This window comes from Rhinolophus ferrumequinum, chromosome 17, assembly GCF_004115265.2.
Source record: "Rhinolophus ferrumequinum isolate MPI-CBG mRhiFer1 chromosome 17, mRhiFer1_v1.p, whole genome shotgun sequence".
Taxonomy (NCBI): domain Eukaryota; kingdom Metazoa; phylum Chordata; class Mammalia; order Chiroptera; family Rhinolophidae; genus Rhinolophus; species Rhinolophus ferrumequinum.
In genome coordinates this window covers 18,234,719-18,295,666 of record NC_046300.1, presented here as the reverse complement: position 1 = coordinate 18,295,666, position 60,948 = coordinate 18,234,719, and the positions used below count along the sequence as shown (strand labels likewise).

The 60,948-nt window shown below is 45.2% G+C and overlaps 1 protein-coding gene across 2 annotated transcripts; it reads left to right on the top strand.

Moving 5' to 3' along the window:
- The first annotated feature begins 654 nt into the window (after nt 1-654).
- On the top strand, nt 655-50,218 carry CMTM7 (CKLF like MARVEL transmembrane domain containing 7). 2 transcript variants are annotated; one of them, XM_033133090.1, is made up of 5 exons: nt 655-896; nt 39,749-39,922; nt 45,714-45,812; nt 48,427-48,508; nt 50,121-50,218. In XM_033133090.1, exons 1-5 carry the CDS (start codon nt 738-740, stop codon nt 50,132-50,134), a joined length of 528 nt encoding a protein of 175 aa, XP_032988981.1. In that variant the 5' UTR covers nt 655-737; the 3' UTR covers nt 50,135-50,218. The 2 variants fall into 2 exon arrangements, with proteins under 2 accessions (XP_032988981.1, XP_032988982.1); XM_033133091.1 differs by lacking the exon at nt 45,714-45,812 and having other exon boundaries at nt 687-896.
- Nucleotides 50,219-60,948: the final 10,730 nt, after the last annotated feature.

Here is a 60,948-nt window from a genome sequence, read left to right as displayed (position 1 = left end):
GGGAGTTTATGTCCACCAAAAAAATCTTACCAGAATACTCATCACAGTTTTACTGGGTACAACAAGATGAGTTGCAAATGCAATATGTTGGGTGAAAGAAGCCAGACACAAATTAGATTATTCTGTACTATTTCAAGTATGTCAAGTCCAAGGACAAGCAAAACTCAGCTATAGTGAAAAAAGCAGAATATCACGGTTACCTGAGGCTTGGGGGGCAAAAGTGTGCGGTGAGGGAAGGTAGGCTGAGAAGAAACACAAGGGAACTTTTGGGGGCATTGGCACGTTCTATTTGTTGATCTGGGTGGTGGTTACACAGGTGTAGATACAGAAAAGTTAACGGAGCTGAACACGGAAGGTTTGGACATTTTAGTGTATGTAAGTTATAGTTCAATAAAGACGCTCTTTGCACACATCCGCGCCCACACATCATCCCAGGAGGCTCAGACCCAGCAGCCCGCGGCGTCCGTTTTCCGCCTCCCTCCGGTCCAACTTCCGCGCATCTCCGAGGGCGCTACCTTTCGAGAAAGCGTGGGGCCAGCCCCTCCCAGGGTCTGTCCAGCCACAGCTGGACGGGCGCCTCCCGCGCTGGCAGAGGACGCGTGCGCCCCGCCCTCCCCGCCGCGGGCCGCCCGCACACCCGGGGCCGGCCCCGCCCCCGCCCCGCCCCGCCCCCGCCCCGCCTTATCTGGCCCCTCGGCCGCGGCCGCGGGAGGCGGCCGGCGGGCAGGGGCCGCGCGATGTCGCATGGATCCGGGCTCGTCCGCACCACGTGCAGCAGCGGCAGCGCGTTCGGACCCGGGGCCGGCGCGGGGCAGCGGGGCGCGAGCCCCTCCGAGGGGCTGCTGGACCCCGTCTACCCCCGCACCCACGGGGCCCTGCTGAAAGTGGCGCAGATGGTAAGAGAGGCCCGGGAAGCGGGGCCGGGTCAGACGGAGTGGCCCAGGGTAAAGGGGTCCCGGGAGGGGACGCGCAGGCGGCTGGAGCCGGACGGAACCCGCCGGAGCATCGAGCCACTGGCGGGCGGGGAACGGCGCCGCCGAAGTCAAGTTGGAGGAAGGCTTCCTCCGGGAAAGTTGAGTGTGCAGCCCCCGCCCTGGAGCTCAGTCCCACCCCCCGGCCGTTGCTCCCGTAGACCCCTCTCCAGGGTCCCAAGTTCTACCAGCCACCCCTCTGCGGGGCCTCAGCCACCTCCTGATAGAAACCGCGGGCAGAACTTCATTTTCGTCTTCCTTCCTCTTCTCTGGGCCGCGCCGCTTCGAACCCAAGCCGGGGGCGGAAGAGTCGCCCTGGCGGCGGCGCTGAAGCAGCGAAACCCGACCTCCTCACCCGCCGCGGCCTCCTCTTTTCTCCGAATCCAGCGCGCAGCGCTTCCCTGCTTTGGGCGCACTTTCGCCCCAGGGAGGGTGTCCGAAGGTCTCACGTTCCAGGGTGGGAAAAGAATTGGGACCCTAGGGCAGCCGTCCTGGTCCCCTGCCCTTTCAAGTTCCAGGGGAGGGCCCAGGGCTTAGGGGACCGTTGGAAGGCAGATGATCAATGGGGAAGGCCAGTTTTGAGGAGCCCGTCCTTACTAGGGGGAGGTAGGGTCGCCTGAATGGGAGTCACCTGTGGAGCCAGACAGGATGAAGGTCTGGGCTCTGAGTGTGACTTACGCAGGGCAGGGGTCTCCCCGCAGGGCAGGTCTCCCAAACAGTTCTCCCAAACAGTTCTCACGTTCCCCACTCTTCTCCCTTCCATTTCATTTTCTTTTTTAAAAAATTTTAGTCTTAAACACCTTTCCCATTAGTTCAATGTGCTTTGAAAGTAAGTTGGACTCATGGTGTGTAATGTTTGCAGCAAGAATGTTGGGCGGAGGGGGTATCGTTTTGCAGAGTGATGTGGAGAAGGAATGAGGGCATAGGAGCAAGGTCAGAGCCCCCCGACTAGGGCCTGCTAAGGTGGACCAGCCGCAAGGGGCTGGACACTGGGTGAGAGCTGCCCATGCGTTCTTAGCACTGTTATTCTGGTGCGTGTAGAGGGGGCTCTCATTTCCTGCTTGGGTCAGATCTGAAGGGCTGGAGACTGAGTTCCCTTTTCTCTAAGAAGGGTGTCCAGATGGACCAAAAATTCGGAAGTAGAGGCATGTTAGCTGCTACTAACGACAACCACAACAAAATGTACTGAGCAGTGTTGGTTTTGAGCAAGGCATTTTTTTTGGTTCAGGCTGAGATCTGATCAAACACAAGGGACCAGCTTACCTCCCATCCTTAAAAGATGGCCGGGGTGACACAGGCCCTACCTGAGCATTGGCAGACATACTTGTACCTGAGTCAAATGATGAGTTCGGTGAACAGAGATCAGGATCAGAGGCCTCCATCTTGGTCCATGAGTTTGACGGACAAAGGTATTGGGGATGAGAAGGCTCTCCGTGTTGGTCTATGAGTTTGGTGGACAAAGACTCGAGAAGAGAAGCTTTTTATTTTAAGCTCCTCAATTAACTTCTCACCTGTGGTCCTTGTAACAGGTTGCAGATGACATTGATGGGGCCTATTGTTCCAAAGAAGAGAACAAAGACTCAAGAGAGTTGCTTCTCTGTGCGCCCCTGCAAAACTATGCCCAGGGTATTCTTACACCTTCTTCCTTCTCTGGGGAACCCTCTGTGGCAGCAGGCTGGTTTGAGCAGATCCCTTGGGAGTGAAGTTGCCCTTGCAGGGTGGTCATGTTGCAACAGAGAGACTATTTAGGCCTCTACTTTGGCCTCTTGTCTAGCTCCTCCCCATTCTCCTCCTCCTTTTTCTGGGGCACCTGCTTAGGCGTTTGATGTTTACTTGTCTTCTCTCCTAGAAAATGCATAGCCATGTTTCAACATTGGGGGAGGGCAGAAGCAGCTAAAAGGATGCCTCCTTTGGGCGCCTATGGGTCTCTCATTTTGACCACTGATACTCACCCGCATCCTGAACAGGCTGCCCCTTCTGCCCTAGACTTCCTGTAAAGTGTTTTCATCATGGTCCGATCGTGAACCTCTCAACATGTTTAACCTTAAGAAATCATTGAAAAGGCTATTCCTTTGGAGAACAGCTTCCTTTCTTTGCTTTGGGCCTTTCTTGGGTCCACCACTGTCGGAAAGTGAGGTGAGAAAATAGGAAGACGGTGAGTTTCTAAGTGAATGTTGGTACTTGACATGTCATTTCAGTGAGTCTTTATAATCCTGTGGCTGTGATGGTTTAGTTTCTTTGGCCTTCCTCTTTAAACTAGAGATACAGTCACACTTGTTGGCTCAAAGGGACTGGAGATTTTTGTTGTTGTTAATAGCTATCTTTTTTGAGCCCTACTATTGTTCTTGATAATGTGCTAGGAATTCCATACTATATACCATGGATGTGTCATTAAGTATTTTTAAGAATCCAGTGAAGTAACGTGTTTGACAAATGAGGAAACCAGTGGAAAGGTTGAGCTACTGAAGTCACACAGCTGTCAGCAGCAGAAGTGGGGCCCACCCAAGCCTGACTGGCTCATATCCCCAGAAGACTGCAGAGCTATTGCTTGTTAATAGAGGTAGGGAAATCAAGGCCACAGTGAAATACCACTTCTCACCCAATAGGATGGCAGCAATTAAAAACACGTAGCAACAAGCAGCAAGGATGTGGAGGATAGGAAGAAATCAGAATCCCCCTGTACTGCTGGCGGGAGTGGAAAACGGTACAGCCACTTTGGCAAACAGTCTGGTAGTTCCTCAAACTGTGAAACATAAAATTGCCACATGGCCCAAAAAGTCCACTCATAGGTATATACTCACGAGAAATGAAAACATATGTCCACACAAAAACTCGTACGTGAAGGTTCACAGGAGCATTATTCATCATAGCGAAAAAGTAGAAACAACGCATTTACTGATGAATGGATAAATAAAATGTGGGATATCCACACAATAGAATATTATTCAGCAGAAAAAGGAATGAAGTCCTGATACAGGCTACAGCATGGACGAACCTTGAAAACAGTATGCTAAGTGAAAGAAGCCAGACACAAAAGGCCACGTAGTATATGATTCCACATATGTGAAGTGTCCAGAATAGGCACAGTTCTAGAGACAGACAGTGGCTGAGCGGATGCTTAGGGCTGGGGGGTTGTGGGGTGATGGGAGCTGGCCGCTAATGGGGGTGGCGTTTCTTTTTGAGGTGATGAAAATATTCTAAAATTGTGGTGATGGCTTTACAACTCTGTGAGGATACTAAAGACCATTTAACTGTACACTTGAAATGTCTGAGTTCTATTTCAATAAAGCTATTAAAAAGAAATAGATCTAGGGAAGAGCAGGGGGTATTCCGCGTGAAGCCACTGGATGTGGGAGGGCCACCGCTGCACATCAGGACACTCCCTTAGCGCCCATCCATGTCCACTACTAGGAAAAGGAACGTCCACCTGGAACCTCCCAGCGTCTGCGCTGAAGAGCCAGGTCTCTTGGCATCACCTGGGTACCTGAGGGGCCTGAGCTGGAAGGGATGCTCTTGCTTGCGGCCTCCCCAGCACTCCTCATCAATCGGTTCATTTCATTTAGGTGTGGCACATTCGTTTCCATTTCTGCAGAAACAGATGACTGTTACAAAGCCCTTGCTCTCAAGAAGTCGGTGGTTCTGCTGAGGAGACAGATAAATACCAAAACTGCCTGGTCAGGGAGATAAAAGCTCTGCTGATTTCCCACATTAGAGAGGAAGGATGGAGGAAGACAAAGGTGACATTTGAGTTGAAACTTGAGAGATGAGTATGAGTTTGTCTGGTTGGGAGTGCCCCACTTACCTTTCCAACGCCCCTATTCAGTATGGTTAAGATGGAGAGAAGTGATATGTTGGGGAGGGGGGCAGGTAAAAACGAAGAAGATACAGCAAGACCGGAGCCAATGTTTGTGCAATTCTTAACCTTCCTACCCTAACACTTAGAGAGAAGCTTCATCTCATTCATTGAGCATCTGCTATCTTCTTAACTCTGTGTGAAGCAGGTGGAATATAGCAGTAAATAAGATAGACCCTTTCTGCCTGTGCAGAAAAGCAGACTGACATTTGCAGAACCATAATATGGAAGGAGAAGCAGAATGTAGTTTCACAGGCAGCAAAGATGGAAACCGAAATGTCTTCCAGAAGGTTCATTTATTTATTCAGCAGGTATTTGAGCACCCACTGCATGCTAGGGTACTGAGGAACGAAGAGCAAACAAGACAGATCAGTCCCTGTCCTCTTTATACTCTACTAGGGAAAATAAACATTAATCAAATGATTATAAATATTCAATTGTAAACTGTGATAAAGGTTATGAAAGAGAGGTATGCAGTATCTCTGTGTATAGAACATTAACTAGGAGGTCTGACCTGTCTGGGAGGTAAGGAAGGGCTTTTCTGAGGAAGGGGTATTTGAAGGATGAGGGAACAGCATTACCAGAAGAAGGAAAAGCACACACAATGGCTCTGAGTCTGGAGGAAGGAGTATTGCTATGGTTGGAGTGGAGGGAACAAAGGTGGGAGTGGCATGGGTGAGACTGGAGAAATATGCAGGGACTAGACCCCCCAGACCTGCCAGGTCTTGGTGAGGGCATGACCCTTATTCTAAGAGTATCTGGGAAGTATCATGCCAGTATCAACCCACCACTGAAATTGTGGTTCTCAGCCTGCACTGCCCCTTCCGGGTCATTTTGGAACTTTGTGGAAACTCTCGGTTGTCACAGGGATTAGAATCCTATTAGGTATACATTTTATTCATTTCAGGATAGTAATGAGGGCATTGCACCTACTTAATATCCTAAAGAGATGTTTTGTCTGAAATAAGACTGAAGGAGCCTAGCCAGGCTGGATGGATGTATGAGTCTCGCAAGAGTACACTAAGTTTTCTGGCATGAGAGAGAATCCTAAAGACCCTCCAGGCCAGGGCAATTATGGGCTACATGTTGGAAATGAAAAGCCCAGTTCCCAAGTGGAATTAGACTGTGGGCGAACTCAGCCTCTGGTCTAGCTGTGAATAGACTGATGAGTAGAGTAGGACCCAGCATAATCCGGAATGGTCCACTCCTCTATGTTCTGTTTTAGATCTGTGTATCAGGGGGTCACCAGTTTGGTTCCCAAATGCCCCCCTGCCAGCCATGTCCTATTTCCTGGAAGCTGGAGAGGTAAGGGCAGCAAAGAACCTCCCTGCTAAGATGGTTTGACACCAACCCAGTCCTGAACAAGAAACTACTTTCCATCAGGGGTCAAACAGAACTGAAAACACTGAACAAGTTAGGAATTTCATTCGTGATAACTAAAGTAATACCTGTTCATTGTAGAAACGTTGGGACACTAAGAAATTAGACTCTCCTACTCCCTCTCCCCAGAGATTAACATTTAAAGTAAAATTTTATACTATTTCAGAATAGACATACGTAATTTGGATGTTGGGGTTTGTTTGTTTTTTGCAAAATTAGGATACTATATATATTTTCTAAAATGCCTTTTTTGCTTAGTATATGATGAATGTTTTCTCATGTCACTTAATGTTCATCTGCAATTTGGCTTTTAACCGAGTTGTAGCCATTCATGGATGTACCGTGGCCTGTGTGACCACCCCCTTCCACCTTATTGTGGCTCAGGGCGCTTCCAGTTCTGCCCATGTACAAACAAGGCCGTGATGCGCTTCCTTGCACAGAAGTTCTAATGTACAAATCCGTAAGTACTTGCTCTGAGTTAATGGCAATGACCTTTTACAGAGACAGAAATGAAATGCGTCTTGCCCTCCTGAGCAGGGTGGCGTTAGACAATCATCTAGACTTTTTAACCTCTAGAATTAATGGGTGTCCCTTTGTCATCCAGAAATTTCAAGGAGCGAAATGTGATAGTAATCGTATTTTAAGTTGTAATAATATTTTTGGTGTCTGATGATTTGGAAAAGGAACGGCATTGATGGGCTAGAAAATTCCATAATGCTTTTTTTATTATGAGTTTCAAGTATCACATAATGCTTTTAAATGCACTTGTATTTAACTCATGGCTACAGCATATGCATACTTGGAAGAATAATAGTACCACACAGGTGCAAGACCTTATTTATTCAGGCTGCAGAGCATGTGGATTACTTAACCACTGGCAAGAATTCCCTTCCAGGGCACCCCAAATAACCGCCTGCCCCCACTTCCAGAGGAGATGGTACTGAGGAAAGCACCAGCTGATGGGCCCACCAGGCTGGGCATGGCGGGGCAGCGTGGCTGTGTGCAGCGTCTGGTGTGAGTCTGGGGAGTGTCCCACAGGGTTTCCTGCATTACAGGGGCCCTCGGCCCTCCAGGGCCATCCTAGGTCTCCCTTGGGGGGACTCCCTGTGTGGGTTAGTTTAGATTCCTGTGGGGAGGGGGAAAGGCCGTCTCTCTGCTCCCTTCCTCCCAGCCCCTCCTCCCTGGCTCTCAGCACTGGTGCTTCCTGCTCAGCGCCACTGGACATCCATCTGTTTCCTTCCCCTGCCATCTGCCTCGCTGGGCTGGCCCAGGCGTGCTGCCCGTGGCAGCCTCCTCCGACCTGCCGCCTGCCACATGCTTGCTTTCTTTGTCACCAGTCTGGTTCAGTGGTTCCCTTGCCCGCTGCTCACTCCCTGACATTCCTCACTGGGGTCCTTAGCAACTCCTGGCACTAGTGGCCTGGCTCAGAGCCCAGTGCTGGCTGCTGGTTGCTCAGTGGATTCGGGTCTTTCTGAAGGAAGAGGAGGATGGGACGGAATCCCATCCCTTGCTCCCTGGCGGAAACCAGTAACAGAGATGCTTCTGCGGAGACAGCGTTTCACCTGGTTTGTGTTTAAACAGCAGTGGCAGTGACATGGCTCTTCCTTTTCCTGGAGCAGCCACCCTCTTTTTTTTTTTTTTTTTTTTAACTTTAGGTAGATAGAAGGACAGATTGATAGAGAAAGAGAGCAAAGTCGTCTGTGGAGTGGTTTATACATATTACCCACAGAAAAGATTGCTGTGAACCCTGAGAGAAAAGCAGTATCATCCTCATTTTTAAAGATGGATAAAATGGAGTGCCTTCACAAGGGACTGGGGAGGCGGTGGGGGGAAGAGCAATGAAGTAAATGCTTGTAGGTACTGAGTAAATTGGAACCTTCTGGAAAGCAGAATTACTAAATATAGTATGACCTCAATATACTTTTACTCACTTCTTCCTCTTAGATTTTCTTTATTCCCCTAAGAAGGCAGCAGTAATGCTAATATTGTTTATAAAGAAGTCTTTTTTTTTTTTTTTTAACTTGTCCTCGCAAATGATAAAAGTGATACTTAACTAATAATAATAGCATCTACGACTCATTGAGTTAGGTGACAGCCACGGGGCTAAGTGTTTGTCATGTGTCACCTCATTTCCTCCTCATGATGGGTAGGTCCCATCATTACCTGCATTTTACTGAGGCACAGAGAGGTTACATAACCTGCCCAAAGCCACAAACTCAAAAATAGTGAAGCTGAGTTTTGAATCAGGCAGTTTGAGTCCAGATTTTGAGCTAATAAAAGGATAGTTTGGGTCATTTATTTTTCATTATCAATACGCCATGAGTATTTTCCCCATGTCACTAGACCTTATTTGAAAATGACGTTGTGATAACTGCATACAAGTCCATCATTTAGTTGTACCGTAATTTATCCATTTGGCTCCTCCTTGATGGACCGGTTGTAGCAAATCTAAAAGAAGGTGCTATGAGAAGTGACAGCAAGTAATAGTGACAATTTCACCCAAAGATGAAATCAGCCAGAGTGGGGAAAACCCTCACTGGGGTATTGAACAGACAGAGTGTGCATAGTATTTTGGAAAACATTTTCATGCGTTAACCCACAGGGCTGCTGGGAGGCTTAAGAAGAAACCTTTGGTATTAGCTTTGTTTTTAAGTCATAAGTTCCTCTAGAGAGGAGAACTAAGATTTAAGTGTCTGATCTACTATGTCAGGTGATTTTACATGCGGTTTTCCTTCGTTTAATCCTTCCAGTGACTGTGTATTATTTGTTTTCCCCTTTTGGTTGAATAGAAGCTGAGCGATTTTGTAACTTGCCCACGTTTCAAAATATTCATTAAATTCTGAAGCCAGCCTTTGAACCTCAGTGTGGCAAGGCCTAGCCTTTTCCCGCCATGGTGTGCCATCTCTCTCCACATACGGCAAGCAGGTTCCAGGCTAGCCCACTGTGGCAGACACACCCGAGAGTGACTTCCGCTGAAGGGTGAGTCACAACCTTGTGGAATTCCATCCTCTTGAATGCGGGCAGGACCTGCGACTTGCTTCTAACTAACAAGATATGGCGAAGGTGGTGGGATTCATGCCCATGATATGGTAGTTATATGCCGAGGTGAAGGGATGTCGCAGATGTCATTGCTTTCCCAAGTGAATTGATTCTGAGTTAATCAAAAGGAGATGATCTCCAGGTGGGCATGACTTAATCAGCTGAAAGTCATTAAAAGAGGTACTGAGTCCTTCCCAAAGGCAGAGAAATTCCTGCTGGCCCGAAGAAGTAAACTGCCTTGTTGGCAGAGGGCCTGGCAGAGGGCTTTGTGGCAAGCATCAATGGGTGGTATCTAGCGGCTGAGAGCAGCCCTTGGCTGACGGCCGGTAAGATAATGGAGACCGCTGTCCTCTTTGATTTCCACTAACTGATTTCCACCAACAACCACGTGAGCTTGGGGGAGGACCCAAAGTCCCAGATGAAACCCCAGCCTGGCCAACATCGTGACTGCAGCTCTGTGCGACCCTGAGCAGAAGACTCCTGCCCCGGCTCCTGACCAGTAGAAACCGTGAGATGATAAATGTCTCTTGTTTTAAGGAACGTAGTGTGTGCAGCAGTAGATATCTCATGTCCCCTCAGAAGCCCCTGTGTCCTGCATCAGATCTGGCAAGGAAAGATGGGGCAACAGCAGTGCACGGGACAGAAGGCATAATGGCCGTTTTTATAATCATAATATAGTTTTTATATGGGCTGTGGTCATATGCCCATATGCCGTTGAACTCCTGTGGAGTGTGTTTGTTGAGTTGTTGCTCTGGGCATTGTGCCGAATGCTTTCTATGCAAGAACTCACTCATCACTGTGGCGTCCCAAGGAGGTGTCAGCATTCCCATTTCACAGATGAGGAAACTGGTGTGGTGTCTTTTCTGCAGCCACGAGGCGTATAAGAACTGCCTCCATCTCACGGCTGTCCCTGTTTCCTCCATGGTCCCTTTCCAGAGCCCTCCTAAGAAACCAAATCCAGATTTGAACAATAACTATGGTTGGGCAGTTGTTAAAATTGTACTTACTTTCTTTGGATAGATAACATTCACATAATTAAGATTTTGAAAGTACAAAAAATCCTCCAATTTCCCCTGTCCCTCCTGGAGGCTGCTAGTAATACCAGTCACTTGTAAATCCTTCGGGAGTGTGTGTGTGTCTGTGTGTGTGTGTGTGTGTGTGTGTGTGTTCGTTCTCCCATCACAGATGGGAACTGACTTATACTCATTGTTCTGTACTTTTGTTACTTAACTTTCCATCTTGGAGATAATTCCACATCCATCAGAATGTTTTCATTCTCATTCTCTTTAACAGCTGCATTGTGTTCCAGACAGTGGGTTTCCTACAGTCCATTTATTTAACCAATCCCCTATTGACAGGCATTTTGGTTATTTTTCATCTTTTGTTATCTTGCAGTGCTGTATTGGATACTCTTATACATATCACAGTTTTGTGTGACACAAGAATAACAGAGGAGAGAAATTCCTAAAAGAAATCCTGGGCCAAATGTTGCCTGCCCTTGCACATATTTTCATTTGTCCTGTAACTCTGATTTTCAAACATCGCCTGTGACCATCTCCCAGACAGTTTCAGGGGTCTTCCACATCCATTGTCATTGAGAAAGGCTTTACTTAGTGTTCATACAGTAATCAGAATCCCACTGCTCCAGTATCCCAATAATTTTAAGATATTAAGAGCCTGGAAAGTCTAGGAAACAAGAAGACCTGTGTGACCAGCATGGTTCTTAGAGTTTCCCAACATCCATCACAGGGAGTGTTGAAGTCAGCTTACCTGGAAGCAGAGCTAGAGATAGGGGTTCTTGCGCACCTGATTTCCTGAGTGAGCGAAGAAGGCAAGGGCGGGAGAAAGAGCTAGACACAGATGGGTTTCAGAAGTCCAGCCTCAGCCTGATCTTGCAGGGAGCTCTAGAAAGTGAGATTCTCATGTTTTGATGCAATGGAGCTGGGCGTTTGTACCCTTTATTGGCTACAGACTCTGAGCCTGACAGCTGCAGCTGTCCAAGGGAAACCATGAGGAGGCTGTAGGGGGGAGGAGTTAGCAGCAGGTGTCCCCTGCCATCGCTGGGGAGTGGGTGTGCTGGCCTGGTTAAGGGAACCCAGATGAGCGGGGCACCAGTGGAGTGGCGGCTTGTCTTCCTCAGGGGCCACTGGAATCGCTTCTTGTCTATCGGATCTCTGCTGAGGCTCTAAGCTGATGCACTCTGGGGACATACTAATCTGACTGCTGCCTCCGTCTGCCTGCAGAACTGGTTTATCAGTGTTCTGCTGTCCTGCAGATGGACAGTACCAGGCAGTGGCCTGACAGACCGCACAGGACTTTTGATGTTACTTTTTGTTGTCCGCTTCAACAGTGGTGGTATTTTTGCAACTCCTTTTTGAACCAAGAAAAGAGGGGAAAACATATTAATGTTTACTGAATGAAAAATAAAAGCAATAGGGAGCAAAATTAGTTCTGTAAACTTTATGGGAAAATTACAAGCAATGTCATGGTAGTATAAATAATTTGACTGTATCTCTTTTAACTCCTTGGAAGGACCTAAGACCATAACCATGGAAAAAGTTTCCTAGAGTACAGGCGTTTGATTTCAGAGATGGGACCTCATTGACGCATACTGTTGTGTCACTTGGAAAAGATAAAAGAGGCAACACTGACCCTTGTATTGATAATGTGACATTGGTTTTACAAGGGTACCTCGAGTGTTACCATTACTGAGCAGTGTGTCCTGTTTCCTGGCTGCCACTGTGGGCAGAGGAAAAACTCTGCAGCGTAACATGCATCCCCTGGGCCTGATGGGTATCTCCTTGCTGACAGTAAGTCTCCTGTGATGGTTTGTGGTGACATTAATCCCCTATTTATAGATGTAATTGTTACTTCAACATATAGTTGTGGTTTAGGGATGCAAAATTGCTTTTCAAATGTAGTGGGTCAAATGGTGTGCCCTCCCCCCAAATATATATCCACAGTTAGGGTTTCTGGGCGGGAATTCCTGCCTGTTCTTGGGAATTTTTTTCACTTTCCCATTCCCAAATCCCAAAAGTTGGTCGCGAAATCGGGAAAACTGGCTCCTTGAACCCAGTAATACCCACAATGGGAAATAAATGCACTACTCACAATGTATCTCTTAGACATTTTTTCTATTACTAGGATTTCCGGGTGGGAATTCCCACCTGTTCTCGAATTTTTTTCGCTTTTCCGTTCCCAAATCCCGAGAAAAGTTGGTCGGGATATCCAGAAAATCGGCTCCTTGAACCCAGGTGGTTGGTAGTATCGGCCGGCACTTGGTGGAAACGATTCATCGTGGAGAACAGAAAACAGTTTGTATCTCGGGATTCAGGAACGGGAAAGCGAAAAAAATTCCTGAGAACACGGGCGGGAAACCCTGTCCACAGTCTAATCTCAGTAACCTATGTATGTTACCTTATTTGGAACAAGGGTCTTTCTAGATGTAATTAAGGTAAGGATTTTGAAGTAATGGTCTGGATTATCTGAGTGGGCCCTAAATCCAATGACAAGTGTGTTTGTGACACACAGATGAGGAGAAGGCCATGGTGATATGCAAATGTTGCAGAGATCACAGGGGTGCGGCCGGGAGCCAGAAGCTGGAAGAAGCGAGGACTGGATTCTCAGTCTCTAGAGAGAGCGCAGGCTTGTCAACACCTTGATGTTAGCCCAGGGATACTGATTTCAGGCTTCTGGCCTCCTAACTGTGAAAGAATAAATCTCTGTTGTTCTGAGCCGCCAAGTTTGTGGCAGTTTGTTACAGCAGCGAGAGGAAACTGATACAACCAATTAAGGACTTTCCCCTTGTGGTCAGACGCTAAAATCTTCAGCATAGTAGACGATAGGCAGTTAGTGTTTTCTCCATTTAGAAGTGCTTTGCTCATTTCCAGGAATGAAATTTCAGAGGTGATGGCTGCCCTCTGCCACTGTGGTTGACAGTTGCATCTCAGTCTTTATTTTAGTACATCTGTTTTCTTAATAGCTATTCGAAGAAAGAGGCAATCCTTGCATTTCTGCTGAAAAACACAGCGGAAATATAAAGACGGCAACCATGAAGAGAACATCAGAGGGTCATTCTCAGGCAGCAGGTTGGAAGCAAAAGATGAAAACTACATTGCAAAGAAGCCCTGCTTCTGGCCTTCTACAGGCACTGAACGAAATGTCCCCAATTCCTCCAAAACCATTACACTGCCAAAACTTACAGCTTTCCAGTAGAATCTTTAAAGATAAGGTACTGCAGCTTAAAAAATATGTATTAAGGTGGTCAAGTTAGCCCTGCTTGATCTACTGCTTGTGAAATATAGTTGCTATTTTCTTAAATGGTAGTAGAACAAGTAGAACTGCTTGATTTAAGTCTCTAAATAGTGTATATACCCTTTTGCAACTTTTTGTTTATAAATCATTCCAGATTTACAGAAACGTTGCAGGAACAGTACCAAGAACTCCCCATATACTATTCCTCTAGGTTCTCCAGTTGTTAACATTTTGCTACACTGGTTGAATCCTTTTCCATTTATATGCATATTGTTTTCTCTGACCCATTTGAGAGTAAGTTGCAGATGTAATGCCCTTTTGTCCAGCAGTAATCAGTGTGCATTTCCTAAGCAGGATCTTCTCTTACATGTGTGTAGTATGGTTACCTACAACACAAAATTGATGACACCAGTGCCATTATGTAATCTACCAGCCCTATTCAGATTTCACCAGTTGATGCACTAACGTCCTTTCTCTGGTTTGGGATCCCGTTATGGTCAGTGGTCATGTCTCTTTGATGTCTTGCACTCTGGAACAGCTTGTCAGTCTTGTCTTCCCTGACCTTGGCATTTGTGAAGAGTCGAGGACAGAACTGACCCTTCGCTGGATGTTACAGTTGGCTTGGAGGACCCCTCTGATTCTCAGCATATTGTAGCTACAACGGAGGCAAAAGGAAAAGACAACATGTTTGGATTATGACACGCCTTATTTCGATTTTAATGCTTTTGTTTTCACAAAAGTCCCTTTTGCTACCTTCCTATCTGAAGTTAATAGTTCAAATTGAGCTTAACTGAATGTCCTGTTTAAAAAAAACAAAACAAAACAAAAAAAACTTAGCTCAAATGTTACATCCTTGGGACGATGGCTAAGAGTTACTGAGGCCTCATCACCGACCAAGTCCTGTTCTAGGAACTTGACACGACTTACCTCATTTAATCCTCACAGCAGCCCTCTGACTCAGGTACTGTTATTTTTCACATTTTTTGCCAAGCATCTGAATTTGTGGTAATTATGCAGTCAGATATTGCCACACAGGGGTAGAGATATTTCGCTGTTAACCAAAAACTCATGCTCCCTCTTTCACAGCATGGGCTTGTTTCTAGTTGACCGCTGAACAGACAGACATTTCCTGCAGCCTTTGTGTTTAACTGTGGCCATGCAGCTAGTTCTCATCAATGGAATGAGAGTGGAAGTGGTATTTGCCACTTCCTGTCCACGGCTTTTAAGAGGCAGGATTCTCTACTCTTTCTGTCAGTTGTGTGCGGAGAATCTTAAGACCTTATTTTTTCATATTTAAAGGTAAGGAAACAGAAACAAGCCCCTGCTTCCCTGCTGGGTTGTTCCCTGTCCTGCCTCTGAAGGGCCTTCCCCAGCCCCCGATTTAAAGTAGTTCCCCTAACTCCACCCTAACAGCACCACCCCCGCCCCCATCACTCTATCCTATTGCCCAGTTCTTGTTTCTTCACAGCACTTCTGTAGCCAAAATCACCTTGTTCACTGTTACACATTTATGGTGAGTCTTTACCACCAGGACCTGGACTGCAGTGGGGCCAGCAGCGACCTTTCTGTCTGGGTCACCATGAGGCGCCTACTTCCTAAGGTGGTGCCTGGAAAATAGAAAGCACTCATAATTTTTTTTGAATGAATGAATGGATGGATGGATGCTAGCATATTTTCTTTGCCAAGGCCTCTGGTAATAGCACTCTTTTCAAAAAGGTCAGTCTGGATGAAGCGCTTGAGTGACTGGGTATTTCCTGAGAAAACACAGTAATGCTGTGTAAGGAGGTGCCTGTTGAGAGGTGAGGTGTAGGCCCAGCGGTGGGAAGGGGCCCCTGCCAAGCCCAAAATGTGTGCTGGGGCCTGAGACCATCACTTCAGGACGGCACGCCAGGAAGCACGGAGTCTCCGGGCAGAGCAAGGAGAGGCTGAGAGGAGATGCAGGTGGGCATCCCAGCAGGGAGAGGGATGAGGTGCCCAACCCAGAGTTTCTGATAAAGGTACAGCCTGAGAACACCTCTTTTTTGTGTGGTTGAGCTGACAGGTTTCCACTGACTCACACCGTCAAAACACCTGGTTCCTGTGCCGAGGCAAACAGAGACAAGCCAAGGGATGAGGGAAGTGTCTGTCCATTTGTCAAGTGGTCAGGACAGGGTTCCTAATTTAAAGCAACACCAGAAAACACTGAATAGTGCCATTACTGTGGTGGATTAAAGGCTAAAGGAATTGAGTGCCAGACATGGCCAGCTCACTTTCAGATTTCTATTTCTGGCTCGGGAACTAACCCTTTGGTGTGCTCCTACTCATGGCTGTTTACCTGGCCACGGCTATTTCAAGTCACTTTGTCAGGTATTTATTTAGTGCCTACTCTGTCCCAGCCCTGTGTCAGCTGCTGGGGGGTACAGCAGTGAACAAGACAGATCTGGCCCCTCCCCTCTGGGCTGGAAATCTGGACACTAAACAGGTGTGTTTTATCACCTCTAAGGCACCATTGTTTTAGGCACTGCTAAGAAGGGAAGGAAAGAAGAGGGAGGAAGGAAGGAAATGTTTTTAGTTATGTGATGACACAAATCTCTCTTATTTAAAATTTTTAGTTTATGATTATTGAAAGAAATCTTTCAGACTTAATTAAATGGAGATTTTCTATATTCTTGTGCATACCTATAAAGGAAAATTGGTGAAGGGAAATAAGTTAAGGCATTCTTAAAATTTATGTGCAGTCAAAGCCCGCCTCTTCTAAATTCTTTTCTTGAAAATGTATTTTAACCCACACACTGTCATCCTCTGTGCCATCAAGAATGTGAGCAATATAGTCATCCTTAGAAGAATCCATAAAAGAACTGAAAACCATTAGGGGCTGGGCTCGTTGGCTGACTTTGGACTCCTGCTTTGGGGAATGATGCTCAACATGCCTGATTGGCCATCTCACTATCTCAGTCCCACAAAACCTCTGGTTCTCAGGGCTTCAAAGAGTGTTCCACTCTTGCTCCGGGATTTTCTTCCATGCTGCTGACAGCCATTCTGCCAGTTTTCATGTCAGCAGATTGAATGTTGGCACACGGTACCAGAATTGCTGTGTGGTTGGGCGGGCAGCAATTGTAGATGACACCTCTGCCTTGAGGGAAGTACAGATGTGCAAGAGTGAGCATCTTTGAATCAGTGAAGTGTGGTTGGTGCGAGGGTGCTGAGCACCATGAAGGAGGACAGAGAACGTGCTGGGAGCACAGAGAACAGGTCCTCCCTAGGCTGTGGGTAAGGAACCTCCAGGCTGATACCTGAGGATGGAAAGGGGCAAAGCAGGAGGAAAAGGTGGGAATAGTGTTCTGAAAAGGGAACAACCTATGCAAAGGCCCAGAGCTGAGAGAGAAGGTAGAGAGTTTGAAAATGTCTTGGTGAGTTCACAAAATGGGCTTTTTGGTACTGGTGGAGTGTGGGAGAGCTGTTAGCCACAGAAGTCCGTCAGTAGTGGTTCTATTAGGCTTTGACAACTTCATCATTGTCAGGTGTCTTACGGGGAGCTGCTGGAGGAATGAATGATGCAGTGAGCATGTGAATTTGCCTGTTCCATGTAGGCCTTCCACGAAAGGCATTTTATAGGTCCAGCGTTTTATTTTTGAGATTTCGTGTTATTACACAAATATGATTAGAGCAACATTGACATAATTGGATCCAAAAAAGTATTTAAAAAAAAAAAAAATTCACCCATGGCCCGCAATTGCACAAATGCCACAGATGTTCCAGTTGGGTCCTTGTGTAATTGTATAGATACAAGTTTTCAGGGCTGTATTCCTAGTGGTTAAAAGTCATGGGTTGTGCTTCCCTCTTATTTTCTTTATCATAAAATTTAGTATTTAATAACATGGCTTTGTTGCTATAAAATCTTTATAATTGTGAGATCGTCTAAGTGGATATTCTTTAATAATCGTTCACTTTTGAACATGTAGGTCGTCTTTGAGCTTTTAGCTATTATAACTGATATTACATTGAATGTTTGTAGGGGTTGGCAAACTATAGCCTGCCACCCAAATTCGGCCTGCCAGCTGTTTTGTTAAATAAAATTTTATTGGTACGCAGCCAAGCCCACTCATTTAGGTACTGCATATGACTGCTTTCACAGTATGCAACAGAGTTCAGTCGTTTCCATAGCGATTATATGACCTTCAAACCCTAAAATACTTACTCTGGTTCTTTACCAAAAAATTTTGTTAATCTTTTTTTTTGTAGTGTGTAGGAGAGCTTTCTTAAGGTTATTTTCCTTAAGACAAATTCTGAGAGATTATTCACTCATAGGCTATGGATGTTATTTTATTGCTTTCAAAATAATTTCTAATTTATAGCATGAATATGGTCCATAAGGGTAGTGACATGTCATGAGAACAAATGTACCAATTAATTGACCATTATAAGATTATAATAATTAGATTATAATAATTATAAAGCCACTCGGAGATTTCTAATTTACATTTCCCTTATAACCCCTCTAGTAGCGCCCAGTTCTTTTCGTTCAGGGCATTTCTCACAGTTCTTAATCGTATTAGTGTAAAGCTACCTGCTGTAACAAATAAACCCTCACATATCAGTGTTGTAACACAATAGCCTTTCCCCTTCCTTGTTCCCTGGTTAGGTGCCACTTCTCAGCCACAGCTCTATAATTTGGAAGGAAGAGCACAGATTTTGATATCACTTAGCTATCTCTGCTGTGTAATTACTATTTTTAAAACTTAAATTAATTAAAAAACAGGTAATATATAAGATATATATTCTATTACAATATTAGATAATAGAGTCAACATATAATAGATGTCATATATAGTAGTATATAGTCACGTGGTCAATTCAAAATTCACAAAGTCTAAAAGGATAAACTTTCCCCACACCTCTGTTTGGCTGACGCCCTTCCCTGGTGGCAACATTGTTCCCGTGGTCTACATATACTCACTGTTCTATACCTTGCATTTTAAAGCTTTTATTATAGGAAATTTGCAACATAAGCATACTGTGAATATTATAAGGACCCCACACCTACTTATCACCCAGCTATAACAATTATCAACACATGGCCAGTCTTGTTTCATCTATTTCTTTCATCCATCTCATGGATTTTTTTGAAGCAAATCCTAGACTCCTTTTTCAGTATGCATTCTTTTTAATAATGACCATTATTGTTTGTTTTATATTATTATTATATTACATTAATTACATTACTATTGTCACAGTTTAAAAAACTAATAATTTCTTAACATCATCAAATATGCTGTCCAGGTTTCCCCAGGGGTGTGTGTGTGTATGTGTGTGTGTGTGTGTATGTCTTTAAACAGTTGGTTTGTTCAAATCAAGATTCAAACATTGTATGAAAAACCATACATTGTATTTCATTCATAGATTTCTGAAGTCTCTTTTAATCTTAGGGTTCCTCCCCCTCCTTCCTTTTCCTTATAGTTTATTTCTTTAATAAATTTGGGCATTCATTCCTAGAGCTCCTTCCCACTGAGTAGAGGTGTCTGAGTGAATGCCTGTGGTGTCATTAACAAGTTGTCTTGTAACCTATATTTCCTACAGATTGGAAATTAGATCTAGAGGTTCATCGGGTTCAGATTTGTTTGTTTGTTGCAGGACCACTGCCTGGGTGGTGGTGTGTATTTCCATCAGGAGGTCCGTGCTGTCTGGTTATCTCTGTTTTCATGCTGTGAGGATTGCTCCATGGGCTCAGGTGTTGTCAGCCTGGTCCCTCCATTGTAAAGTGGGCACCTTGCTTTTTCTGATGATTTTTACATTGTTATTTTCATTTAACAGTATATATTCGAAGTCATAGCATGGGGTTCTCTACTTCATAATTATTTATTTGTTCTTTCCTGACTTACTGTCTGCCCCTTAACTGTCATGGGGGCTGGGAACCTGTTCCAGACTCTATTTCTAGGGAACTCCCCACACCCCCTTCATAATGACCAACCTAAGCTTTCTTGGTTCAATTTTCATTCTTAACTTTATGTTGACTTTGAAAGTTTGCACCTTCTTCGTTGCTCTTCATAATGATACTTCAACACTGCCCTCAGAGTTCCTAGGTGGTGCAAATCTCTCCTCTTTCCTTCATCTTTGACATTTCTTGCTAAAGCTCGTTTTGTTGCCTTCTTACCGTAAGAAGAGATAAAATACAAATTACTAAAACAATAAATATTCAAATTGCACAGACCATCTGCCTCTGAATAGATGTCCTCTTTAAGTCAATACCGTTCTTCATTCCTTGGGGCCAAGGGGAAAGGTAAAGAAAAACAAAGGCCAAGCACTGCCGGGAGGACCCTCTCCACTCGGAGGAAAAGGAGGGCTGATGAAGTGGTGGCTTCTGTTTAGTTTCTAATTCGCATGCAGAAAGAGACTCCTTCCAGAAAACCCAGTTCAGGAGGAGGAAATGGTAACCCAAGAATGTTATGATATGGGGCCTGCAGATTATTTACCATAATAAAAAAAGTTAAGAATGAAAATGCACCCGATGAGGGTTTTGTTTTGCATTTAGTACATGTAGAGCACGTAATTTGTGCCAGATGCTGTGCTCAGTGCTTTTTAGATATTATCTCAGATGAGATACCCCTCTAAGTGGAATACTACTTGTCATCTCCACTTTCCAGAAAACTGAAGCTTTGGGAGGTTATGTAACTTTTACAGGTCACAGAGCTAGTAAGAGGCAATGGGATTCCCACTGCTTGAGTAAGATCTAGGATAAGTCACCTAACCTCTGTGTGCCTTGGTTTCCTCATATGTAAAATGGGGAAGATGCTATTACCTGGTCCCAAGGGTTGCTGTGCAGATCCTATATGATATATTTGAGCTCTGAATAAATGGTAGTTATTACTTTATTACCTCCTTTCAATATCCTAGTGAGATCTTGCATCTTTAATCCTTTCCTCAGAAATCAACTGGACCTGTTCTTAGTATTCATTATAGTTGTGTTTCCTATAAGGCCTTCATCCTCTTTTCCCCTTTACATGTCCCCACCTTATTTCTATGAGCCTGCAGTGATCCTTTTGATAGGAACATTAGATTGGCACAGGTCATTGTCTGAATGAGGAGAGAATCCACCCTCGTTCAGGGTATTGCAGACATTTTTTTTTTATTATTTAACTATCAAATGTAGAGCGTGCAATACGTGCCAGGCTCATATTTTTGACCTAGAAGAGAGGGGAAGGGGAAAAAACTTCAAGTTGGCTCTTGCCTCTGCTACCCATCAGCTGAGTAACCCTGGGTGAATCATGCCTGTTTTCTTGGTCTCAAATTCCTGTGACGTAGAAGGGAAATTTTCAACATCACTATTGTTCTAGTCATTATATATACATGAATGTGGATATGAATTGCTTGGCAAGTTCAAAACAGCCTGGGCACTGGTATGGATGAACTGTGAGTATTGGGGGCTGTGCTATTCGACATCAGGGGCTTTCCTGGAAGGTTTTTCTGTTGTTATCAAGAAATTCCAGGGCAGAAAAGTCAGAGCTTGGAAAAAAACCCTGTGGAAATGCCGCAGTGAGGTTTTTATATAGTGTAGTGAGGGGTGGGGCCTCTTAGTTTCATCTTCTCTCCATAACCTCTCCCTCCATGGTCTGACGGTATTATAAGACCATCTCTGTGCCGTCTTTTTTTTTTTTTTTTTTTTTTTTTTAGTTTTTTCGGGGAGCTTTTTGGTAACAGCTTTGTTGGGCTACAATTCACATACCATACAGTTCATCCATTTAAAGTACGCGATTCTGTGCCTTTTAGTATGTTTACAGAACATGTGCCACCATCACCACAGTCCATCTTACAACTTCTAGAACAGTCAAGTGCATTTTGACGAATGCGTAGAATCACGTACCTGTCACCACAGTGTGATATAGAACAGCCTCATCACCCCCAAAATTTCCCTGTGCTGTTACTTTGTAGTCAACCCCTCTCCCCACCTCACAACCCCTTTGCCTTTCCACATACATTTTAGAATCAGCTTGTCAATATCTACCCAAAAAGCCTACTGGAATTTGATTGGGATTGTGTTAAATCTGTATATCAATTTGGATGAAGGGGAACAGTGTGTATTTCCAGGACTTTATTGGGAAACAGTATGTTTTTCCCAGGACCCATCAGCTCCAAGTCAAGTTGTCCTTCAGTTTTAATGGTGGAGGGCGCAGCTCAGCTCCAAGTCCAGTCGCCGTTTTCCATCTAGTTGCAGAGGGCTCAGCCCACCATCCCCTGCAAGAGTCGAACCGGCAACCTTGTTGTTAAGAGCTCGCGCTCTAACCAGCTGAACCAGCCGTCCGGCCGCCCCTCGTTCAGGTCTTTGATTTCTTTCATCAGTATTTTATAGTTTTCAGCATACCACAAAGTTAGATTTAAACCTAATAAATATTTCCCCCTTTTTGGCTGCTCCTGTAAATAGTCCTGTTTCTAATGTTTCATTTCAGTTATTGATGGCTAATATATAGAAATACAGCTGATTTGTCTATATTGATCATGGAACCTGTGATATTGCTAAAGTCGTTTATTAGTTCTAGATTCTTTGGGGTTTTCCACATAGGTAATCATGTTGTCTGCAAATAAAAAAGGTTTTGTTTCTTCCTTTTCAACCTATGAGCCTTTTATTTCTTTGTCTTACTTTATTGCAGCTTCCAAAAGTGTGTTGAATAAGAGTGGTAAGAGAGGACGTCCTTCGTTCCCTGTCTTAAGGGGAAAGCTTTCAGTCTCACCACTAAATATGATGTTAGCTGTAGATATTTTTGTAGATGTCCTTTATTTAAGGATGTTCCTGCTATCCTAGTTTGCTGGAAGTTTTTATCAAGAATGGATATTGAATTTTGTGAAATGCTTTTTCTGCGTCAATCGATGCAGAAAACTAATATTTGGTTTTTCTTTGGTCTGTTCATATGGTGCATACATTAGTTTTCAAATGTTGAACCAGCCATGTGTTCCTGGAATAAATTTTAGCTACTTGTGGTGCATTTATATTTTTTAATATGTTGTTGAATTTGATACGCTAATATTTTGTCAAGGGTTTTGATAGCCTGAAGAGAGTTTCTCCATAAGCTTGCTACTGACCCAGCCCACTTTCAGTCCTTCCCTTCAAGACATCTACATACTAAGAATCTAGTGGATTATTCTGAATCCTCGCTTCTTTCTTCATCCTGTAGTGGCTGTTCTTTTTAGCTTTACCTGTTCCTCTGTTCTTCTGTCATGTTAGAAAAGCATGCAGTTATGAAACTCAATTCAGATACAGGATTTAGGAAGAAGCACTTGAGTCCAGTAGCTAGATTCAAGTGGATTTGCTTCACCTTACTGAGGTCCTGCCAAATGCCAGCCCCCCTGCGGCCTCAGGAGGACAGTGAATTTGTGTTGGATTCCTCTGAGTGGTGCTGTCCCCTGTTAGCAGGTTTGTGACAGGAGGTTTTGTTTAGGAACCTTTTGTTCGTGGCTCCTTCATGTAGGCAGCGGACCAGGGCAGAAGCAGGGCTGCTTCCTGGGGACTGAAAGGCCCTCTTTGTCTCAGCACCAGGCCTGTTGCAGCAGCCAGGAGGCCCTAGGGTGACTCTGCAGACCCAGTGAGGGCAAATGCAGGGAGTGCCCCGGTTCCAGCCTTACCAGGTCATTTCTCATAAGTGAAGGCCAAGGGGGTGAGGAACTTTCTGAAGGAAGGTCTTTGTTTTCACCTGGCACTCAGGTGACTCAGAAGTGAGAAAGCCAAGGAGAGTGCAGGCATCAGAGAAGGGCCTGCTCAAGCCTGCCTCCTGAAATGACCTCGCTGAACCTGGGGACACAGGTCACAACTCTGAACGGGAGGACAGGGTAGCTGGAGGAGGGAGGAAGAACGGGGCGAGGTGTCCACACCATAGGCCCCCTGTAGTCTCGCCTGTCTGAAGGGGTTGGTTCACCTCGGCAGACTTTCTGCTCCCTAGAAGCATGGGCAGCCAGAGGGCAAGTGGGGAAGGTCCTCTCTGGAAAGTTATTCTCCAGAGCTGGGTCCAAGAGCAGAAGAAGGGGACAGCTAAAGGCCTGCAAAAGGGTTGAAGCCGGATGCATTTTTCTTTAATCATGGTTTTGTATGTGGCAATGTTTGGACAGATGGAATTGCCAGCTCAGCAGTCTGAGGAATCCGAGGTAGCTACCTCCCTAGCAAGTATTGAGGGGAGTTTCCTGTTGGCCCCCCGCCATCCACATGGGCCCTGTGATGGGGGGCCTGCTCCCCACAGCACCACGCAGCCTTGACCCCTGAGGCCACCCTGGGGTACCCATGCTACCTGCTGCCCTCCTCTCACCTGTCTCCTGCCCATCCCTCTGGCTGGTGCTTCATTCTAGTTCTCAGAACCTTGCTAGGATGGACATGGCCTCCTCCTCCCTAACTAACCTCTGAGTCTCTTCTCCCCCATCTGCAGTCCACCTGGAGATGAATTTTCTGAATGCAATTCTGCCGAAGGCCCCTTTCTGCTCAGTAACCTTCACTGGCTCCCCATTGCCCACCAATAATGTCACTAGAGCCTGATGTCCCACTGTTCCGTGCCAGCTTTCTTCCCATCATGCCCCTTTACACATATGAGGGGTTTGCCTAAAATGGGCAGCTCACCAGTTCCCAAATATGCCCTGCATCTTTCCACCCTGATGCCTTCTTTTGCCGTGTCCCCTCTGCTGGAAGCCTCCAGTTTCCTTCCGTTCTGTATATGTTCAAATTCTGCCTCCTGAAGAGTCCACACAAGGGCCACATGTGCACCTCACAGTAGACATGCGTGACCTCCGCCCTCCCCCAAACGTCCTTCCTTACAAATCGTACCTCCCTGCCCGTACTTATCCCCTGTTTTCTTTCACGGTCCCCTTGTGTCTGGACCTGAAAGTCCTTACCCTTTGGGACCAGTCTGTGTCTGAGTAATCCTTGTGCTCATCTCCCGGTGACAGCTCTCTGCACTTACCAGAATCACTGTTTAAGTGCTACTTTGTGCTAAGAGCTTCTCAAACATTGCCCCATGTTACTCTTCCCGGCATACCTCTGAAAGTTTTAATACCTAACATTTGTGAGTGTTTACTAGAGTGTTTACTAAATGTTTTGCCCGAATCAGCTTATTGAATCCTCACATTAACTCTGTGTGCTAAGTTTTATTATAATCCCCATTTTAAAGATGAGAAAACTGAGGTCCAGGGGGGTTAACTGGCCCACTAATAATTATGTTTGTGAAATGACTATTTGACCTACGGAGGTTACTAGCCATGCCTTATTGCTCCCGTTCAGCCTGACTTAGTCTGATTGGAGGCCAGCTTTTGGCCAATTACCAGACGTCCTTCTCCACTCCTCAGTGGGTACCATATGACAATCATGCATCCTTAACCACTATGGTTTTTCCATCAGTGACATATGCTTACAATCCCTCAATGGTTTTTGTGAACGTTCTTTGTCGTTTGTTTGTTTTTTTGTGTTGTTTTTTTATCTCAGACTAATTTCTTCTTCCCCAGGCTGGCACTGATTGGCATTCTGCTGCCTGGGTGTTTAATCAAGGCACCCCACACCCACATTCCCAAATTCAACAGCCACTGACTTCTGGCAAGCGTGTAAGGCTGGATGCCAGGCCTCCTGCTGGGACGGGCCCCACAGCTTCTCCGTGTATTTACTTCCCCAGGATAGTGGCCAAAATACTGAGCAGGAGAACTATTTCTTCTGCATCAGTGTTTCCTTAGGATTGTCTTTGGCCAAATGGAAACTAAGGTAGCCTTGTATCGCTGGTGCTAAACACAGGAGTGGGTGGGACCATGGTTGGTACTCAATAAATAATCACTGAATGAATAGCTTTATTCTTCTTTCCACTTTCAAAACTAGGGTTGCCTAACAGGGAAACCCGGACTATTCTGAAAAAAAGGTGTATCGGTTAGCTTTCACTGTATGACAAATAGTCGTAAAAACGTGGTGGCATACAACAATAAGTGTTTGTTGTTCACATGACTGAGGTCAGCTGGGGTTGGCTCTGCTCATCATGAGCCAAGCTTGCTTCCGTGTCCGAGGGTTGACTTCTGTCATCTGATCTGGTCTGGGGTCAGCTGGGGTAGCAGGAGTGACTCAGCAGTGCCCACATGTCTTTCATCCTTCTGCGACCAGCGGGCTACCAGCTTGAGTGGAGCAAAGTGGTGGGAGGATGGTGTCGTCCCAAAGCACACATTAGGCGGTATGAGCGCCCCACTCAGAAGAGCGTACCTGTGCCACATTTACTTAAAGAAAATCAATATGTAGATATATTTGGTAGCAGGATGTTCTTTTCAAGTGACATCTTACCAGGAAGCATCAATATGTGATTCTTCCAAACTGAGCTGCTCAGGGGTGGCAGAGAAAACACCAAGGCCACAGTTCTTGTCCCGTCCTCCGTCTTAGATTGCATGGCTACTGGGAAGCCCAAACCAGGAGCACTCAGAATGCCTCTGACTGTCACTGGCATTTTTCATTGAACTGTGTAAAGCGAGTTGGGAGCCTCCAGGCTCAGCAGTGTTAGCCCCATCGGAGCCTCTCGTCTCCGGGTGACCGAGGATGAACATCCCTTCAGTGATTCAGGATGGAGGTGGGGGTTTCAGCCCTTCTCTAGTCGTCCCTACCACAGCAGTTTCATTATATAATACTCAGCAACAGTGTCCTCAGAGAGGACAGCTGCCTTTCAGCTGAGCCGGCCCCAAGAGCATCTCTGCTGAGGGAACATTTCTAAGCCAGAGTCCCAGGTGTGGGTCGCAGATGTTGTCTCTCACTGGGCTCATCGCTGTCCTCTGGACAGATCTCAGCTTCCCTGTGCAAAGAATCAAAATACGAAACCCAGAACAATTCATGTGCTACTTTCAAAACAGACCAAGCGGGACCTTTTTTCGTGTAAGTGCCTGCTCCAGCCTCTATGGCGTATCCAATTACCCCAGAATGCAGTGGTGTAAAACAACCACTTCTCATGCTCACAAATTCTGTGGGTCAGGAGTTTGGGCCGGCCGCAGGGAAGAGGGTTTGTCTTTGCTCTGCCGTGACTGGGCCTCCACGGGGTAGACTTGAAAGCTGGGGCTGAAATGGGCTGAAAACTCACTTGATTACATGTCGCAGTTGATGCTGGCTGTTGGCTGGGACCCGTAACTGGGACTGTTGGCCGGACACCTACGCGTGGCCTCTCCGAGTGATCTGTGCTTCCTCGTAACATGGTGGGAGGGTCCAAGGGTGAGCATCCTAAGAGAGAGGGCCAGAAGAAAGTTGTATCGAGGTGTGTGACCTCGCCGTGGGAGTCGTATAATTTCATTTCCACCACATTCTGGGCAGCCTCTAAGGCTGCCCTGGTTCCAGGGGAGGAGAAACCGATTCTGCTTCTATGGGGAGCAGTAAGGTTCTGGAACAGCGTGTGAGACTGGAAATGTTGCTGTGGAATTTGGGGGAAACATCGTCAGCCACTGTGCACGCACAGGATGTTGGGTGTTCATTTTACAACTCATTACTGAGGCCGCGGGGATCAGAATATCTGGCCATTTAAGCTTCTTACATACCACCACCGCCATCCCCAACACACATAGATCATTGAGTCCTCTGGGAAAGCTTTACAGTTTGCGGATGAATTCATTTGCCCAGTCCCACACCTTGGAGGGAAAAAAAAAAGCATAAAAGAGGCAGGAAGCAGCATACTATGGTTAAAAACCACATTCTGGAGCCAGATGGAAAAGATGAAATCCAATCTCTGAGCACACAGCTCTGTGGCCCAGGGCAGGTACCTCTCTCGTGTCTCAGTTGCCTCTTCAGTAGAGTGGGAGTAATAATAGCACATACTTCCCTGGGTGGTTGTAATAATTCAGCAACCCTATGCCTGGCACGTGGTAACTGCCTAATGAATATTAGCCATTCATGAAAATAATTATCATTGTCAGTATCATTTCAGCACTTTGTAAAAACCTCATGTCCCAGCCAGGACTGTAGGCCCTGCCCCGGCTCCCACCAGTCCTAGAGAAGATTCCTTGGCAGTCGTCTCACTAGGGAACCTCTGGGAAACACTAGCTCCTACTTCCTGTAAGATCCTGACTGCATACAGGGGTCTTATCGTTTGGTTTTATCTGGTTCTCTAGGTCTTAGAATCTTTAAAAAGATTATTTAAGGTACTTTCTGTGTTTTCCCCACAATGTTTTCTAGTGTTTTAGAAGCTCTTGCAGTTAGGTTGACTGTATAATTTATCAGGACACTTTTGAGAGCAAGGGGGTCACCAGTTGGTCTACTGCTACAGAGCATGAACTGGGATTATCCTGAACAAGCTATCATCTGCTTCCCTACCCTAAAACCCTGACTTAGGACAACCACTAACCACTGTAACATGCTGGGGACTGGGCTTCCATTTGTTCTCTTGGCATACATGCAGGTGTATTTTCACACTGCAAATCTTTCTTGGGACTTTTTTTATTTTTTATTTTTATTAGTTTCAGGATTACAAAACAATGTCATAGTTAGACATTTACACCCCTCACAAAGTGATAACCCCCCTACCCCAATCTACTTACCCCTCTGATATCGTATATAGCTGCTGGAATTCCAGTGACTCTATTCTCTATGCTGTACTCCACATCCCGTACCGTATGTATATATATTTAATTATAGTTGATATTCAGTATTATTCAGCTTCATGGGACTTTTTTTATTTTATTATGTTGTGAGTATCTTCCTGTGTTATTAAAGCAAGATTGTTTAAAGCTGTGTTTGCCATAATTACGAAAGTAATATGTTCAATACAGACATTTAAAAAGTATGCAAAAAGCACAAGGGGAAAAAAAACACCCGTGAATGTCATCAGCCCCAAATATTCACATTTAACATTTTATCTGTGGTAGTTTCCTTTAAATATATTGTCTGTTGTTTTATTGGGGGGAGGTGGGGAGTCACAACTTTGTGCCTGATTTTTTTTTTCTTAGCTCGGTGAACATTTTTAGTAATGGCTACATAGTGCTTTGTCATGAGGATAAGCCACAATTTATTTAATCAATGTGTACTATTGGATATTTAGGGGTTTTTCCTAATTTTTTCCACTTTTATTACACTACACTCTGTGATGATTATTCTTGTAAATCAATCTTGGCCTATACCCATGAATGTTTCAATGTGATAATTGACTAGAGATGATGTTATTGGGTCAAAAGATATGCGCTTTTTTTTCAGATATTTGATAATTTGGTGTTAAGTCCAGAGGTTCCTTCCAGACCCATGCTCAACCATTAACCCTTACATGTTAGTTTGCTGTTAATATTATTTCACTGTTTATTACATAGTTATTTTGGGTCAAGCACAGCACTTTTATAAGTGTTAACTGACTTTATCATTCTAACATCCTTATAGGGTATACTATTATCTCTATTATCTGGATGAAGAAATTGAGGCGTGGAAAAGCAAGGCCACACAACTAGAAAGGGGCATCAGGTGTTGATTTAAGGCAGTTGCACCAAAGTCAAACTGCCTCTTGGAAATAAAATTGGATTTACATAGAGAAGAACCGATGGCTGGAGCGTCCACTCCCTGGCCAGTATATGTATGTGGAAGGTCACCAACCTCTCTGGACTCCATGAACAGCCATTCCTAGAAGCCCGATACTTACTCCAAGAAGGGAGAAAGAACTGGTCCAACTGAGAGAAGAAGCGCTCAGTGAGTTCTTTTACTGAGTGGTTGCTTTGTGAGATCCAGTGAGGCCCAGACCCTGTCTGGGTCTACAAAGACATTTTACCTCATGTGGGGCATGAGACGGACAAAGGAAGGAGCAGATGCTAGAAAGGGGTGGGGACGAAAGGCTGGAGGAGGGAGAGACCCCTTTAACCCGGGGAACACAAGGCAGAGATTGCTTTGTGGAGAGTCTAAAACTATATCATATGGCCGCCACTAGCCGCATGTGTATATTTAAATATAAATGAAATTAAATTAAGAATTCAGTTGCACCGGCCACCTTTCAAGTGCTCAGTGGCCACATGTGGTCGTTGGCTACCATATTGCACTGCACAGGTGGGAAACATTTCCATCATCACAGAAAGTTCTTTTGAATATTGCTAGTCTAGAAGGAGTTTGGCAGAGGGGATGGAAGGAAAGGATGGAGAATGGTCCCTAGACTACTTCAATTTGGACATGGGATGTGGATGGAGAAGTAGAAGTCAACATTGGAAAGGGAGCTCGAAGCTGTTCTTTGGTGTGACTTGCAGGCCTCCTGTGTATTAGATCTCTGTCGTGTTTAAAATAAACACCATCAGTCATGGTATGGAGGAGTCCTCAGCAGATCGTGAATCTCTTCACTGTCTGTCATTCCATGGCCTCATGTTCTAGGGAAGCTGCCTTATATGTGTATATATGTGGCTTCACCTGACCCTGGATCAAACTGGCTGGAACAGAGACCGAACCGTCAGTAGGACGTAAGGGAGGTCCGAGGCCTGTGAGGTGGCCTGGCTCCCTGAGGTGACTGGTTCATAGGGGTGCTCCCTGTGCGGTGTGTGAAATGAGGGGCTCAGTACAGGGACTCATGCCAGGGGCTGGAGAGAAGCATGCTCACGTGTGGGCTGTGCCCTGAGTGGGGAGCAACGCCGACCAGCTCTCCCCAAGACCTGCCTGAGAGGTGCTGACGTGGCTCCCCGTGTCCCTGACAGCCTCAGAGTCCCGCTGCCCTGGAGCACCTGCCTGGCCTTGAATTTCCCCTTCGTCTCCTCACCTCGGTACCAACCAGGTACTCTCATAGAGGTGAAGCAAAAACAAACAACAAGAACAAAAACCAAAAAAGCACGAGTTCAGATGAACCATCAACTAGGAAAGGGTTTAAGTGGCTGCTTAGCCTTTAGAGAGCAGAAAGTGCAGGATGTCTGTGAGAGTCAGGCAGAGGAAAGGTTTGAAAAGGCATTAAGCTGAGGTGCTGTGGGCAGCTAACATGTTAGGGTTAAGCTGGCTTGGGTTTAGCTGGAAGGAAGCAGTCTCACCTTAGTGTAAGACACTTTTCCTCTTTTTTCTGTTCACGTAGGATCTTTGTTTGGCTTATGAAATTATACCATGCATTTCTAGACATTTCGGGGTCTTAGATATTCTCTCCACAGCCCCTTGCCAAGTTGATCAATACACGCTGGGTGTTTTTCTAGTCAAACCTGGGAAAACATTGTTCCAGAATGTTCCTTCTATTCTTTGCAGACAGTTGGACAAGTTGTGTTCAGCCCACCTAGGCAACCGCTGTCCACCTGTGGCCCAACTGGGGCCCTATTCAGACACCGGTGTTTGACTGCATCAGATACTCTCTCCACAAGTCTCTGCACCGGGATCTGCCCTGCCGACTGTTGTGACTGTAGAACCTGATCGCTTGGTCTGGCTGTGGTCAGAATGTGAACTATTACACTTTCATTTCATTTATCAGAAGCAACCAAAAGTGGTTGTCTGTTCTTGGATGAAGCCCCATGGACTCACACTACTTGAATTGCTTATTAACCACAATTATTGCTGGATAGTTTTTAAACTCGTTTCCTAACTTCCACTTGTGTCTTTTTGGCAAGAGCGATGACTACAAATTTCAATTCATTTTTCCCTCTGCTCTCCCCTCTGTATGGCACCTAGTTATTTCTCTGAGCGTATTGGGCACTATATTTTAACTTTCTCATTATGGAAAATTTCAAACATACACAAAAATAGAGCAAATAGCCCAGTGAACCCTTTTGTGTCCCTCACCCAGCTGCTACAGTCACTAATTCATGCTCAATCCTTGTTGAAATATGTGTATATCGCCACCTTCTTAATCCACCTGAATTATTTTTAACAGTTTCATTAAGGTATAACATACAGACCATTAAAGCTACGAGTTGTAAGTATGCAGTTCACTGATTTTTAGCAAATTACCCGAGGTGTGCGGCCATCACCATGGTCCAACTTTAGGACATTTCCATCACCCCCAAAAGATCCCTTGTGCCCATTTGCTCCCATATTATTGTGAAGCTAATTCTGTACTGTGTTTTGTCTCATCCATAAATATTTCAGTTTATGTCTACACTGCTGAGCATTCTATTCGCTTGTCATGGCGGTACTTACGCAGGCAGCCCCTCTCCTGCTTGTGCCTAATAGCAAACCCCTGCGTTCAGCGCCACCTCCCCATAAACCCTAGAGAGCCCGAGGGGAGGTGACTGCAGAAAAGCGGCTGCACTCAGCCTGCAGGCCGTTTGTACACTGGGGTGCTTCGAGCTGAATGCCAACTTCAGATCTGTGTGTATGATTGAAGGCCTACTCTGCGCTGGGCTCTGGGGACACAACAGGGAATTAGTCATGGTCCCTGCCTGTGTGCCCACTGGTCTCATCCCACATGTGAAAGGTAGAACATCTCTGAGGTGATGGTTTGACCTTCTTCTACTCCCCTGTCTCTCCCCTTTAGACCTGAGGCAGGAGCGAGCAGGAATGTGGCCCGGCTCAGTGCCTGGAGCATACACGGCCCACAGGAAATGGATGTATATAATTGCAATCACTCATTTGTTCCTTCACTGATTCAACAGGTATCTGTGGAGAACCCATGTACCATCAGGGCACTGGGAAACAACAGTGAACAAAACATGGTTCCGGCTGTACCTCTTGAGTCCTCACCCCTTCTGGCTTCCATTTCTCTCCCTGGTCTTCCACACCTCCTGTCCTGCCTTGGCCAGTGCTTCTTTCACCCCTCACCCCTCGGGGGTTTCCATGGCCCTGATCTCAGGACATGTGCCCCACTTACTCCTGTGTCCCTGTTCCCTTTTGGTGACACACATCCAGTAGGCAGTGCTGAGGCGGGGGTGCCCTTTGGAGACACAGCTCCAGGGAGAGGGCATTACTGCCATAGCAACTAGAGGCTGCCCCTCAAGGCTGCCCGGGTCCAGGCCCTGGCTCCAGACTCGCCAGCTGTGTGATCGGTGCAGATCCCTTTGTGGCTCAGTCCCTCTGCTCCCGTTTTGTGAAGTGAGGAGACTAATAGCACCTATATTGTAGGTTCCGGTGAGGATAAAATGGGCAAGTACATGTAAAGCACTTAGAGCTTGGTGCACAGAGAGCATTCCAGCAGTGTAGTTATTACCTTTGCTCTTCTTATCACCTGAGAAGCCATGCTGATGGCCTCTTCCCTTTGGGGTTCAACCCTCACATTCCCTGTGCGTCTCCACGTTGTCTCTGCGTCCTGGGTGCTCTCTGATGACCCACTCCTCCGGGAGCTGACTGACTGCTCACAGCCATGTCCTTCAGCAGTTTCGGGGAGGCAACCGCCCACATCTCTTCTCTTTTCACTTCCATACATACACAAAGAAGCACGTCCCCCCTTGCTAATGGCAGGGGTGAGAGACAGAAGATGCTGCTTTTGTGTTCTTGAAATGCAGTCAGCCACTAGAGAGACCAGAAAATCTAGTCAGATTCTGAAAGAGAAACAAGCTAGAGAAACCATTACTTGCTGCAAACAAAAATGTGTGATTGCGGTTTGGTTCAGTATCAGCAGCAAACCAACCAAGCCGGCGTGAATGTCGGGGGTGCTCTCACCCTTTTTGATGTAGTGACATTTTTGACTGGTTGTGCTTTCTAGACCAATCTTCCTAAATGTGATCTGATGACCTTTGCCAGTTAAGAGCAGTGGTGACATGGGTGACATGATTGTTGCACAGGCAGTCTATCCAGGCTGCATCTGTTGTGAAAAATTGGTCAGGGACAAGGGGAGCAAGACCTGGCCTGAGTAACAAGCAGATAGTGTTCTGGCTCCATCATGAACTAAGAATTTGGAAGCCCCTCAGACATCACACCCATACCCACAGACTGGAGAGTCCGAATGCCAGACAGGCTTCCGGCCAACGTTGAAAGGTGTTCACAGAATAAACTCCAAAAGTCATTCGTCTTCTACACGCTCGGCACTGTACTAGGTCCCTAAGTGATGATCCACGATAAAAAACAATCCTCTTCTCAAAGGACTTGAGGCCAGTAAGGGAGGAGGTGTGTTTTTGTAAATGTGTTAGAGTGTCATGGAGCTGTGACAGGATGGCAGGATTTCATTCACCCCATGTTGAATTGAGTACCTACTATGTGCAGGGTATGCTGGTGGGAGCCGAGGGAGTGCGAGTGAAACCCACAGGGTCCCTCTACTCATGCAGCTTCCATTCTCATTGGGAGAGAAGGTAGTAAACAGGTTAACCGACAAACTCATAGATGTTTAACCAACAAACACATAGATAAGGACTGATTGCAAAGGTACCATAAGAGAGAATACTGGGGACTCTCCTAAGGGGCAGAGTGTACCCAGAGACGCAGAGGCTGCTAGGATCAAAACCTGCAGCCCTGCTGGGCCTCATTAAATGATTTTTACCTGATTCAAGAGTATGGGAAACTACTGAAGGGTTTTTGAGGCTTTAAGGAGTTCTAAAGTTGATGATTGCTCTGTGGATAATGGATTGGAAGTGAGCAGATAGAAGTTTGTGTAAAAGGCAGCATTTCAAACCAGTGGTGAAAGGATGTGCTATTCAATGAATATTAGTACAATTGATTATTTGCCTAAGTTAGGACCTTGTTGTGTGTCCTGGCTCATGCCATTTGCAAAAATAAATCTCCCATGCTTAAAGACGTAGACGTTTTACATGTAAAAAAGGAAATAAACATTTATTTTTTAATGTAGGGTATTCTTATAATCTTCTGGCGGAGAAAAACCCAGGAATGGTGCATAGATTTGACTGCATAAAAAACTGAAACTTCGGTGAAACAAAAGACTAAAAATAAAGGCAAATGAGAGATTGAGAGAATTATTTGTAATTTCTGTAACAGATAATAGGTTAATATTCAGAATATAAAGAGTTCTTCAAACCCATAATAAAAATACAAACAATAGAAAAATAGGCCAAGAATATGAACAGGCAATAACCAATATGAAAAGATATTCAACCAACTAGTAATCGAGGAAATGAAGATTAAATAAGATTTCATTGCCATTCTTTTTAAACACCGATAATCTGTGTTGGCAAGATTTGCTGTGTAGGGAAACTCATGTCTTTTTTGGATAGCATTTTGGCAGCAAACATCAAAATTTTAAATGTGAATGTGCTTTCACGCAGTAATTTTACCTCTAGGAATCTTCCAGAAATGTTCATATATATGCAAAGAAGTATATCCAAGAATATTTTTGCAAAATTGTTTGTGTTTGTAAGAAACTGGAGATGTGATAAACGGCCATTAATCAAAGACTGTTTAAAGTAGCAGTTCTCAACCAGAGGCAGTTTTGCCCCCAGAAGCCCCTTGGCAATGTCTGGAGACGTTTTTGGTTGTCACACCTGGGGCAGTGCTACTGGCATCTAGAGGGTAGAGACCAGGATACTGCTAAACATCCTACAGGACAGCTCCCCCCCCCCCCCCACACACACACACAACGAGTTGTCCAGTCCCAAATGTCAGTAGAGCCGAGATTGAGAAACCCTGGGTCAAATAAAGCTGCCACCAATTAAATGGTAGATCTGTATGTGTGCCCTTAAAGATCTCTGAGATATGTCGTTAAGAAAAGGATATTTTACAACTTAATATGTGATCAAAAGAGAACAAACTAAGTGAATTTTTTAAACCTCTAAATGATCCCTTCCCCTCCCCAGAGGCCGTCACTGGTAACAGCTGCCTATGCGGCCTTCCAGAAATAGTCTCAGCACGGACAAGCGTGGCTCTGGTTTTTAGTGCACTGCAGGGCACTTGGTGAGATTCGGAAACCTGTGCGAGGCCTGGACCTGTGGACCGCTGACCTAGTGTTTCCTACATTGTTCCCCCTCCCTTGTGTTTTCCATGGCATTTTTATATTTGAATAGAAAACAAAACTGTGCTGGGGGATGGGAAGAAGCCTTGGGTGAGGGAGACAGGAGGCCCAGAAGAGTAAGGTAAGTCGGGGCAAGGTTCGCTCGCCCAGTGGGTGTTAACGAGATTGCACAAGGGCTCCTTCCGGGTGATGACCAGCAGGGACTTTGACAGGGAGGCAGGGTGAATCTGCCCACACCCCAGGGCCGAATAAGTCGGGAGCATTTCCAATTCCTTTTCCTGCTTGCCCACTGCCGAGCACAGTCATTTATGGGCTTTGCTTACATCTATAAATGCAGTTTCCAGTCAATAAGGCATCATCCACAACTCTGACTTTTTGAACAAGCCTGGCTTTCATCTACTGGGCTTTTCCAGAAAAGCTTCTTCGAGTTGGGCCTGAGACATTTTGATGTCGTCTTTCATCAGTAACTTCCCCTCCTCCCGCCTGTCTCTCTCACTGAAACATTATTCCAAGGTCAGAATAAAAACCCCTTGCGAGAGAGGGTAGGGATGGGTGACCTGCCAGCATCCAGCCCAGGGTTCTTAAAACAAAAGGCGTCTGGTGCCACCTTCAGCCAGACACGGGCACGCTCAGCGGACCAAACTTGGCAGGAGCATGGAGGGATCGGGTCTGCTGAGAGTCCAGGCTGCAGGCAGGCAGCAGGCACAGTGCCCCTGAGGCCACCAGAGGCATCTCCTGCCCAGCTCAGAAGAAGGCATCTCCTGAACACCGCCTCTCAGTCTTCTGCAGAAATTGTCCTTCTTAGACTTCAAAATTCCACGTCTGCCTTGGGGTGTCTGAGGAGGAAGAGAATTGCTCCCACTCTACCCTTCTTTACTCCTTACAGCTGGACGCGTAATAAAATAACAAAATTGACACAAGATTAGATTAACAGGAGAAAAACCAATTTAATATGTGCACACGGGAGAAACACAATACGATGCTCAGATCATAAAATGAGGCTCAGAGAAATGATCGAACCAGACACCTTTTTATACTGTTTAGACAAAAATAATAACTTGGTGAAGAATTGGCAGGACCGAAAACGTTAGTGCTTATTAGAAAGGAATCTAAGCTAGGTGTGGGTATTCATTAGTGAGGAATCTAAACTAAGTTTGGGCTCGGGTAGTACATTAACGAAGTGTTTGTATAGGTTCTTTGGCTGATGATCTCTTAGCTGTAGTCATAAGATTGTCTGTCTCAGCCTTCCAGGTGTGGGGAAGGCACCTGTCAAAGGGGAGATTTATTTCCTGAACTCAGGGTCAAGATGCCCTTCTGGCGCCGGCTGCATATCAAGTAACCTTAATTCAATGTAATCTATATGCCATTGTGGGATATTGTGGGGGCGGCCTGTCTTGGGCTCCAACAAGGGCTGAGAACCTGAGCAAGCTGCCTGGCACCTGGCTGTGAAATTAGGACCAACTTGTTTTAGTTCCAAAGTTCTCAGGGGCAATTGTTTCCCTCAGGTAATGTCAACTTGCTTCATCTGTGAAATTGAAACCCACTCCTGCTTTCACAAAAATCATCTTTTCAGTAAGAATTCTGAAGTATGGAGAATAGTATGGAGTCAGAAGGGACACAGTTAGGAGGAAAGGACGGTGGTTTCCAAGCTGAGGTGATTCCAGTGCCACAGCTGGTCTGTGAGACCCTTGCTCTGAGCTGAGGGTTCTTACAACATTACTTTTAATGGACATTTATATTAGATATTCTATTTTCAATGTTCTTGACAATTCAATATAGCAGAACAAGCCTTGATGCGGGGAGCTAGAAGGTGCCCGAAGAATCACGTTAGTCCTTAGCATTGGTATGTTTCAGTTACTCTACACGGAACCACATCTATCTTCCCAAAGCCTCCCAGCCTTCTTCACTCAGTCCTGAAGTCCTACTCAGTCTTCTCAAATTCAGGTGTGTTTGTCGATCTGCTTTTCTAGCAGGGAACAAGAAGAGGTCCTGAGAGGACCAGGTGGGGGTGGGGGACCAACACCCAGCGCTTTTTTCTCCACCATTGTTTTGTTCTTCTGCTTCACCTTTCTGGCTAACCCCGAGCATGGATCTGAATGGTTCTGAGGTCTCCAGCATTTGCAGAGGTTACCTACTGGCCTTAGAAGAGTTCCTGAAATGTTTGGTGTCCGTGAATTTTTTTTTTCTTTTTTGAAGTGCACTAGCTAAGATGCTGGCTATCTAAAATAGGAGTGGAAGAATCCTTGGGCAAAAAAGAAAGTTTTCAGTAGCATTCATAAGTACACAGCCTCTGCTGTCTCGGTGAGATTTTCCAAAATTGGGCTGTCCTAAAGAAGAGCACGTAGTTGGTGGCCTCAGGCCAAGTGGACAGATTTTGGGAAGTCTTCTTTGACAAACAAGTTTCCCAGAGAGGGTTGAGATGGTTTGTGGTACAGCAGTAATGTACTTCTGCTGCAGGAGGCTCAGACCTAGGAGCCCTTAGGGGGAGATCTGCCCAGGCCCCTTGTGTTCACTGGGAAATTCCCACATCTCTCTGTCACCATGAGAAAGAGCCGACTCTGTCACAGATGAAGGGTTGTAAAAATTATTCTAATCTTTGCATTAAATTAGGTGCAAAATTGCATCTCCACCTGGGAATCAATCGCACTGCATAATCCTGAATTATCTGCATTTTAAGGCAGACCTTCAATAAAAATGCCCCAGTACATGAGGGGATCAGTGCAAGACGGAGGCGACCCATAGACATTCCAGATGGATGATGCCCAGAAATGGGGTCCGAGCAAAGCCCTAGCTAGCCATCGCCCACACTCCTGAGTGAGGCAACGCTTCCCCTCGGCCTTCAAACAACCTCAAGGCATGAGTCATTATATTACCATGCCTGACTGGCTTGAGAGGAACCGAGAAAATGAAAATACTCATGTCGCTCATTAGCAAAGGGGAATACGCAAATGTTGAGGGTCCCTCTGTGTCAGAGCCACACTCTTCTGTGTTGATCTGCTAAGCAGAGCACTCTTCATGCCCGCTTTCAGCTTCAAGCTAGCTAGTGCTTTTCTAGCTGCTGTACCTGTTACGACCCGAGTAGTGTGCTAGAAATTAGGGGCTCTAGAAAATAGAGCATGTGTAGTGTTGAGCACTTTAACCAGCATTAGATCCTTTTTGTGATTTAATTCTCCATACAGACACACATTTTCTACAGCAGGATTTCTTTCTCCACAGCAGACACACACAGTTTGGGCCACATATGAGACCAGAGAGTTCTTTATTGCGAGGGCTCTCCTGCACATTGTGGGGTGTTTAGCAGCACCCACAGCCTCTACTCACTACTGTATGCCAGTCACAACCACCCACCACAGTTGTGACAACCTAAAATGTACCTAGGACACAAAATGTCAAAGGACACAAAAATCACACACACACACACCCGCTTTGAGAATCACTGGACTATAGGAAAGAGGCAATATAAAATAATTTTTGTCCTGAATTAGTTTTGCTTTTCCAATAGATCCTAAGATTTATACACACTTTGACACCTATGTTTTATTGGTTTATTCCCTATGTAGAGTGAACACGAATTTATTCTCTTTGAGTGGCCTTCACAAAAACTCAGAATCTTCTCTGCCCTCTTCCAATCTGCTCTTTCATAGTATTCATATGCTGCTAATAATTTACCTGACCTGTTAATTCATTAATAGATCATTAATTTATTAATTCTGCATATTCATTCACTCATTCATGCAATGATAGACTTAGCAAGTTCTCACCACATGGCCAGTGAGTTCTCGCCACCTTGTAACCAGGATTCCCACACATATGATAACACATCCACCTTCCTCGGCTTGTTTATGATGAGGGCTTCCATTTTTGGAAGGCAACACTGCATCTGACCTGGAGGAACATAGTCCCTGGAGTCAAACAGACTGAGGTTCAAATCCTACATCTGCTGCTCACAAGCTGGGTAGCCTTGGGCTATTTAGTGAACCTGTCTGCCTCAGTTTCCCCATATGAACATGGAAGTGATTTCATCCACCTGGCAGAGTTCTGTGAGGCCTCAATGCGATCATATACATTGGGCATCAGTAAGCAGTCACTTATTGTCTGCCCACTGGGAGGGTGTAACATATGAATCGCTTTCTTTGTGGATCAAACACAGTCAAATATTGGCAACTTCCTACAGTTCAACCTAGCATGTAAACCCAACGTGCAGTAGCATGCTGACTCTCTTTGCTCTGTGGAGGTCCAGCAAATAAATGGGATGGTTCCACCTGGTTATTTGCTTCATCCCTGCCCTCTCTCTGAGGAGGCATCCGGCCGGCACAATATAACAGTCTTCAGAGGACAAAGCCACTCATAGCCATCCTCAGCATTCACAACTGGCTTGTATTTTCAAAGCTTGTCTTATAGGAAATTGTACTCTTCCAGCCAATTTGTGACGAAATAACCCGAGGTGTAGCAGTTCCTCCATTTTCTGTTGTTTGGTTGCTGTTTGTTCCCTGGGCACACGTCTTGGTGGGCGTTCCTCTCACGTATCTGTACTGATGTCCCAGGTCACTCTGCTGATTGCCTTCATCTGTGTGAGGAGCTCTCCGTGGACCGGCTACAGCGCCTACAGATACTTCGAAGTGGTCACCATTTGCAACTTCATCATGATCCTCGCCTTTTACCTGGTCCACCTGTTCCGCCTCTACCGCACGCTCACCTGCATCAGCTGGCCCTTGTCGGTAAGGGAGTGTGGCCTCACCCTGTCCTCGGCACAGAAGTCAGGCTGTGAGCTGGGGCACCGAGACCCCATGGCGTCCTTCCCGTCTGCCCAGCCTCCCTCTCCCACCATCCTCAGCTGCTTCAGCCCTGAATTTCCCACTGTTTGGTGGACGCCTCCTCCTGATGTTTCACGGCTTTTCTAAAACCCACCTTCCAGCTGACAGGAAGGCTGTGCCTCTTGTATCAGTGTTTATTTTCTCAAGCAACAGATAGTGGGCTGTGTGTGTGTGAGAGGTGGGCGGAAGGCGTGGAAGGAAGAAGCTGCAAAAGGTGTTGGGTATTCATACTGTTGTAAATGTTGAATGATAAGATCCGACAGCTAAAATGGACTGGCAGAGCCTGAGGAAAGATTTCAAAGTTGCCAGGGTTTTTTCTTTTCACTATGTTATTTTTTTTTAAAAAACAGCTCTATTGATAGTTCACATGCCAGATAAGTACCCATTTACAATGTATAATTCAAGAGATTTTAGTATATTCCCAGAGCTGTGCACCCATCACCACAGTCAATTTTCAAATATTTTCATCACCTCAAAAAGAAACCCCAGCCCCTTTAGCTGTCACCTCCTACCCTTCATCCCCTCCAGCCCTAGCAACCACTAATCTTTCTGTCCCTATAAATTTTCCTGTTCTAGACTTTTGTGTCAATGGCGGTCTTCTATGACTGGCTTCCTTCACTTAGCAGAGTATTTTCATGATTTATCTATGTTGTAGCATGTGTCAGTACTTTATTTCTTTTTACAGCCTAGTAATATTCCATTGAAAGGATATACCACATTTTGTTTATCCGTTCATCATTGATGGACATGTGGCTTGGTTCTGCCTTTTGGCTATTATGAATAATTGCTGCTATGAACATTCATGTGCAAGTTTTTTGGGTGGATGTGTTTTTCATTTTGTGTGGGAATATACCTAAAAGTGGAATTGCTAGGTCACATGGTAACTATGTTTAATTGTTTCCACTGCCCGACTGTTTACCAAAGGGGTACACCATTTTACATTCCATCAGCAGTGGATATGGGTTCCAATTTTTCCTCATTTTCTGACTTTCTGATTTTAGTCATTCTAGTGAGTGTAAAGTGGTATCTTGTGGGTTTGACTTGCATTTCTCTGATGATTAATGACGTCAGTCCTGTTTTCATGTGCTTTTTGGCCATTTGTGTATTTTCTTTGGAGAAATGTCTATTCAGATCCTTTGCCCATTCTTTGATAAGGTTGTCTTTTTATTACTGAGTTGTAAGAGTTCTTTGTACTGTCTAGTTAAAAATCCCTTATCACATGTATGAGTTGCAGATATTTTCTCCCATTCTGCTGGTTTTTCACTTTGTTGATAGTGTCCATTAAAGCACAATTTTTAAATTTTGATGAAATCTGATTTATCTATTTTTTTTTTGTTGCTCGTGTTTTTGGTATATCTAAAAAGTCATTGCCACATCCAAGACCATGAAGATATACCTCTGTATTTTCTTCTGAGTTTCATAGTTTTAGATCTATTTTGAATTAATTTTTGCATAGAGTATGAAGTAAGGATTCAACTTCATTCTTTGCATGTGAATATCCAGTTGTCCCACACCATCTGTTGCGAAGACTTTCTCTCCCCATTGAATTGTCTTGGCACCTTTGCTGAAAATTAGTTGGCCATAAACACATGGATTTATTTCTGGACTCAATTCTATTGCATTGATCTTACTACACTATCTTGATTACTGTAGATTTGTAGTAAGTTTTGAAATTAGAAAGTGTGAGTCTTCCCATTTATTCCTCTTTTTCAGGATTGTTTGGATTTTTGCAATTTCATACGAATTTTAGAATCAACTTTTTAGTTTCTACAAAGAAGTCAGCTGGGATTCTAATAGGAATTGTAGTGAATCAATTTAGAGAGTATTGCCATCTTAATATTAAGTCTTGTAATCCATGATATTTATTTAGATCTTTTTAGATCTTCTTTAATTTCTTTCAACAGTGTTTTGTAGTTTTCAGAGTATAGGTTTTGCCTTTTTTTGGTTAAATTTTTTCCTAAGTATCTTATTCTTTTTGATGCTATTTCAAATATAATTATTTTCTTCATTTGTTTTTTGAGTTGTTTATTACAAGTGAATAGAAATACAATTATTTTTCATATATTGATTTTGTATTCTCAACCTTGCTGAACTCATTTCTTAGATCTAATGATTAATAGTGGATTCCTTAGGCTTTTCTATATAAAAGATCATTGCCATCTGTGAATATAGTTTCACATTTCTTTCCAATCTGGATGCCTTTTATTTTATTACCTTGCCTTTTTGCAAAAAAATTAGTTGCATGTTGAATCAAAGTGGGAAGAGTAGACATCATTATCTTGTTTCTGATCTTAGAAAGAAAGCAGTCCATCTTTCATCATTAGCTGTGGGTGTTTTGTAAATGCCATTTATCATATCAAAAAAATTACCTTCTTTGTTGTTTTGATCATGAAAGGGTGTTAGGTGTTGTTAAATGCTTTTTCTTTGTCTATTGAGAAAATCGTGTGGGGTTTCTCTCTCCTCTCCCCGCCAATATTCTATATATTTGGTGTATTACATTGAGTTTCATATGTGGAACCAATCTTGCATTCCTGGGATAAATTCTGTTTGGTCATAGTGTAAAATTCAGTTTATATGTAGCTGGATTTGGTTTGCTAGTGTTTTGTTGAGGATTTTTGCATTAGCATTCATAAGAGACATTGTTGGTTTCTAACAATTCTTTGTGTGGTTTTGTTATCAAGGTAATACTAACCTCACAGAATAATTTGGGAAGTATTCCCTCCTGTTCTATTTTTTTAGAAGAATTTGTGAAGAGTTGATATTTTTCTTTAAATGTTTGATAGAATTCCATAGTAAAGCCATCTAGACCTGGGCTTTTATTGTGGACATTTTTTATTATTCTTAATTCAAATTCTACTTGTTATAGATTTATTTAGATTGTTTATTTCTGCTTGAGTCGTTTTCTATAGTATGTCTTTCTAGGAATATGTTCTTTTCATCTAAGTTATCTGATTTATTGGCCTACAATTGTTCATAGTATTCCTTTAAAATACTTTTTATATCTGTAAGATCAGTAGTGGTGTACCCTCTTTCATTTCTGACTTTGGTCATTTGAATCTTTTTTCTTTCTTTTTTTTTTTTTTGATCAGTCTAACTAAAGGTTTGTCTTTTGTTGATCTTTTCAAAGAACCAACTGTTGGTTTCATTGATTTTCTCTATTGTTTTTCTGTTCCCTATATCATCGATTTCTGCTCAAATATTATCTCCTTCTGTCTTCTTCTTTTAGGATTGGTTTGTCTTCTTTTCCAATGTCTTAAGGTGAAGTTTAAGTTATTAATTTGAAACTTTTCTTCCTTTTTTTTTTAAATATAGGCATTTACAGCTATAAGTTTCTCTCTAAGCACTGCTTTAGTTGCACTGCATAGTTTTGGTATATTGCATGTTCATATTCACTCATCTCCAGGTATTTTCTAATTACCTTTGTGATTTCTCTTTTGACCCATTAGTTAATTAGGAATGTGTTGTTTAATTTCTACATATTTGTGAGTTTCCCAAATTTCTTTCTGCTATTGACTTCTAATTTCATTCCGTTGTAGTTGGAGAACATACTTCATATTGTTTCAATCCTTTTACATTTACAGAGGTTTGTTTTATGGTTTGGCATGTGGTCTATCCTGGAGAATTCCAAAGTAAAGCCATGTTTTATGTGCATTTGAGAAGAATGTATATTCTATTATTGGGTAGAATATTTTATAGATGTCTGTTACGTCTAGTTGTGTTACATAATTGCTTGAGTCTTCTATTTCCTTACTGAGCTTCTTTCTTCCTTGTTGTTCTATACATTATTGAAAATTGGATATTGAAGCCTCCAACTATTATTTATCTGTTTCTCCTTTCATTTATTTGAGTTTTTGCTGCATGTATTTTGTTGCTCTGTTTTTAGGTGCATACATGTTTATGATTGTTATATTTTCCTGGTGAATTGACATTTTCATCATTACAAAATGTCCCTCTTTATCTCTGGTAACATATTTTATTTGTTTTAAAACCTATTTGTCTGATGCTATTATAGCAGCCTTCTCTTGGTTGCTATTTGAATGACATATCTTTTCCATCCTTCTACTTTCAATCTACTTGTGTCTTTGAATATAAAGTGTGTTTCCTATAGGCAGTATATAGTTGGGTCTTTTTTAAAAAATCCAGTCTGACAACCTCTGCTTCTTGATTGAATTAATCATTCACACTTAACATTATCACCCATTGTTATTTTAAAAGAAATTTCTTTTGTGTCCCTAAGTTATAACTAAGTTATATGTTATAAGTGTCCCTGTTTCAAAGTTATAGCACCTTTTTGCTTCTTTTGAGAACAAGTTCCTCTGGTCTTCCCTGATGCTGATAATGAACAAGCAAAGGAGAGAATAAAAGCTGGGGGACATGAATGAGGCTAGGCTGAAAGAGGAGTGAATGTTGGAAGGATAAGCTCAGCCACACATTTTTTACTACTTAAGCACCTTCCATTTAGGACTCTCAACTCATTTTCCCTATCCCATGTCATACTCCTTTTTCTTTGTGTGTGAGAATCTTGGAGGTAGGGAACTTCCAGTTACTAATCTGCTCTTTAATCAAAATCTCTGTTGGCTACCTCGTAATATTCCTTTCAGATCACTAAGGGAGAAATCAGGGTCTTTGATTTTGCACACCTTTGAGAGGAGCTGCAGCTTAAAAAATTGCTTTTTCCAAAATGTAATAGCTACTGTCCTGATGGACAGAACTTCATGAAGGTATGATTTCTAAACTCTCATTGAAGACGACTGAAAATGAATACACTCTGGATTCAGAGTGAGTACTATAAATGGCCCGAAGGCCCAGTTCTCCTCTGGTCTGGTGTTTATTGGGGAGGAGGAATGATGTGGTGAAAGTACTGCTATGCTGCTGAGTGACAGAGGTGCAGCCTCATCCAAGGCCTGCAAAGATGCCATTTTAATCCTGGAGAATAAATGGGGTGGAAATGGATGACCTTGAGGAACAAGGGGAGAAGTAAAGGCTGAGTCATGTGTGCCAGTAGACTCATCAGAAGTTGGCCTGAGGTGCACTTTCAGAGAAGAGAATAGGGAAGACAAATTGGAGACAAAACCAGTAGGACTTAGCGTGAGAAAACCAGCACCCACCACACACCCAGGCACTTCACAGAAGGGCTGCTGACCTCATTCCAGGCTCTGACTCCAAGTCTGAAGGGGCTGAGCACCTCTCAAGTCCACACCTAAAAGTGTTCCCAGCACAGGCAGACACTCTGGGCTGTCACCAAAGCTAGGACATTGTTCACCCGAAACTTGATCTGAAGCAGATGCGAAAGGCACACATCTCTCTAAGGGGCTTTGCTTCTCAAAGCTGCATCTTCATTTGAACTCTCCAGTTTGGGAGTTGGGAGAAGCTCGATTGCTTTTTAGTAGCTTTGGGCAGAGATCTAGGCACTGTGTACAAACTGATCTCAGGAGTGGAACCGTCCTTAATGGACCTCTCTCTTCACACAAAAGCGTCCTTTCTTTTTGTCCCCTCTCTCCCCACCTGCCTGGGCGTCTTTCCTCTCTTGCTTGGCCTCGTCCTGGCCAGCCCTCTGTGTCTGCTGCCTGTGGGCTGCGCTGCTCCTGTCAGGGTGTTCCCTCCCTCCCCTTCCATTCATCTCTTCTGCCCGGTGGCCTCTGAGAACCAGGAGTGGACCTCCCTACCCACCGCTTTGCTTTGTTTTTGTCCCCAGGAACTCCTGCACTATTTAATCGGTACCCTCCTTCTCCTCATCGCTTCCATCGTGGCAGCCTCCAAGAGTTACAGCCAGAGCGGACTGGTAGCTGGAGCGGTGAGGACAGTCTCGGGGAGACTTCAGCAATGAATTCATGTTTTTGAGTGCTCGTTTTCTTCCTGACAGGGACAGCGAAGGGATTGTTTTCTGGGGCCTTTCTTTCACTGAGCCGGTACCCACCTTGAGCCAGCCAGCTACAGTCTCCAAAGAGCCTTAAACTTGGGCCTGCAGGGCAGGGTCTCGGGAGGTGGATCGTCAGGGCTGTTGGCAAACCCACATGGCCCCAGCAGCCCAGGCCTCTCTCTCTTACAGCCACTGCTTGAATCAGGGGGCATGTAGGTTTTAATTCCCGTGCTCCTGCTGGTCATTTGCTCATGGCTGCTTCAGTCTTACGCAGAGAAAGATTCTGGGGCCTCTGTTGGGCCCAAGGGAACAGTACTGTGATTAGTTAGTGATATCGGCCATTAGTCCTAGCTTTGCCAATCCTAATTTTTAACCGTATTCAGGCCGGGAAATAATCTTCCTATACCTTTCAAAGGTGAAAATTGATCCCGCTGATAGCCTAAATAGAAGTAGCATGGAAAAGGACAAAAATACAGTACCGTGGGAGCTATGTGTATTTATCACACATATACATATGTGTATGTTAATGGTTTTAAAAAGATTTATAGACTCCTGTCATCTGATTTCTGATTTAGTAAATTGTTTACAGTTTGATGGCCTGTGAGCTAGTACTGATTTGCCTCACTGAAGAGCAGGCAAGATTTTTTTCAAATGAGTTTTCGGAAAAGTTCGCGGTGTGACAGTCACTCTTTCATTTATACACGTTACCAAAATTCTCCAGACTTTGGGCGGAGAGTGGGTTCGTGCCTGGAATTCCACTGAGAGGTGGAGTGTGCCCTCCAAAGGTCAGTCCTCTAAACACTCACGCCCCTTAAGCGCCTCCCACAGCCCACCCTTCCATTCCGCACCCTGTACCCCCCAGGTGTGGTTACCACCTACGTGTTACCACCTGCCCGACTGTAGGCAGGCTGGCAGAGGAGACACAGAGGAAATCTGGGCCACCATGTTTTGGGACCACATGGGGAGAGTCCTACTGAGTTTTATCATTCAGGTTGCACATAATGGTGTTAGCCCTGGAATCCTAACAAACCCCATTTATCATACACTATCTTTGGGCCTAGGGAGCCAGAAGAAATAAAAAAGATATGATCCTTGTTTATGAGGAAGTGGTGAGCTGGCTGAGGAGTCAAGGCCAAGGCACACGAAACAATTAGCAGACAAGGCTTTGTCATCCAGGATAGCATTATGTAGCGACAGAATAAACTGTTCAATTATGCAGTGCGGACAGTTGGAGACCATGAGGGCATATAATGTGCTAATTGTGCAGAACAGACAATGAGAGGCCAGAACAGACTCTAATAGGCTAATTATGTGGTGCAGACAATCAGTACAAAAGAAGCCAAGGAGATGGAGCTGGGGGAGGGGGAAGGGGGCTGTGGACCAGTGGGGGCAGCTGCTTATACAAACCAGCAGCCAGGCTTGAAAAGAAAACTGAACCTTGAAAATCCTGCCCTTTGTCAGGCTGCTCCTGGGCCAAAGTCAGCAGTGGCTTTGGCCGGGTGCTTAGTGGCAACGCAGCAAGCCTGAGGTAACAAGTAAGTCTGAGAACACCTGGGCAACAAGTAGAGCAGAGCATATCCTCTGGAGCCAGACTCCTGGGCTCTAGTCCCAGGTCTGGCCCTTGCTGCTCTGTGGCCCTGGGCAAAACAGTTGACTTCTTATGTGTGATAAGGGGGCAGAGGGAAGGTCACACCAGCATCCACCTGGCAGAGTTGTGAGGGTTAATGGAATCAACACACCTGAGGGCTTAGAAGACTGGCAGGTACATATTAAGTGCTCAGTAAATTTTGGCTGCAGCTGCCAGTGCTGTTCACAAATAAAATGGCTTCAGGCTTTGAAGATCCAGACAAGACACCAGAATATGTGCCTGCTTCTCACTTGACCATTTGGGGAGCCTCACACCAGGCTCTCTTCCTCTGCGGGTGCCCTGATCCCCACCTACACAGATGAGACGTTGGACAGGGCGAGGTCCCAACACTTGAGCAGTGGAAGGACCCTCAGAAAGGACAGGAGCGCTACCTGAACTTATCTTAGTCTAATATTATTTAAATATGTGCAAATGTAAGACTAGATCGCAAGTCCTCAGCTTCTGGTTCTTACACAGCTATGGAGCCAAACAGAAAACCATTATGAATGAAATGCAAACAGTGCTACCACACCTATAAAATCCCACTTGAACATTAAAATTTTTAAAACCCAAATCAAAATATACAGTTCTACCTTTTTTATTAGCCCAGGATAATTAAAGTACAGTGGCTTGGCCCCAGCTTACTTATAAACATCAACCCAAACATGGGCACTAAAGCTGCCTAGAGTGAGAAGAGCCGAGGGCTTGAGTCCCAGAGACCTGGGACCCAGCTGGGGGACCCGGGGACAGGGTCTCATCTCTATAGCTATGCAGGGACAAGGTAGTCGGGGCACATGATTCCCCACGCTCCCTTCTGGCCACAGTGGTTACAGGGAACAGGCACAGAGATGAGAAACAGAAAGACTGCCTGAGTGGTTTACCCTGAGCCTGGCAACTTCCTCTCCTCTCTCTCCTGTGCAGATCTTTGGTTTCATGGCCACCTTCCTCTGCCTGGCGAGCGTGTGGCTGTCCTACAAGATCTCGTGTGTGACCCAGTCAACAGGTGAGTTCCAGTTCTCTGAACACAGATGATCTTCAGAAGTTCCCTATGCTCGGGAACAGGAGGACGGCCAGAAGTTCTGGGGGTTCCACACTAGGGAACACCCTGCTGGGGGGAGGCTGTGGGGCACAGGGTCCCCAAGCACTGTTGCTCTGGTCCCTCTCTCCGCCACGCCCAGGGACACCCTAACGTTTCAGCCTCTGATGGAGCAGCATTTTCTTTAAATGTTTCCTAATGTCAAAAATAAAATACGGAACAGAGAAAATATAAATAAGGGAAAAAATGTTTTTAATAAAAACCGTCTATCACACTATCCAGAAATAGCTCCTGCTGGGTGTCTACCCTTCCAGTATTTCCTTTCTCTGAATATATAGAGATGTTATAGACATAGAGATAGAGATAATATAGATATACATGTTGCTTTTATTAGAAAGATCAGACTTTATGTGTTATTTTTCTTACCTGCTCTTTTTCTCCTGCTTAACGGTCTACCAGACATTTCCCCCATGTCATTAGGTGTTCTTTTCCGTCGTTCTGAATGGCTCTGGGGTGTCAAATTGGCCGCATTGCATGTCTATGCCATAGTTTCCTTGTCTCCTATCTGGGGGTATTATGTTTGTTTGTTTTCAAAATTCTTTGCTACTAAAAAGTGCTATAGTGAGCATCCGTATAAATATATGTCTATACATATACCTAATACTTTTTATTTTAGAATGAATTCCTAGCAGTAGAATTGCTGCGGGCTTGAACCAGCTATTTTGATTAATCCACTTCTTTCTTTGATCTAGCACTCCTTTGTTCTTTTTCTTTCTTTAAAAAAAAAAAAAAGAAAACATTAAGAATATCAAAGTATGTATATTTTGTTGTCTGAGTTGCTCTGCAGAAAGGTCACCACGGCAGAGCTTCCATTTCCTTCTGGTAGTCACTGGCAAAAAGTTAACAGGTTGGGAGCCAGTCACGAAAGACGACATATTGTAGGATTCCATGTATGTGAAATGTCCAGAATAGACAAATCTATAGAGACAGAAAGTGGATTAGTGGTTGCCTAGGGCCGAGGGGAGGTGGGACACAGGTGTAACTGCTGATGGATGTGGGGTTTTTTTGAAGTGATGAAAATGTTCTAAAATTGTGGTGATGGTGGCACAGTTCCGTGACTACAGTGAAAACTGTAGATTTGTACACTTTAAATGGGTGAATTCTATGGTATGTGAATTATATCTCAGTAAAGCATTTTATGGGAAGAAAGAATGATGAAAAAAGAATGTAAAAACAAGGTGAATAGGTAACATCTAAAGGTAATCTACAAATATTGGTATAAATATATTATTTAAAATAGTGGAGGAAGAGCCAAAAAGAAACAGCTAAAGGAGTTCACATACTTCTGAGCGGGAAGCCTGGGGTGGGGAGAGGTCGGGATGGGAATCCCCTCTGTGCTATTTAATATTTTTCCTATTTTAGAAATGTATTTAAAAAGAATAAAACAGTCCCAGTGAAAGTTGGTGTGGGTGGAGGAAGGCCATGCACTGAGCAGAACATGGGTCGGCCTTCTGGTGTGTGGCTTCTGAGTGGGCCCTACCCTGGCCAGCCATCCTGACTTTGCCATTTCCTTCCCAAGATGCAGCCATCTGAGGACATCACAGCCTCCGGGCCTGCCGGCGGCCTGCAGGATGCGTGGCCTACCAGACAGGAGGATCAGTGATCCAGTGACCTTAGGAAAAACTTCTGAACCTGTATTCCTGTGCCAAAGTCCCACCGGGCTGGTGGGTACAGAAGGGGGCCTTCACCTTCCTTCTGGGCTCCTGAGCTGCTCCAAACCTGTCTCTCCAGTCGTGCTTGGAGAATTCCTCCCCATCTGGGAAAGAAAAGCAGCCTCCAGGGAAATCTGGTCTCTCCCTCCTGCTTTTAGAACTGCCTCAGGGACTGGCGACCCCACGTACCACAGTGGAGGGGTTTCTGAGTACTCCTGCCTAAATCTGCCTCTACTTCACATTCCTCAGGGGAGTGACGCTGCCTCACGTCTACCTATGAAAACAAAGCCATCTCCTAAATATATGTATTAGGTTGGTGCAAAAGTAATTGCGGTGTAAAAGGTGAAAAAAATTGCAAAAAACTGCAATTACTTTTGCACCAACCTAACAGCTTGGAAATCTGGTCTTGAAGATACCCCTCTTTCTTAAAATGAGGCGTGCCTGTAGAAGGACTATGTGATCAGCCTGTCCCCGAAGAGGAGCTATCAGTCTCCTTTCTGGGCCCCGCCTTCATTGACATTGTGTGTCTGTATGTGTGTTTGTGTTTTTAAATAAAATATTGACTTGGCCAATTGCAGAAGGATTTCTTCTTAAACTAGAAGAAGGCTGCAAACCCAGGAGTGAAGCAAAGGGGCCCACGAGGCTCATGGGGAAGCATACGCTGCTACGTGGGGGCCACTCACGGTGGGTGAAAAGGGTGAAGGACGCAGAAGACACTGGCCTTTCAAGGTTTACATACTTTCAAAGTAAATTGCTTTTAAGGGTAGAAGCCAAGTACTGTTCACACAAGACATAAAGCAGGACTCAAAAGCAACACAGGCAGCCTTAAAAAGAAAAAGAAATTCTACAACATGGATGAACCTCGAAGACATGATGGTAAATGAAATAACCCAGGCACAAAAGGACACATACCGTATGATTTCTTTTATAGGAGGGACCTAGAGTAGTCAAAATTCAGAGAGTCAGAAAGTAGAACGGTGTTGCCAGGATCTGAGGGGAGAGAAAGGGGGGGTTAGTGTTTAAGGGGTACAGTTTCTGTAAGGGTGAAATTCAATAAATCAATAACGTGCTTAGATTTAGCTAGTTTGCAGGCGGACTCACAGCATAGCTCGCTCTTTAGGCACGTGGCAGTTTGATCCACCCTGATATTCAGCTATTTCCTCTTTGGTTCTCCCCTCACTGATGAACTGAAGAACTCTGTTTTATTCCCTTTCTCAAGGCTACTCATACCTCATTAATCCATTTCATCAACAGAATCCTAACCTGAAAAGAGCAGTTTCTTAATCCTCAGGCGCCCAGACACTGGAATACACATAAAGCCTCAGGCCACGGTGGCCAGCCCAGTCTGGAGTCCAGCGATAACATTATCTTAAAACAGACCAGACCCCAGGAAGCTATGTCAGCCCTTGGACCTGCCAGACTGACTCCCCCTTTCTTTTGTTCTTGTGTACCTATAAAATCTACTGCCCATTCTAGGAACGAGGAGATGGCCTTTGGACAAGAGTCCGCCATCCTCCCCAAATGCCTGCATTCTGAATAAACCTGCTTTTCTTTCCAACAACCTTGTCTCTCGATTTTTAACTTTTTCAAGGGGCAGGCAGCTGGACCTTAGGACAGTATCATTTCCACTCAGGAAGATGAAAACATTCTGGAGATGGATGGTGGTGATGGCTGCAGAACACCGTAAATGTAATTGATGCCCCCGCACTGTATAACTAAAAATTGTTAAAATGATAACTTTTCTGTTATTTATATTTTACCACAATTGAAAAAAGGAAAAAAAGACCTTCTGTCTAGGCACCAAAGTAGCTGAAAGAGCTACTTAGGGAATGGGGGAAGAGAGACCCAGTTACACCCAGCCCAGAGCAGGCACCAGAGCCCAAAAGGCCAGTGCCATACTTGAACAGTGAAGCATTACAGATCCTAGAGAATACAAGCTGTGTCATGTGTTTATCTTCCCTAAACCAGACCCTCTCTGGAACTGCTCAACTCAGACAGTACCCATATATAACCAAACTATACCTGCCACCCCAGCAGCCAGCACAAGGAGGGGACCCAATGAGCAGTCACAGTCAGGGCCAAGCAAAGATGTGAGAGGAGAGAAGACTGGACCCATGGAGAGAAGACGGGGTCCGAGGCCTTCCCCAAGGACTGACAGCCAGCCCTGGCTCATTCTGGCAACCTGAAGCCCCAGGAAAGGGTGTGGGCACCTGTGGCCAAAGCTGGTCTGCCCACATCCCCTACCACAAGCAGCCAGCTCCCTGGCCAGGAAAGCTTCCCTCAGTTTGGCCTAGTCCTTGGGGAGGAAGAGAAGAAAGTTGGAAGGGTGCTGCTCTCCCCCCATGGACATGTTCTCACCACCCACAAGAAAGACTGATGCTCAGAGAGGCTCTCGAAGATGGCTTTGGTCCTCTGTTGCTCTCTCCAGCGGGGTGGCCGGCAGCCATAGAACTGGCCCTATCTGTGAGGGTCCTGTAATGACGCACACCGACTCGGAACACATTGGCAGTGGAGCCGGGAGACTCGGAGAAAGGCGAGTGGAAGTGCGGTGAGTGATAGAGCGGGGATTTGAGTCCAGGTCTGCCTGTCTTCTGGACTTGGCCTGTGACCACCCCACATGGGGCGTCTGTGGTGGCAGAGCAAGGCCAGAGCTGGCTTGTGCCCAGTGCCTTGCTCCATGGGCAGTTGGCCCTGGTGTCTGCAGACAGGCCCGGAGAAAAAACAAGCGTGTTCCTGAGGGAGACCCTGGCCTGACGCACCCCTTGTGCTACAGCTGTGTGCTGGAGCCTTCTCTTTCAGATGTGTTTACTTGCTCAGCCCTCAGCCTAGGCCTCTAACCAGGATGCCAACGTGACCCAGAGTTGGCTCATCCCCTGTGCCTCCCAGCCTCTGTGAAAAGCAAACTTCTGTTACCACAGAAACACAGCAGGTCTTTGGGGCCCCTCAGCAACCACCACTTCCCCCAGTGTGGTGGTTTCTGAACTGCATCCTGTGAATTCTCAGAGTTGCTTCAGGGAGCTCACAGATGCCTCATTTTATGGGCAAAACATACGTTGACACCTTAAAACACACACTCTCCTGTCACCAACAGGAAACACAGACCCGGGGAACCCACACAGGCTCCCTCACTTTGTGCAGCCGCCAGGGAACACTGGCCTGTGGCCTCCTCTGCTCTGGCTGAGGAAGACACCAAGAGTGTGAGGCAAGCTCCTGAAACACCTGCCACTACCTGGGTGATCCAGGACTTCTCCCACCCGCACAACCAACACAAAGCAGCGGGATGAATCTGCAGAAGAGGCTACGGTGCCAGTTATCTGCTTACTCCAAACTGTGAGCTTTTCAAACTAATCCCACTATTCTTATGGGCTGATTTTATAATAAGTGTTATAAGTGTAAGTTGATGACTTATATTAATATCACATTTCCTGTTTTATATGATAAAGTTTCATATGTGATTTAGATTGAAAAAGATTTCTCTGCTTAAAAGAAAAAAGCTAGGAAAGCTCTAACTTTGATAAAAGGAGATGAAGGGAACTGCCAGGCTGGCCCCTGGGCACCAGGTGGATGGAAAGGGCACCTGGCTGGGGTTGGAGCAGCTGGACCCTGGAGGTGCTTCTTCATGAAGACCACCATGAGAGTACTGGGTGACTCTGGACCTTGAAAGGAGATGGAGGCAACTGTTAGGGTTTTACTGTCATTTTCTCTGTACATAGAAACTTACGCAAATTTTTAAAAAGACCATGACTAAATTCCATATAGATTTGTGCAAAAAAGGAAATGTTATGGTGTAAAGTGTGCCACTTGCCTTAGTTCTGGATAGTGATAACAGCCAGAATACCGGTCACACTGGATACTGCTCTGACCAAAAGTACACAGGGTGACAAAAAAATATATACACATTTTAAAAGATGTCATCTATGTAGCAGTAGTTCACTGTGTGGATGGAAAAAGGGCCACATATTAAACCTGACAAGCCCAGGAGACTGAAAATAACTACAGAAGATGACATGAGCATAAAAAATTTCATAACTAAGTGGGCCATGGCTTGAAGTCACCTTTAGCTTCCTTCATAAAGTTCATCTGTGCCTTTAAGTGGGCCTATCTATTGTCATTTTGCACCTAAGATAACATCTTTGCAATGTCAGTAATCCTTTTTTCTGGACCAGAGCTGGAAACTGCAAAATTCCTCGTCATTATGCTTGTTTCCTGATTACCATCTCTACGTGCTGTAAAAAGCGAACTGTTAACTACCCTGCACCCACCTATATAAAAGAAGTATCTGTCTCTCCAATTTACTTTTATCCAACCCCAGAGATTTCCCCATTTGCTTTCTCCCACCCCCTTAATCTATCACCAATGGATTTCATGTAACCTCCTTTGATTTTATTTATAAAATAAACTACAAACCATCATTTCGTGGAGCATTTTCTCAATCTGTTGAGCTTTTGCTTCCGGGCAATTGTCAGTTTGGCTCAAACTCTTACAAGCTTTCTCTTAGGCTGGATGTTTTTTGTTGGCAGCTGTAGTCAGAAGTGACTGGACGCTGACCGTAACCACTTTGAGCACCTCTTGTAATGGCAGAAGTCCAATGTGACTGCATATTGAGTATTACAATATTAATAGTTTTTTCCTTTCTTAAAAACGTGTATACATCTTTTTTGTCACCGTCTGTATTTAAAAACCTCATTTCCCAGTCAGGGCGGTGTATGTGGAGGGAGCAGCCAGCAAGTGTTGCAAGTGGGACAGCAGTCCAGGGTTGCCAGTTTTCCCAAGTGACCAAGACAAGTGGAAATCTGGATCTTGAGACTAAAGGTGTCCTGATTTTTAAATGTTGCCAAATAAACTTTTTAAAGGTACACTTCAGGCCAAACAAAAACGTTGGGGGTGGGGGACGGTAGATGCTGCCAGCGGGCCCTTAGTTTGTGACTCTGCCCGGCCTCAGGGAAGGTGGGGCTCTGGCAGCAGGAAGTCAGGTCCACGGCCAGGAGAGCGACGATGCTTCGCTGGGCCGGCAGCTGCTTCCTCCCGAAACCCCGGGGCTGCGCTTGGGACAGGGACCCTCCCTGGGGAGTCCCCGGGGTCCCCGGCCAGCAGCCGCGCCTGCAAGCGCACTGCCACTGCTACTGCTCCCAGCTGGGCGAGGCTTTCTTTTTACGAAAACAAAACCTAAGGCGCAGGTGGCTGCAGGAGCTCCGCGCCCCTTGCCCTCCTCAAGCAGCGCGCGCCCTCTTGTGGCCAGCAGGGAGCAGCGCCGCCTTAGGTTCCTGGCGGAGGGACAGGCCTCCGGAAAGCCGATTTCGTCCCCATCCAGGGTTCAGATTAAGTGCACCAACTTGTACATTTTATTTGGGCCTCAAGTACACAGGTTAATCATAATCCTCGGTTCACAACACTCTCACATTCTGATCATTGGTGCATGTATGGCCTCCTTCCTCCCTATTGATTTTTAATACAGTCAGTATGAAGCTAGAATCATGGCAATAACCTACATTTAGCTATAACGACATGCTTCTTCATCTCATCGCCCCTGCCCATTTCTCCTCTCCCAAGGCAGCTTCCTGAATCTCCCATTCACCACATCTTTGCTTTTCTTAGTGTATAGTTCTCTTGTAGCTGTATGTATTGCCTAAAAAGTGCATATAAGTATGGGAGTTCTTTATAATTAAGTGAAAAGGATGTCACACTGTATGTAATCTGTTGAGATTTTATTCACTTACCATTATTTTTCCGCGACAGCCCCCCCGCCCCTCCCCCTTATGCAATACTTTACATCCTCTTGTCCCTTGATCCAGCCACCATTGCAGTGCTACTCTGCAAGGGCTATGACCAGTTTCATTCCCGTGTAACCACATAGCTGTGCTTCAGGTCTCCACTGACACCTCTTGACTCTCACGCTGAAGCTGTCCTGGGGACACTGTCATGAGACCCACTCAGCACCCGCTCATGGGCAACCGGCATGTGCAGGAGAGCTCACTGCCATATGGAGTAACATAGGTCACTGGTACACCGTAATCAGTGGGTCCATTTGTACTGCTTCACTCCCAGGACAAACTGTCCTGAGGCAGGTTTCCTACAACGTCTCTAAGGACAGTCCTGTGGGACTAAGCAAACCATCACCCAGTGGTGGCCAACTCAGTAAGCCATCCTTGTGTCTGCTCTCTCTCCTTCCCAGGTTCACTCCTGATGCAGGTGGTTCAGCTGGATATGGTGGGGACAAGCTGAAACCATGTAGGGGCTGCATGAACAGCTTCACTCCGGGGCGGCCTTGGAAGACAGCAGCGAAGGGAAATACCCGCAATGGCCAAAGATCTGGGCAGTGCATCCCGTCATCCACTTTGGTGGAACCGGCCCAAGAAAATACAGAGCCTCAGAAGAGTGATGAATGGCCATGGGCCTGGGAAAAGACCTGGAAGCCTCCCGAGGGGTGTGTGGGGCAAAAAGCCACTAAAATTCTCAAAGGAGCAAGTTACTTGAACAAGAAGTGCATTTTCTACAAAATAAAAATCCTGGGTAATGAATCCACTGGATGCCAGGGAAAAAAGGTAGCCCAGGAAAATACCCTGCACAGATGCACATGTTTTAGGACTAAAAGCCAGGAGACTGATAGAATTAAACTGAAGGGCAGGGCCAGACTGCCCCTCACAGCGCCTACTCTCAGGGGCTGTGAGAGTGCACGGAACAGCAGATGCAAAACCTGGAGGGGATTTCACGGCTCCTGTGGAGCAAAGACCCGAGCTGAGCTGATACCACTCAGACTGGACAAACTACAGCAGTGGGACAATCAGGGACAAGAATCAGCTATGGAAATGGATCTCCAGATTCCCCCGAGCCCAGGAGGAAGCCCCAAATATTCCTACACCTACTAGATACTGGCTGTAGTTTTGTGCTTGGGGGGCGGGGTTGTTTGGTTTTGGGCCTGGACTGTGTTTGCTGCACTTTTGCAAGAAGGTGCTCATAGGGTACATTCGTTGTGACCCCTTCGTGTGGCGCATAGAAAGGTCAGTCAGATGCAGACCAAGAATGATGTTTACCCATACAGCTTGCCAAGCATAACAATTGAAACAATACCTCTTCCTGGGAGAAGAAAAAGTCCAAGGTCTTCTCACACAAGGTTTTGTGCAGCCAGGGGTGGGTGCTAGGCAAACCTTCCAAGCTTCCCGTAAGTTGAACACCGCTGTCAGGCTAATGGAAGCTGGGACCTTTACCGTGGATTATGGAAACTTAAACGAGAACATGGCAACCTTCATTTCCTCAGTACCCGATAGCACCGAAGTGAATGAATGTGTTGCTGCCATGATACCTGGTTCTTGGTTTGCAGAGTAGGGTATTGCTAACATTTTATTTTTTACATCCTTTAGGGGGAAAATCAGTTGGTCTTTACCTGACACAAGACATCGTACACTTTCATTGCCCTGAATTCTCCAGTGACAAGGCATCAGTGTTTTGGACACACCTGGTATGATGTGAAACATTGGTGGGTACGCAGGCATTTCCCTAATGGTTCCACAGAGAAACTGCTTTTGCTGCATTACATGCCCTCCAGCTGAGGAAAGACACATGGACCCCAAGTGAGGACAAAATCCAAGTGACTTGCCTTCCCAGTAACCATCTTGGAAGCTGTTATCACAGCTCAGAGTGATATTTCCCAACCAATTAAGGACAAACTTTGTAGTAGCCACCAACTACCAAATAAGTGGTCCCTCACCAATATGCTTTGCATATTGGCTGGCTATTGAAGGCAGTACATCCCAAACCTGGGAATATTCCTATAGCTTCTAACTGACATCATCAGACATGTGGCCACAGCCCCAATTACAAATAATCTTGGAAGCAGTTCAGGCAGCAGTAAAAACAGCCTCACATTACAGCCTCTGTCTCCTTCAGACCTCAAGGAACTACAGGTGCCCCCTGAATGATAACACACCTGACTGGGGCCCTTGCCAATGAAAACATCTCCACTTCTGATCCTCTGAGCTTTTGAGTTTGAGTACTTCCTCCTGCTGAGAGGCAACTGGAGCCCTAATTGAAACAGTCTCCAAGTTGACATTATCCTGCAATTCTGAACTAAATTCCATAGGTGAGACAAGCTCTAGAAAGTCCTGTCATAAGAAGATAGGCCTTTGAATAAAGGGCCAAACTCAGCCGGAGCCTTTAATCTGTTTGTCTTCACAAACAGGTGGTTGCCCACTCAGACAGAAATCATGTCTTCCCTAATTAACTGCTGACTTAATGAAGGTCTCACCTTTTAGCCCTCTTATGTCTTTTGGGGCCCTGGCAGTCTTCTTGGTCCCCTGTTCCGAGTGTTCCAGGAGTGTCCCTTGTATGTGGGTTGTGTGTGCCCTCCTGTTACAGTTGAGCCTTGATTGCTATTGGCATGTCAGTGGGTGGGACTAACCCTCAGGCTGACTGGCTGTGGGGTTTGGCCATATCCACAGTTTACAGGCTGCTGTGTTGGGGGGCTTTACCCCACTGAGTAGGATTCACCCCAGAGGACTCTGGTGCCTATGTTAGACCACCCTTTGTGTATGCTGGTTGTGGGGCTCATTGGGCGGTGCTCTCCTGTGGTCTAAAGCCAACCTCCAGGTATGTTGGTTCTGGGCCTCTTGAGAGGCAGGCCCAGGTCACCCAAGGCCTGTGACCAGCCGGGGACTACCTGGTAGGAGCTACAAAGCAATCTGTTTTTTTTTTGCTGCTGAGCTAAACCTGGAGGCACATAGGAGAGGCCAAGCTGTGAACCGAGGATGGCTGCCACCAGTACTAGGCCTGGTGGAGCACTGCAAAAAGCCAAAAGCCTGCTGCACCTGCTGGCTTTCTTAAAATTCAGCCCCTGATAAAGCCTCGTGCGGTAAGAGAGGTAGTGTCTCAGGGAGTCACTAGAGTGGGAAGAGTTATGTTCACCAGGTTAATGTAGATTCTGGTTTGGTGCCTGTGCTGAGCCTGGAGCTACTCGAGAAATCTCAGAGCACACCAAGGCCAGTCACGGCCCGCCTGGGACCTGTGGACTCTGATAGTTTTTCAAGAAAGGGTGCGATGCTGGTGGGTCTGGCTGCTCTTGGAGAAAGTGCCTCTAGCATTGGGGCAGTTGGGTGGGGCGGGGTCCCAGTGAGTCAGTAGGGCAGAGCCTAGGAGCTCACTGGACCAATCAGATTCAGATTTGGCCATAAGCATAAGGGGCGGGCTCAAACATTAAAAATGGCGGCCGCCTGCCAGCTGCACAGGAAGACCTTACACAGGGAAAGCAGCAACTGTCCTCTAGCCCTGGCCTCACAGCCACACACCTCAGTCTTCTCCCCGTATGCGTCTGACGCACCCCAAGTCACTGTCCCACCGCTGGAGCCCAAGGTGAGTGCCTGCGAGCGAGTGAGTCTGTGCGCGGGGCCGTTTAAGAGGGCGTCTGGGTTTCTCGCAGCCTTCCGTCCCACCCGGATGGTTGGAATCCCCGCTGTTTTTCACAGCCAGATGTTGTGGGGGCTCCTCTTCCTGGCACCAGTACTCTGGGCTGGAGAGTCTGGAGTGGGGCTGGTTCCGTCATTCCTGGGGGGGAAGGGGGAGGGAATTCTGCATTCCAAATATCCCTCCCTGTTTTCAACCACAACACGGTTTGGGACCAGCCCTGTTCGCATCTGTCTCTGCTCCTTTTACCAGTCTCGACGTGGCTTACTTTTTTCATATCCTTAGTTATAAAACTTCTGTTCAGCCAGACTTCAGATGGTTCTCCAGGTTGTTTGTTCTATAATTTAGTTGTGATTTTTTTCCCCTCTTTTCTTTCCTTTATTATTTTCAGGTGTGGAAAACAACATAATGATTAGACTTTAACACCCCTCACAAAGTAACCTCCCCCCAAGTCTACTACCCCTCTGACATCGTATATAACTATTACAATACCATTGACTATATATTCCCTATGCTGTCCTTTACATCCCGTGACTAATACGGAGGGTGCAAATAAAATGTATACACATTTTAAGAAAGGAAAATTGAAATGTGTATACATTTTTTGGCACCCTGGTATATATTCATTTATAGCTGACATTTAATATTATTTTATATTCGTTTCAGGTATACAGTGCAGTGGTTAGGCATTTATATAATCTATGAAATGATAAGTCCAGTATCCTTCTGATATCCTGTATAACGTTTCTTGATTATATTCCCCAGACTGTATTTCACATCCATAACTATTTTGTAACTACCAATTTATACTTCCTAATCCCTTCTCCTTTCTCACCCATCCTCCAAGCCCGCTCCCATCTACCAACCAGTTTGTTCTCTGTATCTATGAGTCAAGTTCTGGTTTGCTCATTTATTCTGGTGTTTAGATTCCACATGTAAGTGAAATTATATGGTATTTGTCTTTCTCAGTGACTTATTTCACTTAGCATAATATTCTCTAGGTCCATCCATGTTGTTGTAAAAGGTAATATTTCATTCTTTTTTATGGCAGAGTAATATTGTATACATGGTACCACAAAACTCCATTGTATACATGTACCACAATTTCTTTATCCAGTCATCTACCGATGGGCATTTTGGTTGTTTCCATACCGTAGCTATTGTGAATAGCACTGCAATAAACATAGGGGTGCATATATTTTTTTGAATTAGTGTTTTGGATTTCTTTGGATAAATACCCAGGAGTGGAATTGCTGGGTCATGAGGTAGTTCTATTTTTAATTTTTTGAGGAGCCTCCATAC

Excerpts from the sequence above, each read along its gene's own strand:
- CMTM7 (XM_033133090.1), top strand. The coding sequence starts at position 738 with ATGTCGCATGGATCCGGGCTCGTCCGCACCACGTGCAGCAGCGGCAGC. Across the intron at positions 897-39,748 it reads TGCTGAAAGTGGCGCAGATG|GTCACTCTGCTGATTGCCTT; the intron begins GTAAGAGAGGCC and ends CTGATGTCCCAG. Across the intron at positions 45,813-48,426 it reads GCGGACTGGTAGCTGGAGCG|ATCTTTGGTTTCATGGCCAC; the intron begins GTGAGGACAGTC and ends TCTCCTGTGCAG.